Source organism: Prionailurus viverrinus, chromosome E1, assembly GCF_022837055.1.
Source record: "Prionailurus viverrinus isolate Anna chromosome E1, UM_Priviv_1.0, whole genome shotgun sequence".
NCBI classification, from domain to species: Eukaryota; Metazoa; Chordata; class Mammalia; order Carnivora; family Felidae; genus Prionailurus; species Prionailurus viverrinus.
This window is the reverse complement of record NC_062574.1, coordinates 46218655-46278962: the sequence shown is the minus strand read 5'-3', so window position 1 is coordinate 46278962 and position 60308 is coordinate 46218655. Positions and strand designations below refer to the sequence as shown.

General features: G+C 56.5%; 2 protein-coding genes across 3 annotated transcripts; both read right to left on the bottom strand.

Moving 5' to 3' along the window:
- Positions 1-6991: 6991 nt before the first annotated feature.
- TTYH2 (tweety family member 2) lies at positions 6992-45015 on the bottom strand. 2 transcript variants are annotated; one of them, XM_047833786.1, is made up of 14 exons: positions 44858-45015; positions 37757-37929; positions 33073-33184; positions 28002-28222; positions 23400-23495; positions 22758-22830; positions 18255-18324; positions 17945-18000; positions 17558-17650; positions 17172-17264; positions 15241-15383; positions 14372-14557; positions 13783-13861; positions 6992-8930 (listed from the first exon to the last, which is right to left on the bottom strand). In XM_047833786.1, exons 1-14 carry the CDS (start codon positions 44984-44986, stop codon positions 8850-8852), a joined length of 1605 nt encoding a protein of 534 aa, XP_047689742.1. In that variant the 5' UTR covers positions 44987-45015; the 3' UTR covers positions 6992-8849. The 2 variants fall into 2 exon arrangements, with proteins under 2 accessions (XP_047689742.1, XP_047689743.1); XM_047833787.1 differs by lacking the exon at positions 37757-37929 and having other exon boundaries at positions 44858-45007.
- Positions 45016-49997: 4982 nt separating this feature from the next.
- RPL38 (ribosomal protein L38) lies at positions 49998-54927 on the bottom strand. Its single transcript, XM_047833916.1, has 5 exons — positions 54824-54927; positions 54587-54625; positions 54355-54415; positions 50834-50956; positions 49998-50072 (listed from the first exon to the last, which is right to left on the bottom strand). Exons 2-5 carry the CDS (start codon positions 54587-54589, stop codon positions 50047-50049), a joined length of 213 nt encoding a protein of 70 aa, XP_047689872.1. The 5' UTR covers positions 54590-54625; positions 54824-54927; the 3' UTR covers positions 49998-50046.
- Between the last annotated feature and the right edge of the window lie 5381 nt (positions 54928-60308).

Below are 60308 nucleotides of genomic sequence, written 5' to 3'. Positions count from 1 at the left end.
AGTGACGGCTGCCACCAACCCCCCCTCCCCTCCCCCCGGCCCTTGCTCCCACCAGCGTCTCTAAGCAAAGGGTTTCCTTGGGGTGGGCGCTGAGGGTGTTGTTGGCGGCTGGGTGCAGGAGTGTCTAAAAGCCCCACCGAACTGGCTTTGTGTGCTCGGAGGCAAATCAGACCCAGACAAAACGTCCAGAGGAAACAGATTGGCTCCACAATGGAGCACTGGCTGGTTGGGGCTGGAAACATAGGCATCCTCCTCCCCCTCCCCCACCCCCAGCCCTGGAAAGAGGAGACCCTCTGTGCACACATTATTCCCTGGGTGGGGAAGTGGGAGCAGCGTACCTGCAGCCACCTTTCTCTTGGGATCACAGTGATTTATTACAGGTTCCCTCCCCCCATCCTTCCCTGCACTCAGAAGGCCTCCAGTGCTTCCAACAGCCTTGGGCACCTCTGTTCTCTGGCAGAACAGCCGTCACCCCTTGGCAGGTCTGTCTCAGCCGCGCCGGCCGGGAAAGCCAGCATGAGGTCGTATCATTAGGAGTTTGCACAGGGATCCCGTTAAAAACAATTTTCAATTCTCTCTGATCTCTGCCCAATCACAGGGCAAGGGACTACTGGAATCCTTGGCTGAAGGCGCCCCCCCATGTCCCCCCCCCCCAGGCCAGTCCACGATCCATTGCACTGCCGTCTTCCCCCACCTGTTCTTTTTCCAATTTTTTTCTATCATGGTAAAATACGCAGAACACAAAATGTATCACCTTAACCATATTTAAGAGTTCAGTTCAGCAGCATTAAGTGCACTTACAATGTTGGGCCACCGACCATCTCCAGAACTTTTTCATCTTGCATAACTGAAACTCTGTAGCCGTGAAACCCTAACTCCCCATTTCCCCCTCCCCCACCTCCTGCCACCCAACAGTTCTACCTTCCATCCCTATGATTTTGACTACGCTCAGCACCTCAGAAGTGGAATCACACGTTGTCTTTTTGTGATTGGCTTATTTCATTCAGCATAATGTCTTCAAGGTTCAGCCAGTTTGTAGCTGGTGTCAGAATTCTCTTCCTTTTGGGGCGCCTGGGTGGCTCAGTCAGTTAGGCATCTGACTTTGGCTCAGGTCATGATCTTAGTTTGAGATCGAACCCCGCATTGGGCTGACAGTGCAGAGCCTGCTTGGAATTCTCTCTTTCTCTCTGCCTCTCCCTCACTCGTGCTCTCTCTCAAAATAAATACATAAACTTAAAAAAAAAAAAGAATTTTCAGGGTGCCTGGGCGGCTCAGTCTGTAAGCGTCCGACTTCAACTCAGGTCATGATCTCAGGTTCGGGAGTTCGAGCCCCACGTCGGGCTCTGTGCTGACAGCTCAGAGCCTGGAGCCTGTTTCAGACTCTGTGTCTCCCTCTCTCTGACCCTTCCCCATTCATGCTGTGTCTCTCTCTGTCTCAAAAATAAATAAACATTAAAACAAAATTTTTAAAAGAATTTTCTTCCTTTTTAAAGACTGAATAATATTCCATTGCATGTATGCATTGCATTTTGTTTATATCCACAGATGGACACTAGGATTGCTTCCGCTTTTTATTACTCTGAATAATGGTGTTGTGAACGTGGATGCACAAACCTCTCTTCAAAAGTGTGCTTTGGGGTGTCTGACTGGCTCAGTCGGTGGAGCTTGTGACTCTTGGTCTCGGGGTTGTTTGAGCCCCACGTGAGGTGTAGAGATTACTTAAAAATAAAATCTTGGGGCGCCTGGGTGGCGCAGTCGGTTAAGCGTCCAACTTCAGCCAGGTCACGATCTCGCGGTCCGGGAGTTCGAGCCCCGCGTCGGGCTCTGGGCTGATGGCTCAGAGCCTGGAGCCTGTTTCCGATTCTGTGTCTCCCTCTCTCTCTGCCCCTCCCCTGTTCATGCTCTGTCTCTCTCTGTCCCAAAAATAAATAAACGTTGAAAAAAAAAATTAAAAAAAAAATCTTAATGCCCCTCCCCTGCTCGTGCTCTGTCTCTCTCTCTCTGTCTCTCAAAGATAAATAAATAGGGGCGCCTGGGTGGCGCAGTCGGTTAAGCGTCCGACTTCAGCCAGGTCATGATCTCGCGGTCCGTGAGTTCGAGCCCCGCGTCGGGCTCTGGGCTGATGGCTCAGAGCCTGGAGCCTGTTTCCGATTCTGTGTCTCCCTCTCTCTCTGCCCCTCCCCCGTTGATGCTCTGTCTCTCTCTGTCCCAAAAATAAATAAACGTTGAAAAAAAAATTTTTTTTAAATAAAAAAAAAAAAGATAAATAAATATTAAAAAATAAAGTAAAATCTTAAAAAGAAACGGTGCTTTCAAATCTTTGGGAAGGAGAATGGCTGGATTCTATGGCAACTTTATCTGCTTAATAGAATTTATTAATTTTTCCAAGAGCCACCATACTGTTTTCTACAACAGCTGTGCCATTTTGCATTCCCATTGATAGAGCACAAGGGTTCCGGTTTCTCCACGTCCTTTCCAACAGTTTTTCCTTCCTGTTTCTTTTTTTTTTTTTTTAATTTTTTTTTTCAACGTTTATTTATTTTTGGGACAGAGAGAGACAGAGCATGAACGGGGGAGGGGCAGAGAGAGAGGGAGAAACAGAATCGGAAACAGGCTCCAGGCTCTGAGCCATCAGCCCAGAGCCCGACGCGGGGCTCGAACTCACGGACCGCGAGATCGTGACTTGGCTGAAGTCAGACGCTTAACCGACTGCGCCACCCAGGCGCCCCTCCTTCCTGTTTCTTGACAGTCGCCATCCTAATGGATGGGAGGCAGGACTTTACCATAGCTTTGCTTTGCATTTCCCCAGCGATTAGTGATGGGGAACATGTTTTCATGTGCTTCTTGGCTGTTTGTGTGTCTTCTTTGGAGAAATGTCTACACAAGTCCTTTGTCAGTTTTGAATCAGGTTTTGTTATTGTAGGAGCTCTTTATATATTCTGGATATTAATTCCTTATCAGGTACACGATCTGCAAATATTTTCCCCCATTTTATGGGTTGTCTTTTTGCTCTGTTGATAGTGTCTTCTGATGCCTCCAATTAAAACTTTTTCATGAATTAGGGGCACCTGGGTGGCTCAGTCGGTTAAATGTCTGACTTCAGCTCAGGTCATGATGTTACGGTTTGTGACTTCAACCCCCCATCCGGGTCTGTGCTGACATCTCAGAGCCTGGAGCCTGCTTCAGGTTCTGTGTCTCCCTCTTCTCTCTGCCCCTCCCCTGCTTGCACTCTCTCTCAAAAATAAACATTACAAAAAAAATTAAAAAATTTTTTTCATGAATCCAACTTGTCTATTTTTTCTTTCATTGTCCGTGCCTTTAGGGTCATGCTCCAGAAATCACTGCCAAATCTGACGTTGTGAAGTTTTTACCTTATGCTTTCTTCTAAGAGTTTTATAACTTTAGGTCTTATTTTGAGGTCTTTGATCCATTTTTAGCTAATTTTTGCTGTATTTGCTTTTTGGTTAAGAGACCAACCTAATTCTTTTCCATGTAGATATCCAGTTTTTTCTTTTTAAGTTTATTTATTTATTTTGAAAGAGAGAGAGAGAACAGGGGAAGGGACAGAGAGAGAGAGAGAGAGAGAGAGAGAGAATCCCAAATAGGCTGTGTGCCCTCAGTGCACAGAGCCCAATGTGGGGCTTGATCTCGTAAACTGTGAGATCATGACCTGAGCCAAAATCAAGAGTTGGTTGCTCAACCAACTGAATGACCCAGGTGACCCAGATATCCAGTTTTTCCAGCACCTTTTGTTGAAAAGATTGTCCTTTCCCCCATTGAATTACCTTGACCTTGACCTTATTGAAAATCATTTGACCACACATGTGAGAGTTAATTTCTGGACTCTGTTTTACTCTGTTGGTCTCTATGTCTGACATCATGCTAGCATTACTCTCTTAATTATTGTGGTTTTGCAGTAAGTTTTGAAATCAGAAGTGTGAGTCCTTCAGCTGTGCTCTTCTTTTTCAAGATCTTTTGCCTATTTGGGGCTTGAGGAGATTCCATATGGATTTTTAGGATGGGTTTTTCTATTTCTGCAAAAAAAAAATGTCATTTTTCAATAGGGGTTTTGTTGAGTCTGTAGATCACTTTGGGTAGTATTGACGTCTCAACAATATTAAGTTTTCCAATCTGTGAACATGGCATGTCTTTCCATTTATTTATTCCTTTAATTTTTTTCAGCAATGTTTTATAGATTTCATTATACAAGACTTTCATTTCTTTGGCTAATTCTTAAGGGCTTTTGGGGGGGATACTATTGTAAACATAATTATTTTTTAAATTTCCTTTTCAGATTGTCTACTGTCAGTTTTGATTTACAGAAAAGTTGTGAAGATGGTACAAAGAGTTCCCATATACCCCTGCTATGGTTGGAATGGTTATGTCCTCCCTGAATTTATATGTTGACATCCTAATGCTCAGTGTGATGGTATTCAGAGGTGAGGCCTTTGGGAAGTGATTAGTCATGAGGAAGGTGGAACTGTCGTAAATGGGATTCCTGTCCTTATAAAAGAGACCCCACGGAACTCCCTAGCCCTTTCTACATGTGAGAACAGAGAAGAGGCACCATCTAGGAGTCAGGAAGCCTTGTCTATTTGTAAACTCTATGAAGTCAAGGCCACGATTGCCTTAGAGACTTCTGTAGTCCCAGGATTTAGAGAAGGTGATGTGCTTAGGCCAGGGGCGAGCAACCTGCAAACTAAGAGAGAGTAAATATTTTAGGCTGCAGGTTAAGGAGAAAAATCAAAGACATTTCGTAGATACTTATACGACAAGAGAAAAACATCCCCATTGTTGATTAGCGAAATTCAAAATATTATGCTGAGTATACTTTTTTTTTGTAGGACAGGACTGTTGATGAGAACGAAATTCTCTGGAGGGGGGACAACACCTTGTTTCACTGAGACTCAGGATTAGTATTCTCTACTGTCAAATCAGTTGCAAGTATTTGATTTTTTAAAAAAAAACCATTAAAAAATACAAAAACTGCGCTCACAGAGGCCATACATGGCAACAGGTCAGACTAAGCTCACGGGAGGTAGTTTGCTGGCTCCTGTGATAAGCAATCAATGCATTTTTGAAGGAGGAAAATTGAAATTTGAAAGGGAGAAGAAAGGAAAGTAAGTTCTCCTGACCTGGGTACATCCGTCAGGGGGCACCCGAGGCCTCTTGAATGCTGACGGCTCCCCCAACACTGTAGAGCCCAGAGGCAGTGATATTGCCCCCGGTTCTTTGAAACACGAGACCCCGAAACGTTAGAGGGGGCGAAAGCACGGCACAGCACAGTTCAGGGCTCCTGGAGAGGAGTCAGCTTTGGAGAAAGGACCACGCGGTCGCCGCTCCACACGGGGGAGTTGGCCCTGAACGACAGACTCAAACGCACACCTGTTCCCGGCAGAGCCTCCCCTTACAGAGGGCCGGATGTTCATTACTTCCTCTCGGGGAGCAGGTTCCTGGGTCTGGGGTCAGTGCTGTTCAGAGGTGTTTAGAAACGCTAAAGGCTGCGCCGGTGGGCCAGGCAGGCAGAACACGGGCGTGCTGGGCACCGAGGCCCTCTCACCCCACCCCTTTCCCTTGGTGAGAGATTGGTGCAGGCCAAGGCAGGAATGCGGGGGTTAGCGGGTGACACACGTGGGGACCCAAACCACCCTCAGCTCTGCATCCCCACGTGGCCTCGTTCCCACTTCATGCAGGGCCTGCCTGCAGCGCGGGTCTCTCTGCAGCTCCCAGAGACAACGAAAGCCCCCAAAGTGAATCTCATCTGAGCATTGAACTGCAGTTACCTTTAAAGAAAGAATCAGATGGGGGGCGGGGGCGCCTGGGTGGCTCAGTCAGTTGAGCGTCTGACTCTTTGATTTTAGCTCAGGTCAGGATCTCAAGGTCTGTGGGATCGAGCCCCACATTGGGCTCTGCGTGGGCAGCACAGAGGCTACTTGGGATCCTCTGTCTCCCCCTTTCTCTGCCCCTCCCGTGCTCGCTCTTGTGTGCTTCTCTCTCTCTCAAAACTAAAGAAACATTCAAAAGAAATCAGACTGGTTTCTCCACTGCTTCAAGCCTTTTCCCCAGTGCTCTTGGTTTCCTGAGACGAGGGAGAAAGGTGACTCTACACGGGGTGGGGGAAACATTCCTATTTGAGAAATGCCCTAGTCCTGATGCTCAGCTTTGAGGGATGCAGAGTTCTGAGTCTGGCATGTTCTGTGGTACACAGCCCTCTGTATCACACCTCAAGTGCTCCCAAAGGATGCATAACCTACTCCCTTCAGGAAGCTCCTTGCAAGGCAGTCACTTCTGGGAGCCTAGCTGCCGAACACAAGGGTCAACAGCAACACAGGGCCACGGGCAGAGAGCCGGAGCCTGCCCTACGAAGGGTACAGAGCATCTCAGTGCCCCAGCCCAGAGGGATCGTGAAGTTTAATTAACAATTCACATAACTATCTGGGACAGTCCTCAGTACACTGCAGGTGCTCAATAAATGCCACTACTTATTACTAGCAACATTAAGAGCACTGACCTTCAGGGGGAACTTGGGAGAAAGACTGGGGCGGGGGAAACAAGGCTTGTCCTTGGTCCTGAAGAGTAGCTGGAGGCCACACGGGAGGTCCTGTGACATTCCTTCAATAGTCCTGTCTTGGGGCGCCTGGGTGGCTCAGCCGGTTAAGTGTCCGACCTCGGCTCAGGTCATGATCTCACGGTTCGTGAGTTCGAGCCCCGCGTCGGGCCCTGTGCTGACAGCTCAGAGCCTGGAGCCTGCTTCGGATTCTGCGTCTCCCTCTCTCTCTGCCCCTCCCCCACTCATGCTCTGTCTCTCAAAAATAAACATTAAAAACAAGTTAAAAAATAACGTTCAAGAAAAAAATCATCCCGTCTTTCAACCCTTGCACTGAAGTCACTGAAATCTGCCGAGAAACCCTCCCCACCAAAACCCAGCTGGAAGGGAGCGCTCGGTGCCCCTGTCACTCCCGCAGTGGAGGCAGTTAGACGGAGTGCATGCTTTAGTACAAGTGGTTTATTTCTCCCCAGGTGAGGGCGCACATGTACCAAGCAGAAGTGTGCCCACCTGGCTCCTTCAGGAACCACCCGAAGGATTCTAGTTTAGTTTACATGCATTAAAAACAACTCTACAGTTGCCAACCACAAAATGTTAAGAAGCAACATCTTGACACCGTGGAGTTCCTATCTGCGTGCGACGTGGCCCCACACAGATATATTTACGGTACACGGGATGTCGAGGTTAACGCAGGTAAGACAGGAGTCCTGGATGCCCCGTGGCTCTGTTCTGTCCTGGGGCCGGGGCTGGGCGTGGACAGCCACTCTGCTGTGAGTGTTTTGATGGCAAAGTGGCTCTTCCCAAACGGAAATGGAGCCCTGGTTCCAGGCCACGCCTCCCCACGCCCCTGGCTTTGGGTGGGCAAGGCTGTGGGGGTTCAGTGTCTCGCACTCTGAGTTGACAGGAGATTAGAAGCACCAGAGACCCTAACCCTGGATCCTCAGCAGGCAGGATGGTGGGTCATTATTTTCTCCTGGCCAACAAGCTCCTTCTCAGCGAGCAGGTACATCCCAGGACAACGGGATGGGTCCGGGGTCGGGGGGATTAAAGAGGCCCGTCTCAGGTCAAGACACAGTCGTCTCATTTTGCTGAAACCTTTTACCGCAAACTTGCTCAAAGACAAAAGGGAGGGGCAAATTCACATGGGCATTCCCCGGAACAGGGGACTCTGGTTAGCTGTCCCTCTTTGCTTCCTTCCTGTTTTAAAGGGCCTCCTCTCCGACTGGGATGGACCCATATCCCCATCGAGCAGCAGCTCGGGACAGCGTGTCTCACTTATCTTGTACTTTGTTTCAAAACCCTCCCTCCCTGCAGATGCTTAAAGACCTGGCCGATGCCAGACAAATCTGCAGCCGGGGGTAAGGAGTGAGCCCCAAGTCTGCTGTAAAAACTGGATGTGCTGTGAGCTTCAATTCTTTGGATAATCAAAGTATTCAAAACACTGGGAGGAAAAAAAGTTAAAGTCGCTTTCAAAGTGTCTATTAATACCTGAGACTGTCCCTACCTGCGGCGAACCAACTCACAGCATCGATTCTGGAATGGAGGAGAGGCGGGGAAGGGCGCAAAGGATGAGCAGAGAGTGGCTGCTGTTACCCACACTGCCCCCGGCTCTCACCTACGAGGAGCCTACGAGGGACGAAGCTGTGGTCCCCCAGCCCGGGGACCACCCACCACACAGCCTCTCCAACACCTTCCCTCTGTGGTCCAGGGAGAGTCCGTCTGGTGGCTCCAGGGCACTGATTTGGACAGTGTCTCATCTCATCAGGGGCATCACCTCCCTTAGAGGCATCTCCTGATCAGCTCTTCCGTTTTTATCCCCGGGAAAATGCCGCCCATCAGTGGGCAGCCGAGAGGAGAGAGGGTGGTCACCCGGACTTCCGGCCGTGTTAGCAAGAGGCACGGTCCTGGACATGAGAACCATACAGCTCTCAGGTGGTGACGCCCGACCCTCCTTACTGCTGCTCCCCAACTGGCGAGGGTGGGATGTGGGGGTGAGCAGAACAAGGCTCCCTGCTTCGGCATGGCGAAGCACCTGCGGGCGTTTCCGGTGTGGACAGGAGGGCAGAGGAGGGAGAGGCTGGCCCGAGTCACGGGTCTTCTGTCCGCCTGGGCCTTTGGTCGGGAATCTAAGCCAAGCCCGGGCTGACTCTCCCTGCTTCTCTGTAGCCCCAGGAGCCTGCCAATCCCGTGGTCCTGCGTCCAGTCTCCAGACGCCTTTGGTTTCTATTGAAGAAATGCATGCGTTGGCATTAATTAAAAACCAAAACAGATCAAGGAGGCAGGAACCTCTGCGGAACGCGTGTTAGGCTGGAAACTCATTCCCGTAGTGCCTCAGGTGCTCATCCGCCACGGACAGGTAGGTGGCCCTCATGCTGGGAGAATACTGTGGGAGAGAGGGGGAGGGGACGAGTCAGAACAGGGTCACCTGTTACAGTGAAATCAGACCGTACTAGCAAAGGGGCCGGAGCTTCTCAGGGAGCAGGGGCCGGGCCAGTCTTTATCTCAGGCATCGTGGGGACTGGCCGACACCAGAGTAGCTTGGGCAGGCTTCACTGCTGGCCATGCTTCCAGTCCCAGGGCCATCAGGACGTCTGGCTTCCAGCATCAGATGTGAGATGTACACACACACCAGCCACCCTCCCTCTGCTATGGCTGCCACGTCCACTCCAGGCCACACCACTGCCACTGGGGACAGCGTCGGGGTGCACCAAGGCACTGGGGAACCTGCCTCCTGAGTAACTGAGGGCACAGGCCCAGAGATTCAGAGACCCAGGTTCAAATCCCAGTTATGCATTTTACTCATCCCGTGACCTTGGCTGAGGCTTTCCAACCTCTGCGAGCCTCAGTTTCCACATCTGCAGTCAGGGACCTAAGAGCACCAGGCAGTAACCGTGCAAGAACGAGATGCTGCGAAACAGGCAAGACACCTCATACAGCGCATCTCACACACTTGGCCCAACGTTACAAACACCTGGGAGCCTAACAGTTCCTGATGCTCGGGCCACGCCCACCAGTTTTGTTTTGTTTTGTTTTTGAGGTAAAACCCACATAACAAAATTAACCACCTTCAAGTGCCACCACCACTTTTTTAAAAGTTTATTTAGTGTTGAGAGAGAGAGAGAGGGAGAAAGAGTGAGAGAGACCACAAGTGGGGGAGGAGCAGAGAGAGAGAGGGAGACACAGAATCGGAGGCAGGCTCCAGGCTCTGAGATGTCAGCACGGAGCCCGACGCGGGGCTCAAACCTACAAACTGTGAGATCACGACCTGAGCCGAAGTCGGACGCTTAACCCACTGAGTCACCCAGGGGCCCCGCCATCAGCATGTTTTCGAAAGGCTCTTCCAAATGCAGCCAAGTCGGAGAAGCAGTGACCTAACACAAAGTGTGCTCAACGGACGTTCGTTAGCGACTGCTCGGGGAGCACAGGCCTCCAGCTGGGGGGGCGGCGGGGATGGGTGCTGGGGCTCTTTAACCCAGCAGTTCTTAACCATTTCGCAACGTCTAAGACATTTCTGGTCATTACACCGGGGGGGGGGGGGGGGTAGGGAGAGTGGGCAGAGGCCAGGGATGGAGGTAAACATCCTACAGCGCCCAGGACAGCTGCCCCCCACAGAAGGACCCAGCCCGTCCGTAGAGTGGGGGAGGAAGCCTGCTTCAGACTGTGGGGGCTTCTCCAACCTGCAGCCCCAGCTTTCCCCGTGAACCCATTAGAAACGCAGATTTCCCGAATCAGAAACGGGCTGGGCCCAGGATCAGGGTGCCTGGGTGGCTCAGGAGGTTAGGTGTCTGACTTTACCTTGGGTCATGATCTCACGGTTCCTGAGTTCGAACCCTGTGTCGGGTTCTCTGCTGTCAGCGCAGAGCCTGCTTTGGATCCTCTGCCCTCCTCTCTCTTCCCCGCTCCCCTGCTCTCTCTCTCTCAAAAATAAACATTAAAAACAAAAACAAAACAAAAACCAGGCTGGGCCCAGGACCCTGTGTTGCAACATGTCCCCCGGGAGATTCTGATGCACACTCGAGTCTGAGCATCTCCCCCTCGAAGCACTGTTTCCCGAAGTTCCTTGATGATAAGGATCACCTGGCTGCTCGATGCACTTAGAACTTCCCAGGTGCCTTCCCTGGACAGTCTGCGTCAGTGAGTCTGGACTGAAGTCCTGGGATCGGTATTTTTCACAATTGCCTGGGTCACTTGTGTCCGTCAAATCGAGGACATGGTGCCTGAGAGGGAAGCAGGGATTCCTGGAAGGTGGAGCCTGGGGAAAGGCACATTTCCAGCCAATGGAACAGGCTGTACCTTCAGACTGTCTTGCTTGCTATCACCCCGGGCAGTGAAATCCCCATCTGTCCCAGAGCTGGAGCTGGCAGAGGGAGGGGTGCATCTATACATCAAACTCGCCATTAGCTGAGTGCTGATGAATATTTGGAGCAGGCACAGGGGGAGGGCAGGGAGTGGCAGGTGCGAGGTCTATGGGGGTGCACGTCCACACACGCTGGGGGTTCCTAGGTCGGCAGCACCTGTAGATGCCTCCTCGTGCCCCTTGCCACTTGCACGGCAGGAGGTGGGGGTCAAGCTGGGTAGGCTGGGTAGCCAACTCGGCCAAAGCTCTAAGAGGCCCTAAGCAGGTCTTAATTCTAGGGAGGAAGGTGAATTCTGTCCTTGAGCCTTGCAAATAAAGTCAGCCCTTGATTATCTCTGCTAATGGCAGGGAGAGTGGCCCGGATCTTTCAAAACAGAAGGTAATCCCCAAATCATTTTTATTTGGCATCACAGCGCACGGACTAATTCCTCATTCCCAGCAGCAGATCGCCCCTAATTATGTTTCGCTGAGATTACAATTAATATCAATCTGCATTCCTGGGTCTACAGCAGCTGGTAGGAGGAAAAGGAACCCAGGAGGCTTCCGGGTAGAGAAAGCCAGGTTGAGATTTAAACGGTGCCTACTCTGAATGCTGGCTTCCACTAGCCCGCGGTCCCTCCCTGAGGACCCCAGCGAGAGCTAGGCCTGCGTCTAGGGCTGTGCCTAAAAGGACGGCAGGTGAGGTGCTCTGGGCAAAAATAGCAAGGCGGGGCCGTGGGCGGGGCGGGGTTTCTCAATGTCCCAAAAGTGGACACTTGGGGCCGGATCATTCTCTGCTGGGCTGAGCAGCATCCCTGGCCTTTGCCCACTAGGTGGCGGTAGCACCTGCTCCCCTCCCCCACCACCCCCAAGTTGTGACAACCCCAAATGCCTCCTGACAGGCCAGATGTCCCCTGGGGGCAGAACTGCCCCAGGGCGAGCCGCTCAAAGCTATGGTTCAAGTGCCACCTGCTGCACAGGACTCCCTCGGATCCCACACAGCAGCAGGGACAGGTCCCACCTCCAGGTCCCAAAGCACTTATTACAAGAGCCGCGTTTTTGAGCCCTTCCCGCTGCAGGTTATGCACTTCCTGAAGACCCAGCTGGGTCCCCACCTCTCCCCCGCCGCCCCCACCCCCCCCAGAACAGCACTGTGGTTTCCCCCGCAAGCACCACCTGTGTTTGGGGCTGACTCATTGGATATGCGTGTGTGTGAGCACCAGGGCCCGGGCGTGTGTCATTGGCCCTGTGTCCTTGGGTCCCCAGCAGCAGCCGCTCTAGTTTACCGGCTGGATGGCCCCTTCCAAACCCCCTGAATTAAATGCCTTGTCCAGGGGCGCTTGGGTGGCTCCGTCAGTTGAGCATCCGACATCGGCTCGGGTCATGATCTCACGGTTTGTGAGTTCGAGCCTTGGGTCAGGCTCTCTGCTGTCAGCGCGGAGCCTGCTTGGGGGATCGTCTGTCCCCCACTCTCTCTGCCCCTCCTCCGCCTTGCACACGCTTTCTCTCTCTCTCTCAAAAATTAAACATTAAAAAGATAAGTAAATGCCCTCTCCAGCCAAGTGGAGGCAAGGGGCACTTTAACGGACACCGGGCTCAAGAACTGTGTGCTGCAACCCCACCCATCACAGACTTCCGGCCTTGCTTTCCACTCGCCACCCCGGCCCCCCATCTCTTACAGATGCCGCAGCTTGTGGAGAAGGTGGCGGCGGGAGGGAGCGGGCGGGACGGTGGAGAGTAGGGGTGGAGCAAGCGGCGCCCTCTTAGAGCATCTACGCACCACACAGACGCGCGTTTACAGCGACTGAGTCCTCCAACGCCCGCCACCACCGTGGGGTGTGTGCTATTATCATGCCCATTCTACGGGTGGGGAAACTGAGGCACATAGAGGCGAAGTGCCTGTCTAAGGCCACAGAGGTCAGAAGCAGTGAGCTGGTGTGAACCCGGGCACCTGGCACAGGAGTCTGTGTCCTTGGACTCCACGGGCTACTGGCTCTACTCGAAGCGATCTATCTGTCTCAGCCAGGATTCCTGCGGCCCCCACACTTCTCTGGGAGAGGACAGAGCCTTTTCTTTCCAATATGCACCCCCTCACGCCACAGGCTCCTTTCCAGATGCTGAGTCTCGGTCCCCTGGCTGGAAGCGGGCGTGGGCCAGAGGCCCAGGCCCCACTCAGGTACCAGCTGAGCGGGGTTAAGGAAGGCTGGTGTCCCAGACATTGCACCGCGGGGCTCCACCCCGCCGCCCACGGTGAAAGGCTAAACACCATCGGAGAGCAGAACAATTTCCTTGGAGCAGAAAGGGACGCTCTCTCTTACTTACATTGTTTCGTTCAGCAAACTTACCACTGCAAATTATTTCTCTGTCCCTTTGAGATGCATATAAACCTTTTTAAGGGCTAAACCAGGCTCTTGCCAGCTTTGCAATCCAGGAATGTTTTCTTAAGAGCCCGACGCGGGGCTCGGACTCACAAAAACCAGGCTCTTGCCAGCTTTGCAATCCATTCTTAAGGGCCTGGGAGCCACCTCTTTGGAAGGTAACCATCAAGGACTGCCCCCATCTCCGTGGCAATGAGCGACGCTGAGGGCCACCCTAACTGGCATCCATTCGGGATGGACTAGTGTGACAGAGGCACTGTGCGGTCCTCTTGCCTGGGGACAAGCGTGCACGGGGGTGAGGCTGTCTGGCTACATGGGGGTGAGCTTTCGGTCTTTGCAATGTCTTTAGCAGATTGCCAGCGATGTGCATGGCAGTCTGGGTTTAATGCTTACTTAGTAACAAAATTGTTTCACTTTTTCTGCCTTCGGGGAGGGGATTCACCAGGTTGAGGGGAGGTCTTATCTGTCATCACTTCCCCAACAAGGGCCTAGCTCTGACTTTGCCCGGGAGCCCAGGTTACCGTGGGAGGAGGGGAGCCTCTTCCGATGAGCGGAACGTTCTCGTAGCGTGGGTTACCGCCGAAGAGCATGGCCTGGTTCCTGCGGGCCGAGAGGACAACTCAGGATGGGGAGGCGCGGGGGTGGGGGTGGGGGCCACTTGGATTTCTCCAGGAGGGGCCGGCGGATGCGCATGTGCAAGCACGGGGTGGAAATGGACCTGGGGGAACTGTGGGCAGGAATATAAGGGAAAGAGCCCTCAGAGAGCCCAGGGGAGAAGCTGCGGGTGGGGCACCAGGGGCCAGGAGCAGCGTGGCCCGGAGAAAGGCAGCTTCTGGGCCCTGCGATCTGCCCTGAGGGCAAGGCTTGGCATCTACAGGGGTGCACATGTACTGGGGTGGCTAGCTGGCCCTCGGGGGCCTTCCCACCAGGCACCCTCTGGCTGCAGCCTGGAGACCACGGCTGGCCTTGGATGCCTTCCTCCCAACCCGGTTCTCTGGTACCCAAATGTGCTCCAGATCCAGCTCCCCTAGGGCTGGGGCAGGGGGAGGGGTGGCGGTGCTGCCCCAGCCGCGATGTGTCGAGACATGTACAGGGGGAGCCCTGCCGTACATGTATTCCGAGACTGGGGCGTTGGAGATGGTCTGTGCTGGGGGCTGCAGGCTGGTCTGGCTGCCCAGGCCGCTGCTATAGCTGCAGAAGCTTCGAAGCTGCCCCCGAGGGGGGTTGTGAGCGGCGATGCGTCGGGCCTGGGGGTTGAAAGGGTCGTCACCGTCGATGTCATCATAGTCTCTGTCCCTAGAATGACATACAGGACATGACTGGCCGTGAGAGCCTGGACTCGGAGGCAGCGGGGTCCCGGCCGGCTTCCCAGGCTTCGCTCCCAGGACCCTCTCTCGCCACATGTGTGTGTCTCCCTCAGGTTCCTGAAACACATGGTCTTCAGGCCTGCCTCACACAGATCACTCCACCTGTTCCCAGCTTCACATCCACCTCCTCCAGGCAGCCCGCCATGCTGACCCCGTCACACTGACCCTCCCTGCCCTGCTTCCTTTTGTCCGATCTGCCCACAGGCACTGAAACACCTCATCTCTATCTGCTTCGTGAAAATGTAGGTGCCCCACTACCGGGGCTATAATCTACCCTTCTGGGTATTTTGGAAGCGCCCCTCCAGCATCCAGAGCCCTCATGATCTCGCGTCACAAAGCCCTTCAGAGGAAGAGAGGACGAGGAAGGGGCGCCAGGTGGGGGTATGACACTGTCACCATGCTCTCGGCTCCGCTCCTGCCCCGGGCCCTTGGAACCTCCTTTGGGGGTCTGTCTGGACTCTCAGGGAAGCTTCTGCAGAAATCCAGCCAGCCTGTTGGGGCTGAATGCCTGGAACCCCTGCGGCCATCGTTCGGCCCAGGTTATCGGCTCTGGGCGCAGTCACAGAGCAGAGCCTCCTGCGGGCTCCCTCAGGAAGCCCCCTGGCAGCCCACCTGGTGGTAAAGTGCTTCCAGGCCCGCGGCCCCGCGCAGATCATGGTGGAAAAGGCCAGGGCGGCCAGGAGGGAGAAGAGGCCGAGGTAGAGCAAGCCCTCGATGCCGTCGTAGCAAATGCCAGCAAGAGCGTCCAGGTAGTCCTGGAGGAGGAGGAGGAGGGACACGTTGCTGGAAGGCGGGTCAGGGCACGCCTGGGGTCTGAGCTCACTTCTGGTGGCCCCTCTCCCCAAGCCTCGGCCGGGGATCGTCTCTATCCCGAGCGCTTTTTGTATAGCCACTAAGGGTCCACACTCTGGAGCCCGACAGAAGGGCTTTTGGGGTTCACTCCATAAGCGTCTGCTGACCACCTACTGGGTGCTAGGCACGCGAGGGTCGGGGTCGGCTCCGAGCAAGACAGACACGGCTGTAGGGCGGGAGAGCCAGAAGACAGGAGACATTTACGCTAAGACCAGCATGGCCAGAAGGAGTGGATTGTGCCTTGAGCAGATGGGGGAAGGGGGCACGGGTGACATGTTCGGGAAAGAGGAAAAAGGGCCAGAAGGAGACAGGATGGGGGCGGCGGGGGGGGGGCGCCAGTTCCCGCTAGGCTTTGCAGGCAACTGAGGAGCTTGCTTTTTATCAGTAGGTGACGAGATGCAAGAGAAGGGACGCGACCCAACTGGCTTTTACAAAGACCACTGTGGTTGCTGTGTGTGAAAGGTCATGGAAGGTCAGGGGGCGAGAAAAGGCTGGAGACCAGTTAGGAGGCCACGGCTGTCACCCAGGGGAGCAGGGCGGTGCTTGGGTCGTGGCAGAAGCGGGGAGGGAGAGAGAAGTGGACGGGTGCAAATGCATACCTGAGAGTCTAGATGCTAGGATTTGCTGAGGGATTGGATGTGGGTGGTGCAGAGGGAGAGAGGGTACGTGCCAACGTCCAAACCCAAGCCCTTGACCTAACAGCCTGGAACCTTCAGTGAGCCACTTTACAAATACACACGCATATAGGGGTGCCTGGGGGCTCAGTCGGTTAAGCGTCCGACTTCGGCTCAGGTCATGATCTCACAGTTCGTGGGTTCCGGTCCCACGTCGCGCTCTGTGCTGACGGCTCGGAGCCTGGAGCCTGCTTCGGATTCTGTGTCTCCCTCTCTGCCCCTCCCTGCTTGCACTCTGTCCCTCTGGCTCTCTCAAAAGTACATAAACATTTAAAAAAAAAGATATCCATATATAAATATCTATCTGTCCGCACATGCACAGTTTCCTTTTCTATAAAACTGCCCACGAAATAACATGTATTTGACAATATATATATATATATTTTGTTGAGACAGAGAGAGACAGAGCATGAACGGGGGAGGGCCAGAGAGAGGGAGACACAGAATCCAAAACAGGCTCCAGGCTCTGAGCTGTCAGCACAGAGCCCGACGCGGGGCTCGAACTCACGGACCGTGAGATCGTGACCTGAGCTGAAGTCGGCCGCTTAACCGACTGAGCCACCCAGGCACCCCCGTATTTGACAATATTAACCGTGACAACTGAATGGCTTATGGGTACAGACTGTGCGGAACAAGGGTGTGCAGAATCAAGGGCTCACTACATGGAGCTGTGATCGTTATAGGACTCTCCGTGCTAAATCCATATGGAATGTGAGAAGTGTCCACACACCCTGGCTTAGTGCTTGGGGGAGGGGAGCTTACTCCCCCCCCCCCCCCCCACCAGAGTGTTCCCTGCATTCGGGGCTGTGTGATATGCCAAGTTCTTGGAGAGGCAACCCTGGAAATGAGCAAGGAATGTTCACTTGCAGCCGGGGAGATGGACGGTTGACCAGATGGCCGGGGAGTCTGGCCGATGGAGAGTCTCTATGGGCTGCTCTCTGGGAGAATGTGGCCGGCGGGGGTGCCCCCGTCCTGCTTGCCGCCCAGGGCCAGGGCCCCCCCCCACCCCCCCAGCACCTTGTGCAGCCCTCGGCAATCCAGCATGGCTGTCAGCTGGTGAAGGCTGGACTCCGACGAGTTCAACAGGAGCTGGATTCCGAGCAGGTCTTTCTGAAGCAGGAAGAGGCAAACACACGGACAGGCAGAGAGACGGAGAATGAGCGGTGGGGGAGGGCTTGTGGAGAAAACCTCAGAGAGTGGCGTGTGCAAAGAGGCCTTTAGAGCCAGAGGGAGGAGGGGGACTAGACCCCTGGGGAGGGGAGCGCTCTCCACAGCCTGCCTCTGCAAAGCCATGGGGTCCAGGAGGGGTGAGGTAGAGCGGGGAGGAGGGGAGAAGGGTTGTCGGGGTCCAGCTGGGGCTCCCCCTGTTCCGGCACGGATCCGGGGGGAGGCAGCCGCCTTACCTCCGCCGTGGGGAAGAGGGGCACGGCAAACTGTAGCAGACCGGCCACCTGGATCTGCATGGTGGTGAGCGAGCGCTGGAAGATGGTCAGTGCCTGGCCAGGAGAGACCGCAGCCCTGCCGTGAGACTCCCCTTCCCAGGCGCTGTTCCCCGGCAGTCTTGCCCCCTAGCGTCCCTGATCCCGGCCCTTCCCCTCATCCCTCAGGTTTCGCGGGAGCAGCACGGTCCCCTGGTTTCCTGCTACTCAAGGCGTGGTCCTCGGATAAGCGGCATCGGCCTCGCAATGAAGCCAAAAGCACACAGCCATCTACACCTTACTGGTCGGTGTTGGGGCTTGGGGTCAAGGGGGGGCGGTAGGCAGGGCGAGGACGGGGCAGGGTGGGCATACCTGCTGGAAGGGGCTGCTTACGCTCTGACTGCAATATAGGTAGTAACGGGTCACCTCTGCAAGGCAAAGGCGTCGGCATCAGGCAGGAGCTCACAGGTGACCGGACCGTCATCCATCTTCAGTGGCCAAGCCAACCCCCAAACTCCCAAAGGAGGGTGCTTCTATGAAATGGCCCAGAGGTCCAGCTGGACCTGAGGTTGGGGGGTGGGGAAGGGTAGGGGACTACAGGGCCGAAAGGTACGGTTCGCCGTAGGCCTGGTCTGAGTATTTAGAGCCGCTCTTGACAACACAGGACCCGAGGGGGGGTTACCTGTGCGGATGTGGTCCTCTGTGATGTTCAGGATGAAGGTGTCGGGAGCTGAGCAGAAGTCACTGGTGCCCTGAGCCAGAGAGAGACGGGAGGGTGGAGGAAAGTTATGACACCGGGGTCCCGGCTGGAGTCAGGCACCCTCGGCCCCAGCCGCTCGGACCCCTCCGCTCAGTCCTGGGTGGAAAGCAACAGGCAGGAGCCAACTTCCCTGGGCCTGAATCCTGGCTCTGCCCCTTCCTAGCTCGGTAAGTCTGGACAAGTGACTTACTCTTTCTGTGTCTCAGCTGCCTCGTCAATAACACGGAGAGAAAAACGCTATCCACCTTAAGAATTAATCTATGTAAAACACCCCAGGTGTTTAATGACCCTGGCTTGGTCATTAAGCGTCTGACTTGGCCCAGGCCGTGCAGCGTTGGTGGCATAGTGGTGAGCATAGCTGCCTTCCATTAAGCATCTGACTTTGGCCCGGGGCCACGACGTCACAGTTCGTGAGTTCGAGCCCCGCTTCGGGTGAGCCCCACTTCTCTCTCCCTCCCTCTTGCTCTCTCTGCCCCTCATCCACTTGCACCCTCTCTCTCAAAAAATTAAAATCGATCCATCAATCCAACACCCAGAAAAGTGACTGGCAGACAGCCAGCACTTGGCATTGTTACTGCTCTTTATTTCTCAGTGCCTGGGATGGACCTGAGGGGTCCGTGAACCTGCAAGACGTGTGATGGGGAGTTCCTGCACCACGGCCATTGATGACCTCTGTTGTAGTTTTGTCTTGCTGTTACTAAGCCCCACATGCTTTTGGGGTGTCAATCTATGAAGCGTCCCCCGGACTCTCTTCCTAAAGGATTCTGTTGGCATCGGACCCATCTCTGAGCCTTTGGGTGCGGGTTCTGCTCAGGATAAGATGTGAAGGGGGGGGATGGAGAGTTAGACTATGGGGCTCCAGGCTCTGCCACTGACGAACCCGAGGGCCTGGGCTCCCCAGCATGGCCCGGAGAGGTGACCGCTAAGGGCCCACGGACTGTTTGGGACAGGCCGGGGGCCCTGGGAGAGGGAGCAGCCAGGATGGCATCCTCTGAGCCAGGCCTTTCCCAGGTCCAGCCTGGGGGTACGGTGGAGCATTGGGTAAAGGAGGCCTCCCCTCTAATAGAGCAGTCAGAGTAAGCTCTGGTCCTCCAACCTGTTCCTAGGGGCTCCCCTGCTCCAGGGAGTGCTCTGAGCAGGGACCCATCCCCACAGCCCCCGCACTGCTGGTGCCCTGCCCTCCTTCAGGAGCAGCTGCAAGCTGGGGCTTCTTCGTTCATTCATTCAGAGTCGATAACTACTTATAAAGCACCTATCAGATGCCCTGTGCTGCTAACACTAGGCATGAGTATAGTGGCCAACTGCATCGTGGTATTTACAGGCTTTGGGTAGGGTTGGGGAATAAGATGCCCCTTTACATTTTTTTTTCTTAATGTTTATTCATTTTTGAGAGAGACAGAGTGCAAGCAGGGGAAAGAGAGAGAGACGGAGACACAGGATCTGAAGCAGGCTCCAGACTCTGAGCTGTCAGCAGAGAGCCCGACGCCGGGCTCGCACCCACGAACCGTAAGATCATGATGTGAGCCGAAGTCAGACGTTCAACTGACTAAGCCCCCCAGGCGCCCCTAGATGCCCCTTTAGATACGGAGCTTCCACAAGGACACATCTGTACGTGTCCACGTGCTCATGTGCCCACACACAGCCACGTGCTCAGGACCCTGGGAGAATTACTCTATATGCAAATCACTAACATGTATCAATCAGACTGATTTATTACTACCAATCAGAGCCACAGCACCAGCAGGCCAGGGGGCACCCCTACCCGGTCACTGGAGTGGCAAAGAGGGAGGAGCCAGACCTGAGTGGGGGATGGGAGGCCTTGGGAAAGATAGAGTGAGGCTGCCATCTTGGCCTGGGTCACCTCTGCCCCGTGCAAAAATATGGGATCCAAAGGGGGACAGGAGGCCCCCTCCCAGCCCACTCAGGCCTGCCTGCTCTTCAGACCCGAGTGAGGATTCAACTTTCCTGTCCAAGGAGACAAAGGCCCACACGTGCGTTATTCACACAGTGGGGATGGGGTGGGGGGAGGCAGGGGGCACTGGGCACGGGTGGGGACTGAGCACCGGAGAAGCCCAGTGTCCAGCCCCGTTGAGGCAGCTCTGGAGAGCACAGGTGACGGTCTGAAGGAGTCCCCCGGTGCCCTTCGCCTGATGACACAAATGCACAGCAAAGCAACGGCCCCCCCACCCCCCTCCCCGGGGGGTTAACCAGCCCTTCTCCTCCTCTGGAGCAAGTGCTATCCCTTCTCCCCATTCCACACTCGAGGAAGCTGAGGTCTGGGGAGCTTCAGTAACTTTCCCAGGGGTCCTGTTGGGAAGGGGTGAGGGGGGGCCGGCCTCCCCCGGGGTGGCGGGATTGGCAGGGAGTGTTCTGCTCAGCTGCCCGCTGGCGTCACCCAAAGCCCAGAGCTCAGTTCCCCCAAATTCTACTCTGAGCAGGTTCTCGGGGTGGGGGTGGGGGGGACAGAGCTCCTTCCTGAGGGAGGGCCTCTCTCGGGACAGGGAAGGGATGGGGAGGGAGGAGCTCGGCGGGGTCTGTCCTCCTCGGCCCCACTGGCTCAGAGAAAGGCGGCCTCCCGGGGCAGGGCAGCGGGACCACACAAAGGCTCCCACAACAGCCTGCCTCCCTCGCATCGCCCTGCTTCCCATTACCATGCAGCAGGGCCCACAGCCCGCTCAAAGGCGCATTCAGCTCCCGCACAGCACTCCCTCACACAGGCCTGACTCAACAATTGGGGAAATGGCCTTTCTCGCCAGAACTGGCAGCCCAGGGCGCCCAGCTGGGGGATTAAACTGCCTCTGGTCTCCCCGAACACTGAAGCCCAGTGCCAGGGAGAAGCCCCCGCCGGGAGGGAGCTGTCCCCCAAAGGGCAGCTCATGGCGGCAAGATGGAAGCTTCCGCTGCTTCCAGAAGGCAGAGGCTGCCCAAGGGGCAGGATGGGCCCCCGGAAAGCCTGCCTTTTGCAGTCTCCCTGTGCTTACAGTTGTCCCTGGAGGAGAGGCTGTCGGCCAGGCAGCTGTGCACGTGGCTCGGGCCAACAGCCACTCCCCTGGACTGTGTACCCGCTCAGCTCCTGAGGACATCAGAATGCTCTGGAGCAGGACCTGGGCCCTCCTATCCTGCCCTTCCCTGCATCTGGAGGGGACCCGGCCCTCGGGACATAGGCTCCCATCTGCTTTTTCTCTCTCATGCCCAAAGTGGACACTGCATGGTGGGGGCAGGGAACAAAACAAGAGACACGCACCTCCTCTCCCTTCCAGACAAGCTCTGCCAGAAGTTGCTATGAGCTAAGCAGCACCAGGGGCCATTCATACTGTAGGCATCACGGCGGCGAAATGCCCAAAGCCAGAACGACTAGCCGGTCCCCAAGTCCCTGGGCAAGGCGTGAGTTTGGGGAGAGGGCTTCCAGAAGGTGCCCTTGACCATTCTTTTATCCCCAGGTAGCTAGGGCAGTACAGACGCAGGTCAGGGCCTTAGTTCGTGGCCCCTGAATCAGGCAGGGATTCCCTGAAATCCCCCCGTCAATCCTGCCTGCCCCCCCCCAAATCTCACACTTACACACACACACACACACACACACACACACACACACACACAGACAGCAATGCACCTCCATGGCATCCGTTCACACGACGTCACAGTGATCTGCCTACAAGTCTTTCTTCTGCAGGCTGAGACCATGTCAAGAGCAAACATCATGTCCTCCTGGTCTCTGCATCCCTGGGCACCTGGCACGAGATGCCACAGAGCCAGAAAGTCGGTGAACGAATGATTCATGCGCACAGCTTAAATTGAGCGTTAGGTGTGTTTAAAGACCAAGCATACCTACACAGGAAGCTTCCCCTACCTTGTGTGTTTCTTTTTAGACGTTTTCAAGCACTGCATCCAGAAACATACACCATTGTGTTTTAGGCTGTGTGTGCGAGTTCAAGGCAACGGGCCGGAAGGCAAGCTAAATGCCACATTCCACATTCCCGATGCCCAGGGAAGCTGGCCAAGCAGTGTGCTTCTGAGGCCGGAGGCTTCTCCAGCCTGAGGTTGAGATCCCGCCCATCCCCACCAGACCCGGTTAGTTCTTCACACCCAGAGAGGTCGCCTGGCCATCCCAGCTTGGCCTTACTAGCAGCGGCTGGGATGCTGGAATGGGCCAGTGGGGCGGGAAAGGGATCAGGCATCTTATCTTGGTTCTGCCCCTAAATACCTCATGACCTTGGGTGAGCCTCTTCCTTTCTCTGGGCCTCTGTCCCCCCAGGAAGGGCAAGGGGGCCAGTGAGGACGATCCAAGCTCACTCAGTTCAGGGATCCTAGGTCAGGCAGAGACCAGAAGCTGGCCCTGCCCTGGGGGCTCTGGGCACGACACATCGACATGCCACCAGACAGACAGTCCTGGTCGGACCACCCACCTCCCCCCAACCCCGAACTCACCACTGCTGCAGCCGTGTCGGCTGCCAAGGACGTCCAGCTGAGGAGCAGAGCCAGCACCCCGCAGCACAGCATCCTGGGAGAGGCACAGGCACAGGCTGGCAGGCGGGAACACTGAGGGCTGTCACCCCACCAACCTCCAGTGCCCTTCCTTCTCACCACCATCCTGTCGGCCCTGAAACTCTTGCAGTGGCCTCTAATACCAGCCCGCTGACTGCTGGGAGAGAGGCATGGAGGCCGGACCCCTGGGCCGAACAGGGGACCCCTAAGCCCCCCTACCCCCGACAAATTGCCCCTGGCCAGAGGCAGAGTACGAGCCGTGAGGACACAAGCTACGAGGAAGTGTTGGTTAGAGACGGCAGAGGCTCTAAGGCTTGGGCCACATTCCTTCAGCTGTTCAGCAGACAGACCCAGGGACGGAGGGGGCCCAGGGAGGAAAGCCCAGTCCTCACTCCGTGTCCAGATGGTAAGTCAGTGGCTGCTGTCTCCCTCGACTGGGGGCTGAGGAGGGGTCAGAAGGTGGCTTCAGGTTCTTGCTCCCCACCACACCCTCCGAGGCCGGCCAGGCCCCCATCTCTCTCAGATGGTGGCACCGTCACCCCTGATGCTTGCCCGGCTCTCTGGCCCACAGACGGGGATACTCACGAGGCCAAGAGTCCCCTGGAGCGCCTGGCCAGTCCCAGGCAGGCGACGAGGCAGATGAGCAGGTCCAGGATGAAGAGGAGGAGGTAGGAAAGCCATCTGGGTGGACGGGTTGGGACGGTCAGGGGGAGGTACCACCCCACCAGGGTCACCCCACCTGGTGCCTAATGGAGAAGCCTGCACGGCAACCCCGAGCCCGCCCCCCCCCGACAAATTGCCCCGGGCCAGCAGCAGAGCACGAGGCTGTGCCCCCTACCCTGGATAGGAAGCACCAGTGTGCGCAGCAGATGGGCTCTTCAGGGGCTCCCGGGGCTGCACCCCCCAATTCTCCCTGGACAAAGGGGCCACCCTCCCCCGCCCAGGCCGAGGATCTAAACCAGCACTGACAGCCAGAACTTTCTGCAGTGATGGACACGTTCAATCTCTGCACTGCCCACTGTATCTGCCCCTGCCCACGCATGGCTCCGGGGAACTTGAGATATGGTTTGGGCAGCGGAGGAGACTCATTTCTAACCTTAGCTGCTTTTGATTAAATTATATCCCAGCGAGAGGCCCCTCGCTGGACAAGGCAGGTCGCCATGGTCTCCCTGCAGCCCTCCAGCAGGCACGTCTTTGGACCCTGGTTCCTGCTGCTTCGAGAACTCTCACCAGTGTCAGATCACAGCTAACATTTATGTCCACAGATCTAAGAAAGCCGCTAAGATGCCGCTTCTGTGATGAGGGCTCAGCCTGGCTTCCCATCGTCCCGGCGGCCTGGGATGCACCACTTAGCACAGTTAGGTTCATGTAAGCAATATTTGTGCCATACCCTGGGTTTAGTGCCAGGGGTGCCTGAGGTGGGGGGCTCATTTCTAGACCACCAGGGAGCTTAGCAGGGGGCAAGGGAGCCCCAGGCCAGGTCATCCCAGGGCACCCCTCATTCTTCAGGCCTTTTGCTCCCACCCAGGGCTGCACTGACGGGGACAGGCAGTCACACACCATTTGGGAGACCCTGACAAGCTGCCTCCCTCCTTTAAGACTCAGTTTCCAAACCTTTACTGCAGGAACCTTCATCTCTCAGGGCTGGATGAAAAATTAAATGTTCACTAGGGGCGCCTGGAGGGCTCAGTCGGTTGAGCGTCCAACTTCGGCTCAGGTCATGATCTCACAGTTCGTGGGTTCAAGCCCCGCCTCGGGCTCTGTGCTGATGGCTCAGAGCCTGGAGCCTGTTTCGGATTCTGTGTCTCCCTCTCTCTCTGCCCCTCCCCTGCTCATGCTGTCTCTCTCTCTCTCTCAAAAATAAATACAATATTAAAAAAAATTTAAATGCTCACTAAATGCAAAGGTTAATAAGGCATGTCACTGAGGGATTTCAAAGTCCCTGCTTTCCTGCTTCTCCAAAGCATGGGCTGAGGAATCCAGAGCGTCCAAAGTCCAAAGGCACTGATCCAATCCTAAGCAGAGCCCCCTAGTTCCTTGCGCTTCCAAACAGGATCCCAAGGGGGTCCTTACAACCGAGCGCCAGCCTCACCTAGCAGCTGAGGGACAGACAGAAGGGGCTTCTCCAAGCCCCCGCAGCAGGAACGCTTTTGATCATGATTATTTCTCTTGATGCAACAGGCAGATAAACTCATGGACCCCCTCCTCTCCAGCAATGATTTGCTGCTTCACCAGCACCGTCAGGAGGCTGAGAACCCGTGTGAAGCGTAGGTGGGAGCGGACGGAGCTGGAAGAAAGTGACAGTGGCTTCCAGAGGGAGGAGAGAGCATGCTGAGGCCACCAGGCAGCCAAGGGCGCTTCTTCCCGCCTCTGGGAGTGGAGGCTGAGTGCCGAGAAAGGGGGCTAATCAAGACCCCTGACTCCCTGCACAGAGATGTACTGCAGCCTCCGGGTCTCCCAGGACTGGAGCTGGGGTTTTGGAGCAAGTGCAGGGCCCTCCCTCCACCAACGAGCCAGCTTCCTGAGAGTCAGGACAGGAAGGAATCTCAGGAACGTCACATGTGAGGACCCCATTCTGCAGATTGGAAAGCAGACAGAGGCCCGCAGGAGGAGAGCCTGGCCCAGGAATTCTGGACTCTCCACATCTGTGAGTCTCCCTGCAAGAGACATGGCCAGGCACCTCTCAACATCCTGGTTTCATGTTTCAGTCCTAAAGGTTTCTTATTACCTCTCTCCCTGCTCTGCACATCAGCGGAAATCAGGTTAGGATCGCTTCTGTCACCCTCCATGATCGTGTTTCAATGTGTTTTCTCTGTATCCGCACCTCGTGTTGTAAGGAATTCCTGGAAATAGCTCTGTGGGGCGGATGTGTTTTCCCAGAGGAGCCCAGCGGTGATCCGGGATGTGTTTCTAACCAAGAACTTGGCTCTGGAAGGAGCTACCCGGGCCCTTACTCCCAGAGCTCTCCCGGACCCGGCCTCCGCTGATGCCTTGGTCACACCCCTTATAAGCCTCTCGAAGAGGCTTGGCTTTTTATGGTCTCCAATACTTGGCCAGGCCGTGGCTACAAGTGCTAAAAAATATTTGCTTAGCTGGATGGCTGTGCTTTAGAACCATCTGGAAAGAGAAGATGAGGAGTCTGTTCAGAGGAGAAAGCTGGTTAGGTCGAGGAATACATCCTCTGTTCCAGGGAAGTTGAGGCAAGGGAAGAAATGGGCAAAGAGCAGGTGAAGGAAGGGACAGAACACGATGGTTTCCAGGGGTCATGCACGGGTGCTAACCTTGGACTAGGCCTTTTCCACCTCAGCCTGAGCAAGGGGGCTGGGGATCGGGGGTCAGAGGGGACCCTTCGGTCACCCACACTGAAACAGGTGATAAGCTTCATCATGATCTTTCCTCCCTTTTTAATGAAATCGTCTTAAAAAGAAGCCCCTTTTGATACGTGAACTCTGACTTATTTCATCTTTGTCGTTACCAAATGCCCACACGAGGCGCTTGGGTGTACAAGGTTCTGTTCCAGACCCACTCACAGAGAATGGCAGGGTCAAAGTGGACACCCGCTTTCCACCTGCCCCCGAGCCCCCCTGACCAAGGTTCCAAACGTTCGGACAATGAATGGCCCTCAGGTCACGGGACTAATCAGATGCCGCTGTTTTAGGTCACGGGTCACAGCCAAGGCCTTAAGAGTCGGGAAGTTTCTGTGGCTTGGGAGAATGGCAGTTTTGGATGTGAGGAAAAAAAAAAAAATTGGTGGGAAGCTGGATCCGTGATATCCTGGGGATGCAGGGGCTGGGTGGGCTGCAGGGATGAGTGGGGAGCGCCAGCGGGGGCTGGGGACTTCATGCATTTCCGTTGACAAGGTCTGGCTTTATCTTACCCCAGGGGAAGGGAGAGCCCTGGACTGGAGGTCCCGCCAGAAGCATATCCTCTGTGTTCTTATTAGTCAGTCCGGGGTGGGACTTTCTCATAAAGGAGAAATGAATCCAGAAAACTGGTGTAAAATTGTGCAATGGGGCGGTGGGTAAAGGCTCTGACCTAATGCCTTGAGGGGGAACCAACACATTTGGGGGCGGGGGTGGATCCCAAGAGCTGCTGTTTGCTCTTCAGGACTCATTTATTCATTTCGGCCCAGGGCCTCCCTCCGTGCAAGGTGCTGGGCCCTGGCGGCACAGCGAGGCGCACTTTGTGAGTGGAAGACTCGGGCAGGGAGCTACCCAACGCCAAGACTGCCGCCTCCTTCCTTGGCTCTCCCCAGAGTGACCTTCACTAGATGCTGCACGTATAGGGAGGTAGCCGGTCCCTGGTCAGCTGGCCTGTGTCCAGTGCCTTCACCCGGGATGGGGTCTGGGAGGCAGGGGAGACACAGACGGACGCCCCAAGGTTAGATGACGTAGGTATGAGTTTGTACAGCTGGGTGTGGCCAAGGTGGGGTGCTGCCCCTCAGCCCCCCATCCTTCGGGTTCTGCATTAGTGAAGCTAGGGCATCTCTGCCTTTGCTAAGAAGTTGCCATGAGCGGGGGGCGCCTGGGTGGCTCAGTTGCTTAGGCGGCCAACTTTGGCTCAAGTCAATGATCTCACAGTTCGTGAGTTCGAGCCCCGCGTCGGGCTCTGTGCTTTGACAGCTCAGAGCCTGGAGCCTGCTTCGGATTCTGTGTCTCCCCCTCTCTCTACCCCTCCCCTGCTCACGCTCTGTATCTCTCTGTCTCTCAATAATAAATGAACGTTAAAAAAAAAATTTTAAAAAAAAAGAGAAGTTGCCATGAGGGGAAGCTCTATGCAGGCGGATAGGCCACCGTCTCCCTGACCCCCTGCACCCCTGTGGCTGAGTCTGCGGGTGTAGGGAAGCCTGCTCCAGAAACCCTGGCCGGCGAGGAACCTATAAAGCCCTTACGTCTTACCCAGCACCAGCCATGGAGAATGCTGGTCCCGGAGGAGTCCCTGGAGGCCAGGCCCAGCCTCCAGCGCTAGATCCTGGCACTTCACGGTCCCTTTGCCCTTTTCTGGGCCTCTGGGCTTGCCCACATAAGGAGCGTGCTTTACATGACCACCACTCAGCACCAACACCCCTCCGATTTCAGGCATGGCTTCTTGAGGCCTTCGGGTGGGGAGTCCCCGCCTGGCCCCCAAATGCAGGCTGGGCTGAAGGAAGACGCACGGCCCCCGCTGCCCCCCCCTCTGGCCCCTCACCTGTAGTACTCCACGTAGCCGGTCTCGTCGGCCAGCTCGGTCAGCTCTGCGGTGACCTCCCTCCACGCCGGCAGCCCCGAAAGCTGGACGATGATGTTGCCCGCCATCTGCTGCATGAACTTCAGCGTCTGGATATAATCACCCCGGGCAGCCAAGATCTCACTGAGCCGAGCTAGGTGCTGCTCTAGGTCTGCCTCCATCTTCTGGGTGGTTCCGGATACCTGGGGAGGGGCCGGTGTTGTTAAGTCTGGCCTCCTCAGGTGGGAGGAAGCTGGAGAGGTAACAACTATCCTGACACGAGCAGGAGGGCAGAGGCCCCGATCCCCCCCCCCAGCCAGCCCTCACGTCCCTCCATCTGCCAGGAGAGGGGAGGCCCAATCTGGCCTTAACCAGGCCCCGGGCTCCCAGATGAGGAAACAAACAGGAGAACCTGTTTTGCTTCCTTGCAGATTCTCTTAAATCTTTGAACATCTTGGAGGATCAATTCTTTTTTTTTAGACTGAGGAATAGAATATTTCACTGAAAAATTCCTCTGTTGCTACCTGACTTCTTGTTCCTACAGTCGGATCTCTAAATGCCTCACAAGAGGAAGGCTTTGTCGTGGGACCCAGCAACAGCTCCCCGGGTGTCCGGGGCCCGCATGAAGGCAGAACAATAGCACTTTGAAATGACACAGACGGACCGATCCTGCCTCCGAAGAGCCTGGCCAAGTGACAGGGGGAAATCGGGGCCTGCTCTGAGGGCTCGCACACCCGCCCCTGCTGCGGCCGTCCAGCCAGGTGGACGGACAGGTTCCCTCTCTCGGCTGGGGCGCGAGGGCCCGGGGCTGAATGGACCCTGCAGGAACAGCTTTCTTTCCAAAGGCACAGAGGGAAGGGCGATGGCACTGAACTGTCCTTGGCTTTCAAACAAGAAGCACAAATAGGGTCTGGCTCAAACAGCCCGGACTCAGGGTTCCCGCTGGACCCGGGGACGCAGCCTGGGGATCCCGAGCTCGCCCCTGCAAGCCTGCTCTGAGCCCGTGTGCCAGTGTCAGGGGGAAAACTCTCTTGTGGAAACTGGCTGGCCAAACCAACGAGCAGAACCGGCTGGAGGGCGGAGTATGTGCTAATCCTCCTGGGGCCGCCTCAGCTCCCCCAGGTCTGGAAGGAAGATAAAATGCCAGCAGAGGGGGCAGAAGCTTCCCAGAGGGAAGGCCCATTAGGTAACACTCCTGGCCACCAGCGGTGGGGCAACTTTGTGGGGCAACTTTGAGGCTTTTCGCATCTGTGCTGCTCCATGAGCTCCGGGTTCCAGAAAAGAGAATGGCCCTCTTTGTTCCCCTTTGTTTTGTTTTTCAACGTCAGCGGCTTGTTCCATTTTCCGGCTTGCTCTCCGTTCTTACAAGTTGGGTAAGGACTAAGAGGTACCAGACGGCAGAGGTAGTCTAGATTGGGCAGTTTATAGCTTCACACGGAAGAAAAAAAGACATACAAAGCAGATTCTCTAACTCTCACCCTAATAAACTCTCCGTTTCAATTCAGTAAGATCCGCATGTAAGTGTTTCGTCCAAAAGGCACCATTACTAAGTGCCAAGATTAGGATATGCTTTCTATTCCTACATGATAGAAAACCGGCTCTAGAGCAAAGGGCTGCTAAAAATGATCTGTAAACTTTTTCTGTAAGATGATTTTTTTTTCTCCTTCCATAGCTCCGTAGCTTTAACTTCTTGATTTCTTAAATCTCTTCTTGGCAAAAGACAAAAGCTGGGAAAACATCTGCCAGGCCCCTCGCTTCCCTCCTGATGTCCTCCCGAAGATAACAACAATAAAAAAATTAAAACCACAACGTTGACCTGCTTACAGCCCTGCCCCCTCCCCGTTCCCCACTCCACTCCTCCATCCCCCGGCCTCAGAGGGTGACATGAGAGCTCCCAAGGGACAGGGACCAGGGACGTCCCGGAGTTGGGACAGAGTTCTCCCCCACCCCGGTGACGAGCTCTGTGAACAACAGGGGACGGATGGCTCAGCTCCCTGGGCCGGGCTGGGGTTGGGGCAAGCAAGCAGGTGTACCCCCAGACGACAGAACAGTCGTCCCTGGCCCAAGCGCCGGCTGGGTGATCAGATGCAAATTCTCAGCCTTGTGCCAGACCGACAAAATCAGAAACTCTGGGGAAGGGCCCAGCAATCTGTGTTTATCAGGCACTCAAGTTTGAAAACCTCCAGAGGGGAGGAAGCTTCTCTGCTTAATGAGGTTTTCTAGAAGGGCAGCCGCATCAGGGGGCAGAGGGGTACAGCCTCTGCAGGTGGCCACGAGGCCTGCCCCCCCGTCTCAGATCCTGAAGGGAGGGGCTGAGACCAGAACACCTGGGTGCAGGCTCTGGTCCCAAACACACTAGCTTCAAACCCTGTGCCCCGGATTCCTCACCCAGCGGCTGCCATGGGCTTGCTGGGGCTCTAAGGAGACAGCCCAGAGCAGCCACACTGGCCACTGGAACGGGTGCCTTAAGTCTGAATCGGCCAAGCTCATGGGGCCCTTATTTTAAGCTGAGACCCTGAGGGGTCAGAGGTGTGCCTGGTCCCCTGGGTGAGTCGCTGGAGCTCAGGCTCCCTTCACTGGAGGAGAGGAGGTAGATGAGGGGCACTGGACGAGAGAGAGGAACCCCCCAACCGGCACTCGCAAATGACCCTTTCTGACCACCCCCCCAAATCAAAATGTGCGGCTGACCCAGAACCCTGCCAGGCCTGCCTGAGCCTTGAGCTGCGGCCCCCACCCACTGGGGTCCTCAGAGTGGAAGGGTGCAGGGATGGGACTTCCGATCCAGGAAAGCCCTGAAGGGCTCATCTTGCTCTGGCCCAGTTCTGGCTGCCTGACCTGTCCTCGGAGTCCTGCCCTCCCCACTCCCACTCACCCAAGCCTCCTCTCTCCTTCACAGTGATTACAGGAACATATATAATTACAGTAAGTATAATAATGGCACTCATTATCATAGTCACCCCATCTGGGGGGACTTTGTAGATTACCGGGCACTTTCATCAACATTATCGCATTGAACACCATTTCCCTGATGTAGGCCTTCATCCCTTGGATCTGGGGAGCCCTCCAAAAGCTGCTGCTTCCCTTGCAACCCTTGGGACCCAGTGTGTGGGGTGCCTACCCCGAGGCCCAAACCAGCCTCACAGGCCCTGGCAAGGGCCCAGAGCCCTGCCTTTCCACAGGGCCCCCCGTGGGCTCACCCAGAGGAGGCAGGAGGTGGTCCTGGGCAGGATAGAGGCAGCTCCCAGCTGGCTGGACCATCACAAAACCCTGGGGCTCCTGACCTCAACTTTTAGACATGGTGCATGGAAGAGGGGCTGACGTCCAGGGACACACAGAACCCTTCCCTTTGGGAACATGGGGGAGTTTGGAGATGTGGGGCTCGCTGTGGAATGTCCAAATCTGGCCTGGAGACTCAGCCCTCGGGGCAGATGGGCCAGCCTAGGGGCTTGTTCCCAGCTCCTTTTGTGTGTATATTCTCATCTACGGGACAGGAAGAACTCAGCCTTTCCCATCAGGATGGCCCTGGCATTCTCGATCTCAGTCCCCGGCGGGGGGAGACAGGGGCCATTCCTTATGATGGGCACTGGTCAACTAGTGCAGGTCATGTGTCTGGGGCTTCCCCGGGCAAGGGACTCTCCTTCTGGGGCTGGGTTCTTTCTCTAGGGGGAACTGGTGCTGTGGGTGGAGAGAGAGGGGGAGGCAGAGCCTAGAGGCAGTAACCACGGAGGCCCTTCCCCGCTAGGGTAAAGGTGGGGTGGGGGGCCCAGAAAGTGAGGACCCCTCCATGCCTCTCGGCCGGCCAGGCTGTGTGCGGCCTCAAGGCTGCCCTCAGCCCCACATCCCAGCTGCCCACCCTCGCCCCACAGAGCTGCCTCTGCCCCATGTCTGGACGACTCAGTCTTCCAGGGATGGGTTCTGGTGGATGCAAGGGGTAGATGGACAGGTGCTACAGGACAGGTGGGTCCTGGTCTGGCGTGTGACCCTCAGCTCCCCAGAAGGGCTCTCTCTGAGGCCAGAGCCACGCCAGCAGCCTTCCTGGGCGCTGTCTCTTTAAGGGGCACCACCCACCCCCTGCCAAGGGCTGCTGAGGGATTAAGGTCTTAGAGGAGCTTAGGGAGAAGGAGCGGGCAATGAGGTCGAACCCTCTTCCAGAATTGGGTCCCAGGGCAATGTCCAAATGCTCTGGCTGGGGCTGGACTTTGTGGCTGAGGCTGCCCAAAGACACGACCTGGCTGTTGGCTGAGGTCACCCCTCTGCAGGGGACATGGTCCAGAGGGGACTGGGAGCGGTGGGGATGTCCAGGGACTGGCTTCCCTGAAAACTGTCCTTTGGTTTTCTACCGGAGCCTGGCTCCTAGGGGCACGGGGGCTCCCTGGAAACCGGCCCAAACACCTGCCTGCTGTTTACAGCAGAGGTGACAAGCACTTGGAGGCCAGGGGGCCAAGACCAGTGTTTGAGAAAACCCTGATCCCGTGGCTCGGCCTCTCACTCAGGCCAGGGGCCCAGCAGAGTGGCTGTGGCCCTAAAATTCCGACCCCTCCTCTGGCAGCCCACCCCATCCTCCACCCTGAGCCCCAGCTGGACGCCAGAGCCCGGAGGACACCTCGTCTTCCCACCCCTCGGGGTGCTTCACTTGGTTTTGAAGCGTTTCACACCTTGACATCTTCTGGACCTCGCGGTGCCCTGTATGGAGCATTTGAACTGAACATCAAACACCATGGGGCTGACTGTCCACGTTCAGGCTCCCCTTGGACAAACGGGGAAGTGGTCAGCCCTCCGGAAGTGGAGAGGATTGGAGTCCACGGCCATCTCCGTGTCCTCCCAGGACCCGGTCAGCCTTTTTCCTTTTGTCCTCACCACCCCTCCCTGCCCGAAGAGCAGAAATTGCCTGTTTACTCCCAGCAGAACCAAATGCAGCCCCAAGGGGTGTCCGCTCCACCCCCCCTCCCGACCCCCGAGCCAAGCTGGCCGGGCCGTGACTGGGGCCCTTGTTCTGAGCACGCTGACCTCACGGGCTGCGCCCGGCCCGGCCAGTGCTGCCCGTGAACCTTACCAGTGCATCTATCCCCGAGAAGGTGTGGTTCGCGTTGTCCAGGGAGTAGATCAGCTGGTACACCCCGTCATTGGTCTCGCTGTTTCCATAGAAACCGACGCCCACCGCGGCACTATAGGCGAGACCCCAAACAGAGTCAGAGGTGACACCCAGAAGAGAAAGTTTTTTGTTTTGTTTTTTCAAGCACAGTATTTTTAAGAGCGGTTTCCGAGTCGCAGCAAAGTCGAGCAGAGGTACAGAGATTTCCCACATCCCCCGTGCCATTGAGAACACCTGCACGGACACGTCATTATCACCCAGCGTCCACGGCTTACCCTAGGGACCACTCTGGGTCTGGAACATTCTGTGGGTTTGGACAAACGTATCCACCATGACGGTATCCTACGGACCGGTTTTGCTGCCCTAAAAATCTGTGCTCCACCTATCCTGCCCTCCCTCCCCGGCCACCCTGAGCTTTTCGCTGTCTCCACAGCTTTGCCTTTCCCGGAATGTCATATGGTTGGAATCAAACAGTCTGCATCGGCTTCAGACTGGCTCCTTTCACGCAGTGCTATGCATTTAAGGTTTCTCCACGTCTTTTCATGGCTTGATAGCTCATTTCTTTTTAGTGCTGAGTGACAGTCCAGTGTCTGGATTTACCCATTCACCTACGCGAGGGTACCTTGGCTGCATCCAAGTTTTGGCGATTACGAACACAGCTGCTGTGAACAGCCGTGGAAAGCAGGTTTTTGAGTAAGGAGCTCTTTCCTCCCCAGGGAGGGAGGGGAGGGAGTTCCGGCAGGTGAGGGAGATGGGGGTGAAGGTTCACGGCCACCTTGTCCCTGGCCTGGCTGACCAGATCTACAGGACATTTCCTTTAGGCAGAGAATACTACTGCTGTCTTCAACCTAGCAGCTCCAAAGCGGGGAAGGTTGCTGGCCTGGCCATAGGGATTCTGCTGCGCCCCAGGTGACTGTCATAGGGAGGCTTGGGGGACCCCTGAGGTCTCTCCTGAAACCTCCAGGAGCTGGGCCTCCCTCCCACCATCCTCTACCCTTTCCCCCTGCTTCCCCACAGCACCCATGGGGCCGTCTGCCATACTGAAACCTTCCAGCTGGTAGAAAGTTCCTTCTGACATGGAGCTGCAGCCCACATCCTCACACCGCGCACCTGCTGGTTCTCGACTGTCTTGGGGGGCAGCCCGGAAAAAGCCTCCAATTCTGCAAGACGCCCCTCGGGCATCAGAATGTGGCTCCGTGTCGTGTCACCTCTTCCCTCCTGCTCTCCAGGTCAGACACGTGCCCTCCAGACCCCGGCCCACATCATCACCGTCCACCAGGTTCAACCCCTCCAACCGGTCACCGGCGCTCCTAACCACGGCCTGTGGGTGAGGCACCCACGGCCAGGTGTCCGCTCGGTTCCGAGCACCCGGGGGGCTAAGCCCCAGCAGCCCCCCCTCTCCCCACTGCCGACCCTGCGGCCTACGACCCCCCCACCGGATCAAGCCTGCTCTCCCCTCCTGCCTGTAGCGCCGCTCTGATTTTCATTTTGTTTTAAGCAAAAGCAGAACTTTCAATCTGTCCTTGTGAAACCGCATCTAGTTGGTTTTGATCCAGCATTCCAGCCGGGACACATCATCTCAAAACTCGCCTACGTCATGTGCCAGACTTCGTCCGACCTGAGCCACGGGGGGTTCACTGTGCAGCCTCCGAGATCTCACCCAGAACAAACACTACCTCTGGGGGGGTGGGGGGGGCGGGAGATGAATGCACATGGGCACGCACTTACGTGTTTTCTTTTCTCCTTAAAGAGGAAGGATCTAGGGAGACTTCACAGAAACCTCCTCCCAGGGCGGGCTCAGCCACGAGCTCAGTGTTTCTCGGAAAGTGGCTCGTGGACCACAGGGCAGAATCACCTGGAGCGCCTGTTAGAAGTGCAGGTAAGGGACGCCCACCCTGCGCCCACCGTGTCAGTGTGCTGTGAGCACGTGCATTTATTTGACAGCGAAGTCCCTACCGCTTCCTCTGAGTCACACACACACACACACACACACACACACACACACACACACACACGCTGGCCACGGTTTGCTGCCCCGCTGTGTGTTCCGTTCATTCAACCGCATGTTCAACCAGCTTTCATTCCAGTTCACTGCACTTAGGGGCGCCTGGGGGGCTCAGTCGGTTCAGCATCCGACTTCGGCTCAGGTCATGATCTCACGGTTCGTAAGTTCAAGCCCCCGCGTCGGGCTCTGGGCTGATGGCTCAGAGCCTGGAGCCTGCTTCCGATTCTGTGTCTCCCTCTCTCTCTGCCCCTCCCCTTGGGCTCTGTCTGTATCTCTCAAAAAATAAATAAACATTAAAAAAATTTTTTTTTTAATTTTTATTATGCTCGGAAAAATACCTTTTGTTTGCCCCTTGCGTTTCTAACTTTCTCCTTTAGTCGCCTATGTCATGATCTAGTGTCTTCTGGGGATTTGGCCTGAAGCCAACACCTTTCCATCTCTTGCTCTGTTTTGGGGACTGGACGTATTCTACTTCTCCGCCTTCTCCTAGTCCGGATTTATTGGAGCTGGCCCAGGAGGGCACCTGGTCTTCAAGACCAGAAATGGCCCTGGCTGTTTAACGAGGGCCTCCCAGCTCCCGCCGGGTGTCATGGGTCCTGCCTGGGCCACGTGGACCATTCTGCTCGAGGAAAGAGACAGAATAAATGCGATGACGGCCCTGCCTATCTTTCCCAGCTATAAAATTACTGTCTCCCAAACAGAAAAACACAAGGAGCTCTCCTCATACCCCTTTTGACGTTTCGGGAACCTGCTGCTGGTACTTTCTTCTATGGATTGGATCTCCTCTCTTCTCCAGGATCCTTACTGTCAGAGCTCAACGCAACATCTCCCCCCCCCAACCCCCCAGCCTCACCTTGTTTCCCGCTACTCCCGGTTTTTCTACTCCCCACCCCCCCTGACTCTACCCCTCCGTTCCTTCCAATCTGAGCACAACCCCAGCGAAGGTGACTGTCAGCCACTCTACTTACTGCTGTTCCCCAAGATCCCCGTAGCACCCCCACCCCAGCCCCCTCATCTGCTCTCTCTGCTCTAGCCTCACTGGCTTCTTCCAGTTCTGTGCTCCCTCCTGCCACAGGGCCTTTGCACGCACTCCTCTTCCTTCTGGCTGGAAGTACCTCCTCCTACCTTGCCCCCCACTTTTGCCTGGTCACCCTATGGATCTTGGCGTCCATCACCCAGTAATGCCCGACTCGAGTCGGCCATCCAACTTGACGCTTGTTCCTTTCCTCCGAACTTACTTCTCAGTTTGTAATTCAGTTTGTAATTGTAAACAAGTGTATAATTCTCTGCCTCTCCCAGTGGACCAGGAGCCACAGAAGGCAGAATTAGCGCCTGTGCTCACCGCCGGCTCGCTCTTGCCTGGTGCAAACAGCATGTAGAGTTTTGAAGGATGAGTCACGTCACATTTCTGTTCTGAGTTTTCCTTCAACAGCTGGTAATTATTGCTTATTGGGATTGACCCTCGTAAAGTCATTCTCACTGTTCCAGAGTATTCTTCTGTCATTTGTAGAGGTTTTTTTGTGTTTTTTTTACTCTGAGTTCCCACAGAGAGGGCTCGCTGTGTGGTAAGCACTACAGTTTCCTTCACTGTCTCCTGCCCCCTGCCCCCCTCCAGCAGGCGGCCTTTATTCTGGTTACTTTGTGGGAGCTCCTCTCTGCTGGGCATCAGACTCGTCTTTGAACTCCTGACTCAGGCAGTTTATGATTTAGGACCCGGCTGCACGTTCCCTGCTCTCCCCCCCAGCCCCCCTACCAGCCCTAGTGCTCAGTATGTTGGCATCATTGCTACCCTGCTTCCAGTTCCTTCCTTCCTTGGCTTAGAGGACCCTTACACTGCAGGCGGGACGGGACGTGACCATGTTCTAATGGAGAAGAGACCACAGTAGAGAAGTGAGGCTAACGGCCCAGGATCACTGCGTCCCGCCCGCCTCTCGTCCTGCCGCTGAGGCAGAGAGCTAAGTCCCACTGTGGGTTCTTGGATTCAATGGACACTTGGCAATGAGGGTCTGTCTCTACGCCTCGAGGGTGACCACCCCCAGGAGCGTCTCAGGGTGGATCCGAGGCTTTTGGAAAAACCTCTGCAGATACGAAAACAAGAAACATACAAGCAACTCCCGAAAACAGACCCAGGGTGTGTGTGGACACGGCCCCGGGGGCGCGGGCTCTGGCACGGAGTTAGAAACCCTCATGCGCCGTCTGAAGACACTAAGAGCTATTGATCTCTTGAGAAGATGGAATTGATGGAGACTGCAGCCAAATTTTCTCTGACCTCGCAGACCAGCCAGGAGGGTACCGGGATGCAAACAGCAGACACCCCCTCCGTCCGGGAATGCCGTCTGGCAAACTGCTCCAGGAGCTGCCGATGGGGGCAGGCACGTGCCCGGCCAGGCCGCACAGGACTACGCCAGGACAGAGGCACACTAGGGAGACCCCCATCACCACCCCACGAATCCAATTCCCTCTGCTACGCAAGAAACGCCTTCACCCTGTGAAGGGCTCTGCCATCAAGGTACCCGAACTCGGTCAGGAGGATGTGGCCAGACAGCGGACGAACCCCTTGGGGTTTGGTGAGGGGCTGGTGGTGGAGGGAGAGGGTACATGGTCTGCAAGGCGGCACCCAGTGCACACAGGGACACTCACCAGCAGACGACGCCGGCCACCACCGCCGTCCAGGTGACACAGCAGGAGTTGCGCCGCTTGGTCTGTATGGCCTCGTCCCGCCTGCAGCAGCATGCACAGACCACGTATGCCGCGAGGAAGATGAGGTTCAGGCCCAGGCAGACGGCGGCCACCAGCCCCAGGAACATCAGTGACTATAGGGGAGATGCCTGGGGTCAGCACTTGGTCCCAGGGCAGATCCGGAAGGCGCCCTGCCCCGGGGCCCTGAGCTCCCACTCGGGCTGTGAGGGTAGGAGCCGTGACTGCACGTGGTCGGTCACCCATCCCCTCCTCTGCCCTTCCTCCCTCCTCCCACAGTTGAGGTTCTCGCCCTGTCCACACGGGGCCTGGCACCGGGGCCGGGCGGGGGGTGCGGGGGCGGATGTGAGGGAGAAGGAGCTGGGCTCAGGTTGGTGGCTTATGCACCTGCATGGAGATAGGGACCAGGCCCTGCCTGATGAGCAGCCCTGAGACGTCCAAGAGACGAGGCAGGAACCACCCGCTGGCAGTGGGGGTTGCGGGTGCTGAGCTGCGTGGCTGGGGGACAGACAAGGAGGGGGAAATCCCCGGGGGTCCGAGGGCCGTGGTCTCCTGGAGGACATAGGGCTTGGGCAGGATGTCTCAGAAGCCAAGTGGAACCTGGGCCAGGGCCAGGAAGGGATGCCTGGTACATCTGCTTCCTCTGAGCCTTGTTCTAGATGCTGGGGTCCCTCCAGAGAAACCAGAAGCCAGCGTTGTGCTGGAGGGGGAGGGGAGAGGTCAGAACATGCACCCGGGGGGTCCCTTTCACTAAATCCGTAAAGGGATAGACGTCCGCCTGGGGCCAAGGGCAGCAGCAAAGCCCAAGATTCTGAAGCCCGTCTCAGGCCAGCCGAGCTCCTCGGGGTCCAGCAAAGAGAGCTGCCGTCTGTCAGGCGGCCCGGAGGCACTCTCCTCCTTGCCCTCTCCAGTCTCTTGCTTCAGCCAGATGGACACCAGATGGCCCCAGGATTGGTGGCCGCCAGCCAGGGCCGGACCTGGCTGTAAGTCAGGCTCCTGAGCTGACAGCCTCACCCTGCTCCCCACGTGCCCCCGGGGGCGGGGGGGGGGGGGGAGGGTTCCTGGTCTGGAGCCCCCTGCCCTCTAGTCCGGGCTGGGACTGTTAGGCTGGGAGCCCAGGACCTCCTGGTCTAAGGTGGGAGACCAGACTTGAGCAGGGCCATGTACCCATAGGAGACAACCCTGAAACACAGAGGCTGCGCTCTGCTGTCCTCAGGCTGGGGGCCATTTTCGGCGGGGCGAGGGGGGAGGGGAGCGGGGGCTCAGAGAAGTGAGGCACCTGCTGGGTCCGCCCTGTCTTTCTCTGCTTGGCTGCTTGGCCCTGTGAGGTCTCGGGGACCCTGACTCCACCTGCTCTGCCCGTCGCCTGCACCTGCAGGCTTCTGAGCCTAGGGACAAACGGCCAGCGTGGTGGGGACGGTCCAGAAGTGGGCAGAGGCAATGGCTCTTTTGGGAATGGGGATGGTGGAGGGCGTAGTGTGGTTTCACCTCCACCTGGGAAAAATACATCACTGGTGTTGCGGGAACTCGCCTCTCCGCTCGCCTCCCTCCCTCAGCAGCGTGGATGGTAAGCCCACCTGCAGGCAGCTGGGAAGGCCCAGTGGGTCTGAACACATCACCCCTGCAGAAAGGTCCCTGCAGTCCTCAAGGTGTGGCCGGGCACCACCTGTCCCGTGACTGATCCGGGAGGCCCCCACCCAGGTGAGACAGTAGAAAGGAGCGGCCCCCTTCCTGCCCCCAGCCCATTCGTCCTCACTGGAGGGTCCTGCAGCCCTGGGCCAAGGTGAAGGGGGCCAAGGAAGACTGGATGTTAGGGGCTCACTACTCAAAGTGAAGTTCACTGACCCGCTCAACATGGACCTCTCTTAGAATGCAGAATCTTGTTAGAAATGCAGGGTCTCAAGCCTCATTCTGGACCCTAGTGAGTCAGAACGGCATCTAGGGATGGTCCCAGGAGATCTGTATCCCGCTCAAGTCTGGGAGCACTGATGAGCACCGACAGACTTTTCTCAAACCTCTTCCAGCAGCTTAATGTTTGCTTCAAACGTGCTTGCTTAGCAGAGCCCCGCTATTCAGGGCCTCCTCTCACCGAGGAGTGCACCGAAAAGCCACGCTTTGTCCTGGCCACCCTCTCGCAGGCCCCCGAGGCCCCTCTGCTAAAACCCAGGGATCCCCTGACCAATCTGCAAACCACTGCACAACGAGCATACGCCCACAACCCAGCAATTCCCCTCTAGGATATTTACTTTACAGAAAGGAGGGCTTGTGTCCCCACAGGATACGGACAGGAACGTTCACCGCAGTGGTAACAGCCCAAGGGCGGAAACAATGCCAACGTCCACCAACAAGAAAACAGATACATGTGCGACGTCCTACAGTCATACACTGGAATAGTACACGGCCATGGGAAGAAAGCGGCAGCTACACACACAGCCGGACGGTGATCTCACGGGCACAGCGGTGGGGGAGACAGGCCAGGCAAAACGGCAGACATAAAGTTCAACGTCGAAGAAACCCACCTATGTTTTTATTATTATTATTTTTTTAGAGAGAGAAAAAGTGCATGTGCCTGTGTGTGAGCAAGCGGGGAAAGGGCAGAGGGAGAGAGAGGGAAGGGCGGGGGCGGGGAGAAGGAGAGGGAGAATCTCAAGCAGGCTCCACACTCAGCATGGGGCTCGATCCCGCGACGCTGGGGTCATGACCTGAGCCGGAATCAAGAGCCAGATGCTCAACCAACTGAGCCACCCAGGCGCCCTAGAGAAGCGTACCTATCTATAGTGATAGGTGGGAACAGTAATTCCCTTTGGGAGGGTATGGACTGGGAAGGAGTGTGAGGGAGCCCTGGGGAGGTGGGAATACTCTCTCAGGATGGTATCACACACACGTACTGAGGTGCACACACACACTTAAGAGTGTGCACTTTCCTTTAAGTTGTTCCTAACGGGAAAAAAAAAAAAAGCGACCTGAACTCCGACAGACCTTTTGTATACCTCAGAGAGCGGTTCACATCCAGACCTCCTCCCAGCTACCCGTGACTTCTAGCTGGCCTCCTGGCCGGCCCCCTTCCCAACCTCTCCCTACACAGGCAAAGCCACCACTCTGCCATGCGTCCCCACCCAGCAAGGGAGGACCTCTAAGCGGTAGTCTAGACACGGGCTGGTGCCATTTCAGTCTCTGCAAACCACAGCCAGCTGCTGCCCTTAGTCTGTGTGCTGGCTCCCCTAGGTCACGCTCTCAGAGCCCCCTGCCCCCTGTGAGCCCAGTTCCGGGGGCAGGGCCTCCCAAGCCGGGCAGCTGCCTCAGGTGGGTTCCCGGTGATGCAGCCCAGCCTGGGAGAGGCCAGGCCTGGGAAACCCAAATGCAGGGGGGCCCTTTGGTTAGCAGTTCACCTCCAGACGTCTCTCTGGGTGCTGGGGGGATAGGATGCGACGGCAGGAAGGGCAGGGAAGGAAAGGAGGAAGTTGGGGAAGGGAGAAGAGGAGGAAGGAGGAGCTGGAGGGAGGAAGGAGAGGAAGCCTAACCAGCAGAACCCCACAGCCGCCTGGGTGTCACCTGCCACCCTGGGATAGACAATTATGTTCCCGCCCCTAATTAACACTGCAAGTCCCTATGTGCGGTGGCAGTGGGGGTGGGGGAGAGCAAACCTCCCTTCCAAAGGGACCTGGGAGCTCTGCTCACAAGTCCCCTGCTCTCACAGAGCCTGGAAAGTAGTTTCCCACATCAGTCCCACCTCCACAGTGCCCGGCAGCTCCCACCTCCCCACTCTGCCCAACACCAGCCCACAGCAGCCCCACATCAGGGCTCGGGGCTCCAGCCTCTCCCCCCATCAAAGTGACTTCAATTAGTTCTGGTTTGTCACTCTGTAATGAGAAACCCAGAGCACGAACCCAGGACCCAAGCTGGGGCGGCACTGACTGATCTGTACTCTGGGAACCGGACCACGAGGGGCTTCTGCACTAGGCAGGGGAAGGGGCGACAGCCTGGGTCCCCCTCACTCCAAGAGGTCAGGAGACAGCTAGAAAGTGAGCGAGCCTCGGGGGCGGAGGGTGAGGCCAGAGGGAGGGGAGCTGCAGCACTGGAGGGAAGGGTTAAGCCCCCCCACCACCAGCAGGGGAGGGGGGCGCAGCGTGATCGTCCCATGACCATGACTCAGTGTTCAGACTGAATGAATGGGGCTTCCTCATTCCAACTTTGGCTCCCCGGCTCCCAGCCGGGCCTTTCCTCCTGAGAGCTGCCCCCAAGGAAGGGGGTGGGGGGAGCCCTGTAGTTCTGGGTCCGGCCCCCACGCTGTCCCCACCCCTGGCCTGAGGTCACACACTTGGGACTCTCTGGGGAGCCTAGGAACTGAAGCACCATCCAAAATTAACATGTGGAAATCCACGTCTAAATGCAAAACGTTGCAAACCTCTCCGTCTAAACGCAAAAAGTTGAAAACCTCTCCTCCACCTCACCATGCACATCTGGAAAGGACACCCGGTCTACAGAAGCAGGGAAAGGAAAGGTGGAACAGGAAGCACACGTGTGGCTCTTGCACGTTGACCGTGGCCACCGCGAACATTTGCACGGCATCTGGAACTTTACTAAGACAATTCATCTGGTCTCCCTGCACTGGGGGGTGGGGGTGGGGTGGTGAAGGCACAGCTGAAGGAAGGAACCCAAGTAGCTTGTTCTGGAAAAGAGACACAGCCGGATGCAGTGCTCTGTCGCCGGAGAGGAGTATTGCCCTTGGACACGTTACTGAGCCCCCAGCCCGTCTAATGATTTGTATCACTGGGTCCCACTACGTCCCTCTATGTACTAAGTGCGTCTCATGCAACGTCTCATTCGGTACTTGCAGATGAGGGAAGGGAGGCTCAGAGACGGACAGACACCTGCTATGACACACGGTAAGTGATAAAACTGGGATTCCAATCCAGACAGCTGGATGGCAGAGCCCCAGCCCCACCTACTCAGCTGCGGTAGCCTGACGCCCAGCAGCCCTGGCCCAGAAGCCCTGGCGGCCTTGGCAATCACGTGACCCCACGCCCAGCACAGCCCTGGCCCCAATCTAGTTTGTGGAGCACTCAGATGACTGACAGCAGAAGGTGCCCGATCCGTGGTAACTGACCTGGCACTTGGGAGGAAAGGGACTTCCAGGAGACACCCATGGTCAGACAACTGAGGAACTCAGCCAAGTATGAGCCACCTAAAATAACACCCCAAGCCACACTTCCCATCCTGGCCCCTCACACCCACCTCGCACTCGGTGCCCTCAGGAGAAGGGCCAGGAGGGCCGCTCATCACTGGGAGTCATTTGATGCCCAGTTCGGTGTGCCAGGGTCTAAACCCTGGGACGAGAGGGGCAGGGGGCTGTGAGTGGGTCCCGCTGGCTCAGCGGCCACCTGTTCATGGGACTCGGTGGGGTCGGGGAGGTTCAGGCCCTGCCAGCCACAGATGCTGGCTGGACAGGCGCTGTCTCTGGGGTCGTAGTGGGGGAGGGGGAGGGAGAGTACCCTACCCCTGCCCCCAGGGCTTCTTGTCCCAGCCAGTTTAGATTTCTTCCCGTGGAGAGAATAAAATTATGGTTGGAGACCCTGGGTGCAGGATCTGGGCGCAGGCTTTGGGACACAGCAACGAACACGAACACACACACACACACACACACACACACACACACACACACCCAACAACACAGCTGTCTCAGAAATCATATCCGCCTCTTTGCATGCATTCATTGGGAGCGGAAGATTCCCTGGAGCTATCCCCAGGCGGCCACATTCTCAGGGAAGGCTGACTTCCACAGGCTGGGCTCCGGGAGAGGGAGGGGCAAAAACATATTAGGAGGGAGCCTGGCTAACCCGCCCAACTGTCTTAGCAGGAAGGGGTCCTGATAGCCTCCTCTTTCTGGAAGGGCAGGCCCCATGTGCCCGGGGCCTGAGGGCGACAGGGACACTAGGGGTTATTATTAGACTCCTGTCACCACGGGGGCTCTGCACACCCTGCCAGATCAGGATCCCCGGGGCCCTGCAGGAGAAAGGCCTGGTGGGGGAACAGGCGAACAGCTGACTCCAGGCTCAGCCTCCAGCTCAGCCTCTCTAGACCCAGCAGAGGCCCCGCTCTGCCCCGACCTGCCCCACACTGGCAGATCACGCCTGAGAACCTGACACTCTGCAAGCAAAGGCCACCAGGGGTCAAAGTCCCAAGACGGGTCCCGTCCTGGGCTTTTCAGCCGGAATCTTTGACCCAACAGTGAATTGACTCAGCTGGGCCACGGGAGGCCGGGGTGGCCTTGGCCAGACCCAGAAGGCTGGGAGAAATGTGCCGCTCCGCCAGGGCCTGGAGGTCTGGGGAGCCCCTCCCCCTAGGGCAGTACAGAAACCGCAGAGGGGAGGGCCGGCCGAGCGGAGAAAGGGCAGAACGCGAGGATGAGGGGAGTGGCCGGCCACGAAGCCAAGACCCCAGAAATCCAGGGCCTTGGGGGGAAATCACCCCCAGCTGCCCACTCAGCCGCCTCCCCCAGCCCTGCAGACGTCCAAGAGGGGCCCAGGCAGAGGTGTCCGCAGCGGCTCCCGCCCCGCAGGCAGGGCTGGGGACGGAGGGGCGCTGCGGAGCTGAACTCGGGGAGACCAGTTTCTGCCCAAACTTCTCCCAGGCCACACACACCCGGAAAGAGAGCGCCCGTCTTGGAACCGCAGACGGAGGAAAAGCCCGAGGCGCCTCTGGCATCCCCGGAGCTCGCTCAGGAGCTGCCCGGGTACCGCCACAAATACCCGCTCCCCCGCGCTCGGCCCCTTCCCCCGCGCGCAGCCGCCGCGCCCTTCCTCCCCGTATCCCATCCCGGGCATAACTCCCATCTTTCCAGTTTCCCCGGCCCACGAGGTTCCCAGACGGGAAGGCCGTGGCCAAGCGTCCCGGGGGAGAAAGGGAGAGGCGCGACGAGGCTGCGGGGGGAGAGTGGGGGCGGGTCGGAGAGGCGTATGGAGCGCGGCGGGCCGGGAGGGGGAAGGGGTGCCGCGGGGGCTTGGGGCGCCGGCCGTGACCCGGGTCCCGGCGGCGCGAACTCACCTCCCGGTAACTCTCATCGCGGGGGTTGAATGTGCTGTCCACCGGCTGCAGGCGCAGGCCCAGGTGAGGGACGCTGTGCAGCCACGCCACCCACCAGGGCGCGACGTACTCCACGCGCGCGGCCAGCATGGCTCGACCCGAGTGCGCCCGCCTCCTGCGGCCGCCGCTACCCCGCCAGGGACGCCCCGCCCCGGCCCCGCCCCGGCCCCGCCCCAGTGCAGGCCCCGCCCCGCCTAGCTCCTCCCGGGCTCGACCCTCGCCCTGGGCGCGCCCTCGGGCTGCAGGGGGTCGGCCCTGCAGTCAGCAGCCTTTTCCTTCTGTGGATTCTGTCCTGGCCCCGAGGGCCAAAGAGGTGGAAGGAGAAGTGAAAACATCACCCAAGCACTCCTGTTGTTTTTTTAAAATTTATTTATTTGGAGGGGGGCGGGGGGAGACAGAGAAGGGGAGAGAGAGAATCCCAAGGAGGCTCCAAGCTGCTAGCACACACTCTACAATCATGACCTGAATTGAAATCAAGAGTCCCAGGCTCAACCGACAGAGCCACCCGGGCGCCCCGCTCCTGTTTCTTAACAGCAGTCTCCAGGTCCCTGGGTTCTCATCACTTATTATCAAACCAGGATGTGGAGCGTCAGGGAGTACTGCGAGCAGTGCGTCCCGGCCTGAGAGTCGACGCAGCCATTCCTAGGGCTTCCAGAGGAGAGTTAAGTAAGCTGACAGACTGGGGCCTCGGGGAACAACAGTCTGCCCCTGGGTCACTAGTTCTAAATTCACTCCCCATCATTTATGGAGCATCCGTTTTGTAAACCACGCTGACTGAGATGTGGCTCTGTCCTGGGAGCCCCCAGCCATCTGCCCAAACAACTGACTTGATGCGGCTTTGGAAACACTGGGGCCTGGGAAGAGCAGCTTGATTCTTTGGGGCAGGCAGAAGGAGGTCCTGGAGGAAGGGATCCTCGAGCTGACCAGGAGGGAGGGAAGGGCTGGACATCTGGGGGGGGGGGGTGGGAGGACACAAGACCGTCAACAGCATGTATTTACTGAGCACCTACTATGTGCCAGGCACCACAGGCACTGAACAGGGCCGATGGAAACCCTTGGCCGAGGGCACTGCGCTCCAGGGTGTGGCTGCTAATGGTGCACACAGAAATCTGCAGACCGCCGTCTTAGAGGGGGCTGCGGGGGAATGCGGGGGAAAGCAAAGGGGAGCAGAGTCAGCAGACACGGACTGGGGTTGGTGGTAGTCGGAGATCCGGTGAAGCCTCTCGTGGTCGCCTGGCCCTGAGAATGCTGAGCGCTCACAGAGGCCCAGGTGTGAGAAGCCCGGTTCTGGAACTGCAAACAGTGTGGTGTGACCGCAGGACGCCAGGGGCGGGGGAGGAGAGGTGAAGCTTGAGGCAAGGATGAGGTCAGGGTGGAGGGCCGCCCGGGTTTCAGCGGGAGCGGAGGACTTAAGGACGGGTTGGCTGCTAGAGGTTGCTGGACCACCGACGTCCCTACCATGACCCCTATCAAAGGGCCAGGGGCCAGAGAGGGCATGCGGATCTGTAGTCAGGGGATGGTCCCCGGAGCCTGGCTGTGGCCATCTCATCTACGCATGCCCAAAGAGGAGGCGCCCAGGGGGCCACAGGAGGCCGCGGACCCACGCCTTTCTCATAGGGGTTTTCATGAATTTAACAAACTTTGAGCCCCTTCTCTGTTCTAGTGGATACAGTGATGGATGAAATACCCATGTTCCTCTCTGCATGGGGTCTCAGGTTTACTAGGGGAGGAGAGGTGGCCTTCACCCCACTCAGTGATCAGTGCTCTCAAGAGTCTGGTGTTGGGAAGGGGGGACTTGTTAACTTGGGGTGTCCTGGGGGAGGGTTCTGAGCCAATATCCGGTGTAAGGGTGTGGAAGGGGACAATCCCAGAGTCCTCTGAGGGGGGTGGGTGGCAAGGAGAGACTGGGGAACAGCAGGGACAGAGAACAGATAGGGCTGATTGCCCCACCGGGGCGGGGGAGTGGGTAAGAGGGAACGTTTCCAGGTGATGGAAATAAGGATTGCAGTGATGGTTATGCCACTATAAATGTTTGTCAAAATTCATAGACTTGCACACTAAAAAAGTGAATTTCACTGTAAATTACACCTCAATAAGCTTTACTTTAAAATAAATACCTTTAGGGGCACCTGGGTGGCTCAGTCGGTTGAGCATCCGACTTCAGCTCAGGTCATGATCTCATAGTCCATGAGCTCGAGCCCCATATCGGGCTCTGTGCTGACAGCTCGGAGCCTGGAGCCTGCTTCAGATTCTGTTTCTCCCTCTCTCTGACCCTCCCCCATTCATGCTCTGTCTCTGTCTCAAAAATAAACATTAAAAAAAATAATAAATACCTTTATTTAAAAAAAAAAAGATGGGGAGAGATATGCAAGGGCCATTTCACACATGGATTCTGGTCTCTGACGTGGCCATAGCTGCTTGCAAAGGAAAACATACTTGGAGCGATTTCCCAGGGCCCAGGGCAGGTGCAGACAAGAGGATGTGGCCTTGGAACTCACTCCGCCCGGTGCCACCTGCACGGCTGCCCTCCCATTCCTCTCGGTCAATAGCACAGAAGGCTCTAGCTGCTGACCCTGCCTCCGGAACACCTTGGAGGCTTGAGGATTTGGCATTTCTCCAGAAGATTAGATCACAGCAGCGAACTCTAAGTGCTTTAGGAGAGAAGCCAGAGACCTCAAGTGGGAGGGGTCTGCCTCCTGGCCCCTCTCACCTTGGGGGAATTGACCTTGAACCCGGTACAGGACCATCCTGCCAGAGCGGAGGCTTGGGCCCCAGAGGGAGGGGGCGGGGCAAGGGGCGGGCCTGCACACACCTGACAAACTACAAAAGCTCGCCCTCAGGGCCATCCCTGCAGCCACTTGGGTGCAGCCTGGAACACCCAAACCTGCTGGGCCAGTCTGCACCCAGCTAGACAGTGATCAACTGCGATCCTTCTAGCTTCTTCTCCAGGGGCCTGCTGACCTAGGCAGGCCAGCCTGTGAAGCAAAACCGCAGAACAGGAACAGGAACTCTTCATGGAGTTGACGTGAGAACAGCCCCCGCGCCCATTCCAAACCGGCAGCCGTGGCCCGCACCTGGCCGTTCACCTGCTGTGCAACACGAATGGGCTCACCCGAGCCTACAAGCTGACCTCAGCGACGCAGCGGGTGACCCTGGCCACCCGAGGGCTTGGAACACACCTAGGCCTCAAACCAGCCGAATGAGAATCTCTGCAGTTGGCCTTGGCCATCATGGCGAATTTAGAAAAAGTGCCCCAAATGGCTCTGAGGCAAAAGCCAGCGTGGAGATCCATGGCAGGAAAGGGTGCCTCCTCTAGACTCCGAGGCCAGACAAATGCCCACGGGGCTTGTCTCCTAGGAGCTGGGGCTGGTCTCTGGACAATGTGCTGGGACAAAGGGAGCCCAAGTGGCAAGCCCGCCCTCTTCCTGGGAATCTCGAACACCCGAAGAATGGAGAAGACTGGAAGCCACGGAAGGTGCTCCATTCTGGGCTGGTCAATGATCACGGAGCGCCTGTGGACCCCTCCTGGAAGAAACCCGCTCACGACTAGACTCAATAACTCCCTTACGGCTTTAGAGTTTCTATAGGGAAAAGGAAAAAAAAAAAATTAATGAATTCAGGCACTTAGCTGCTTGGGAATGGATTTGATCTGGTCAACCAACTCGAGACACTAGGCACTGGAGACCGCTCATTTGCTGTAGCGTGTCGCCACCTTGTGGCCTATCCTGATACGGCCCTCATTCATCTCAAAATGGCCAGGTGCCAGATAGGGTCCCAAACCTTTTACTACTTGCTCCTTTCCCCTTACAAAAAACCACGGAAGCGCCAAGTTATTTGCCTTAATGATACGGAAACTCAGGCAACGCTGGGAAAGGCGGTCTAGCAAACCCCACCCAGCCCTGCATGGGCCTTGCACACGGGAGCCCACACAACTTGTACCAGGGACCTCATGTGGAGGCACTTTGCTGGTCGGCCTCAATGTTTTTTCTGCTTGAAATATGTGCATCCTACAGCACCTGCCCAACCCCACTGTCCTGAGAGGGGAGGGGATCCTCGGAGGCTCACTGCCCTGCAGTGGCACAGGGAGACACCTGCTGACCACAGGACACTGCCGCCTACTGTCAAAGCCATCTCCCGGTCTCTTCTCTGAAAGCACAGTCCTACCCCTGCTGGACTTGTCCACGGTGACTGTGAGATCGAGGTGCAGTGGGCGGACAGGTTTGCAGTTCCCTGGGACTGGTTACCAGCACACGGTGCTCAGTGAGGTGGTTTCTCAAGATCACGCTAATTGGCAAGTGGTAGAACTTGGGATTTAATCCCCAAGGAGCCCAGGCTGGCTGGGGCCTGCACTGCTCACGCTGGGAATACCCTTACGGGCCTGTCTGAGCAGTGGGCCCCATTCATGCCCCCCCACCCCTGTGAACTCGATGTGCACCCCACTGCCGTAAGGCCCAGGGTCAGATCTTTGCGGCAGGAACCCCGGCTCCTCCCCCCTAACCATCAACTGGGTTTATCAGACTGTCTTTCAGTCCCAGGATCTTATTTCCTGTTCCCTCTTCCCTGGAAAGCTTGGCCCATTTCATAGACTAACATTCCTCTGTTCGCGGCAACGATCTCATTACACCCGCAACGTTCTTCCTTTCCGCTCCACTTTACCCTGAGCGGGAGCACTTCGGAAACAAGTGTTTCAGTCTGATGAAAAGCCTCATGCCTACCCTGCGTCGAGGGAGACCTTCCACAGCACACAGTGGATCTGAACGCAACCCTGCTGGGAAGATGGGCCGGCTCCGCACTTCTAAGACGGCTAATCAACTCCACCTTGTAACCACCATTTTCGTTATCAGGAAGCTCACTTTACCCAAATGACTTCTAAATCCCACGAGGGCACGCTGGCTTACTTCCACAAGACCTGGCTCTTCCGTCTATTTCCACCTATTTATTTTCAAACTTAGGCTAAAAAGAGGATGGTTCTATTCGTCCACCGGGATCACGGCCAAAGATGAGGGACACCAAGGAGGTAGCAACCGGGACCCCCAGCCTGTTCCCACCAAGACCTGTGACCAAGTAATATTCCCCTTCCTGCCCTCAAAGACAAAGGACGTTTTAGGAATTTTTAAAACTTTAATACAGTTCCAATCAGTGTGCCGGGTTCATTTCAGCTCCTTTACTGCCAAACCTAGGAGAAAAGAGATACAGAAGTGAGCCACCCAAAACATACATTGTATTTTGAGTTACTCTTGCTTGTCTGGATTTTGTACTTAAAACTAAAGAGGGTTAACAAGACTCAGAAATTAAGCATACCGAGGTGGTTCTGCTTAAAATAATAGTGTTTGACAACGATGGTAATAATAATAATAATAATAATAATAATAATAATAATAGTAATAGTAATAATAAACAAAACACACTCCTCTTCTCACAGCCTCCACGAAGAAGTCTCAAGAGGAGCTTACAAAGCCTGGCCCTATCGGTTTACTTCTCACGGTCAAGAGGTAGACTCTGGGAGCACTGTGCTCCGGGCCGTGTCCCCCATGGCCCTCGGTCCTCCCACCAGCTAGAAGGGCCCCGTCCAACCTATGCTCACAGCCTATAGCATTTAGTTTCCTGACCTGCACCGCTGGTACAGTAAAGTAGCCACCTTGCAGGGCTGTGGGGAGAACGGACCAGTGCCCCACACTGCGTTAGCAAAGCACGAACGGGAACGAAACAAACTGCCCTCTGGCCAAGGAAACGATTCCTGGTATGGGATGGACACTGGGGACCACGACCATTCACTCCTTGCACGACCAACAGCAAAAGCAGATACTTAGGACAAGCCACACGTGCACTATCCTAAATCTGGGGACAACTCAAGGAACAAGATGGAGACACGTGCACCTTCCACACTTCTGGTCTTACCCACCCCCCCCCCCCCCAGCCGATTCCAAACTCACTCACCTGGGGGCAGGGACTGCTTCAGTTTCTCTGCCTTCTCTTTGTCTGTGATGACCAAAGTGTAAAGGTATCTGCTGCATCGGACTTTGAACTTCACATTATCCTTATTTTTCTTGATCTTGACGGCTACCAAACAGACCAGAATGAGCAATTAAAAACTGTGTCACAGAAAAGAGATGTCATGCAGCGCACCTGCTTTGTATTTATGCAGAAAGGGGCACTCTGGACTGCAACCACGGACAGGGCTGTGCTCTCCTCCCTGTACCGTGCCTCTGCTGAAAGAGAAAACAAGAGGTCCTCTAAGACTTCAGTATTTAAAAAGCTGTCAGAAACCTGTATTTCCCGGGGCGCCTGGGTGGCTCAGCCGGTTAAGCGTCCCAGCTCTTGACTCTGGCTCTCGTGATCTCAGGTTCACGAGATTGAACCCTGTGGGCTCTGCACTAAGCGGGGAGGCTGCTTGGGATTCTGTCCCTCCATCTTGTACCCAGGAGTGCTCTCGCTCGCTCGCTCTCTCTCTCTCTCTCTCTCTCTCAAAACAAAAGCCACTACATTTCCCTTCAGTTCCCTTCCAGAGAGGACAGCTCCTGGGCCAATGGGAACTGCTTGCTTCAGGATCCCATCACCTACACAGTGAGTTACATGCTAAAGCTTTTCTTAAATTCATGAAACTCCTTTTCCGGCCTCTTTCCTACTGCCAAATTCTCTCCCAGGACCAGAGCACAGACAACAAAGAGTCCCAGGTGTAACTCAAACTCAGCGCTGCAAGGTCTAAGTTTTGTGGTCTATGGATGGCGTCCATGTGCTCGCCCTGGCTGCTCTGGAGGCCACTCACTTATGTTACTCACGTAAGTTACGGCCATTTCACGTGCCCATCAAAACTCCTCACCGTAACTTTAGAAACAGCCCAGACTCTCCCCAGAATTCGTTATTATCGTATCAGCGGATGACCAGTATCAGTCAAGAGTCCGCTGGCTGGGGAATGCACAGGGCTCTGGCGTCTCAGCCCCGTACCTGACCTGACACAAGCACTCAGCCCCCGCAGAAGCAGCGCAAGATTAACTCGGACTCACAACCCACAACTCCGTCTCTGCCAGTAACTGCCGGAGAAGACATGGCACAGGAAGAAGCCCTTCAGCCCGCTCAAGGCAGTGGCCGCCTCAGCTTATGTTGTAGTAAATCCAGAAAACTGGGTATTCATTCAAACCAACCTATCTTGCTACCTTAACGTTCCCGTTAATGCGAAGGCACCGCACTGCCCCTAGCAGCTGCTGTATGTCTACACGTTAGGCTCAACGTGTGCGGGGAAGACCCGTGCATCTCTTAAAGAAGAGACGTTTACTCAACATCATCAGAGTGTGCGCGGAAGTTCCGTTCCGGGCACGGTCCTGCACCCCGAAGGACCGAGAGCACAAACAGGAGACTTTATGCCAGTGTCCAAGGCAACAGCATTCAAAACAGCCAGAGGAGACACCGAACGCCCACTGACGGACGAAGAAACCAAACGGGGCACGTCCGTACAACGAGTATTCAGCCTTAAAAAGGCAACTGACAAACGCGACGATGTGGATGAGCCCCGAAGACCCTACGCTACACGAAGCAAGCCAGTCACAAGAGGACAAACACCGCTGATTTCACCTACAGGAGGGATCTAGAACAGTCCACGAAGCAGGCAGAATGGTGGCTGCCGGCGACTGGAGGGAGAGGACGGGGAGTTACTGCTTCAGGAGCGTAGTTTCAGTCTTACAAGATCAAGAGTTCTGAAGATGCAGCGAGCACGTTCTCCGGGCCAGTGAACTGCACACTTAAAAGCAGGTTTTATGGGAGCGCCTGGCTGGCTCGTTCGGTTCAGTGCCTGACTCTTGATTTGGGCTCAGGCCACGATCTCATGGTTCTTGACATCAAGCCCTGCATCAGGCTCTGCACAGACAGCTCAGAGCCTGCTTGGGATTGTCTCTCTCTGCCCCGCCCCCACTCGTGCGTAAGCTTGCTCTCCAAGTAACTAAATAACCTTAAAAAAAAAAAGTAAGAATAAGCTTTATATTACACGTATTTATAAATTCAGTTTTTAAAAAATTTACTGAACCGACACTGAACACCCTATTATGTCTGCAGGGCAGCAACCCCGACCTCACAGGCCACAGGAACACCACGCTCCCAAATTAAAACGCAAACCAATCTGACGGATTTGGGGCCGTTTCTTCAACATACTGAGGTCTCTACAGGACCCTCTGATGTGATCCTTGCACCAATCCCACGGGACAGATTCTACTGTCCCATCTTCAACTGAAGGAAAGGGGGGTGCTGTGTCTACTCTGCTGAGGATGGCCACTTACTGACAGAGCTGGGATGTGACTCAGGCAGGCAGTGTGACCACCCCTGGTCCGAACGAAACTGTCAAGACAACCTCTCTAAGCACGACAGTACACGACACACACGCTGTCACCTGCGGTCCCCAGAACCACCGGACAGACATCCCTACCAGATGCTACTTGTTCCCACAGACGGCCACCATCTCAAGAAGTACCAGAGGCGTGAAGGTAACAAGGACACAGATGGGACCCCCCCTCCCCCAACACTGTGAACCCACGTGCACTTTCATCCCTCCAAGGACAGAGCACCAGACAGGACAACCAGGTCCTGAACCACGTCAACAGGTCAGCAGGACGCCAGGCCACGTTCAGAGCATCTCATGTTCTCTTAATGACACGTCTGAGTGGAAAAGGAAGCTTTAAGGAGTATTTGATGTAGCAGGAAGACGACTCTGGGCTAAAAAACAAACAAACAACCCCCCCCCCCGAAATAAAAAACCCCAAGGGGGCTCCTGGGTGGCGGCTGAGCAGCCACCAAAGGCTCAAGTCATGATCCCAGGGTCATGAGATCGAGCCCCGAGTTGGGCTCTGTGCTCAGCGTGGAGCCTGCTTAAGATTCGCTCTTCTTCGCTCGCTCTAAATATAAAGCACCCTCCCTCCAAGGTACGAACTCAACAGCTACCCCGCGTTAAGCACAAGCCCCCAAACCTCCGCCACGACGACAAAGCCAGAACGGAACTCCCTCCCACGCGTGGTGCGAACGAGAACTGGGCACCCGGGCCGCGACCTCACCAATCCGAAGCTTGCTGTTGTAGCTTTCGGACGCACCGCTTCCTTTCCCTGCTTTACACGCCGGGAAACCAAATCCGACAACTTCGTGCGGTTCCCTGGGCGCGGGGCCAGGACCCTGACCGCCGCGGGCCCCCAGCCCAACGTGCCGCGCTGGAGTCAGGGTCCGGAGACCCGCCTTTCCCGACCACCACCCAGCAAGGCTTCTGCTCGGAACGCACACCTTGTTCTGAACTAAGCACGGCTCTGAAAGCGTTCACCATCAGGCAGAGCAGGGAACGCGCTGCCCACCGAGGTCTTCCTTCCGGGAAGCACGCCAGAACCGCCGCTCCCCGGCGACACGCCGGGGGACGGCGCTCGGGGTAGGGGCCGCCCCGCGCGCCCGCCCCCGCTCGCTCCTCCCGCCCGGTCAGGGAGACCACTTACACTTGGCATCCTTTCGCCTGGCCGTGAGCAGAAAATCCTTGATTTCTTCAATCTTGCGAGGCTGCAACACAAACGGGCAATGAGCTGCACAGACACGCTTTTTCTGGCTGTGACTTAACCATCGCCACCAGTCCCTGGCGGGGATCGGAGACCCCTGCTCAGGCGCTCCCGCCCGCCCGCCCCGGGGGCCCCGCCGCCTCCCTGGGAAGGTCCCGGCAGGGGCCGTACTCACCATGGTTACGAGGGGCGCAGGCGAGCGCGCGGCAGGCAGCTGCGGAGAAGACAAGCGTTAGCGTCAACGGGGCGCGGGGAGGCGCGACGACCCCCGCTTCTCTCCCCCACCCCCACCCCGAAATGCCGACCCCGTCGCACTCCATCCTCCTCCCCCGCACCCTCGATCCACACCCGGGTTCCTCAGCTCTCCCCCGGTCGTGGATTACCCCGGATTACCCGCCAGAGCCCCGCTTACCGCTCAGGAGACACTCGCGGCGAGCAGCAAGAAGGGAGGAAGGAAAAGAACGAGACTTCCGTTTCCTGGCAGTTAAACCCTCCCCCGAAGGAAACTGGGTACGGTGTCTGCAAAGGGTCAAGAATTACTTAGGCGTTTGTCCTTCCCGTTGCAGCATCTCTGCCCCCTTCTGGCCTATATTAATAGTGCAGATCGAGGAATAAAGTGGGCCGCCTCCCTCCTCCCTTCACTCTCTTTACCTTCCCCATCCCCAGTCCCCCACGTAGGCTTTGTTAGGCTTTCTTTCAGATCCGGTTGAAAGACCGGACACTTATTATCGACTACTTTCATTCGATCTGTGCGTTGGGCATCTACGCAGAGATTTTCCTATTTAAATAAAGGGATCCTCTTATGTACATTTTAGAACTTTCTAGGGGTTTCTCACACTTCTGTCTGATCGCCTTCCCTGTGGACGTCTAATCCGTCATGCTGTTTCCAATTCCTTTAAGAACTGGTGTACAATATGGGTAAATTAATACTTCCAGTAGCTGACATTGATGGCGCATAACATGGGGCACCCCCTGTGCTAAGCCTCTGATCCCCAGGCGCACTGTGACAGGTGGCTCTCGTCGTTACCCCAGTTTTTCCCACGGGGCGAATGAAGGTTTGTCCTTTTGGAGAGAGATGAAGCCAGGACTCGAACCCACGGTGGTCAGATCCCAAGCCCAGACTCCTGGCCGCTGCTTTCGGAGGCGGTGCCCCTGAAACGGGCGGGCAGCTCTGGGCAGGCAGCGTTTCCTTTGCCCCTTTGCTTCCTCCCAGCCTCCGGCCCATGCGTGACCTCGTTTTCTCCGCAGGCCTTTACCCTCAGCTCTCACACAACGTCTTTTCAGGCAGGTTATGGGAAGCCTGAGGGTATCGATTTTATTTTTATCCTCCACTTGTCGTCTATTTTCAACCTCTCTACAAATGTCTACATTTGATTATATTTTGTTTCCCCCCAGTTTAACAACCGCAGGACAGGATGTAATTGCAGCCTGCTTGTTATTATAGAGCAGCCCACCTGAAGCGAAGGAGTACTTCGCCGTGAACTTTACTTTGAACTTACTCTCCTCCATCCGTCCGTCTGACAGTCCCTCCCTCCCTGCCTTCTGTTAGACAAGCCTAGCTTGAGCATCTTCCCAGGGAACACAGGGGAGGATAAACCGACAGTCCTTGCCCCCGGGAAATCACAAAGGGCTCCGACTGTGCTAGGGAGCATTTTAAAAGAAGCCAAACTATGTGTATACAGAGGCATCTGGGTATTAATAATAGGACACCTTAATTGGCAGGAGCCTCATTTTAGATGGTCTGAAGGTTGGGATCCAGCCTGGGAATCATGGGAGCCTCAGCTCTGACCTGAGAAAAACACCCTCGAATGCCTCAGCCTGACTTTGCCAGCCCTCCTCCATCCCAGGCTGGTGGTGACTTTCTGCTCTTTTGTCCCCCACCGCTCAGCCGCAAGCAACCGGTTTTTCAGCCCAACCAACTGGCACCTCCTGGCTCCAGGTCTTGTCTGCGCTGCCCCCTCTGTTACTAACTCCTGCCCGGCAGGACTCTTCACCTCTGACCCCTGTCACTTGTCACTGGCACAGCAGACACACTCCTGATAGACTGTGTGACAGCGTTAACCTTTTGAGACCTTTGCACTGTCTTTTCTTTGAAGACCAGAGTGGGGCTCGGCGTCATTTGATAAGTCTCAAGATTCAGTATATACGTGCACGGTGGGTGGCCCCTGCTGACCTCACAGGGGTCTCCGACTGTGAACTTCACCTCCCGCGGGGTCCACCCTGGGCCCCTTGTGGAGTTTCCCGTGTTGTGTGGGTGTCGGCACCACCAGGGAGGATTCTGTCCTCTGAGACCACTAAATGGAGTGCGAATGAAGGAAGGGAGGGAGGGGGGAATTAATTAGGACAAAGCAGCGCTGGACAGGACAAGTCTGTGCCGCTCGAGTTTTGTGCCAGTGCCCCCACCCCGCACAGCTGTGACAACACAGACACCAGATCCTTTCAATCTCTGTCCCCATCTCAAGGAACTCCCAGACTAGCAGGGGAGTCAGTGACGCATCAGGGCTGTATGTACAGTAAGTAGTGCCGCTTACTTGGGACCAGATGGGGACCGCAGGGGACTAATCCAGGCTGGGGAGGGTGGGCGGGCCCAGGGAAAATCCTCCAGGAGGAAGTAACCATGATGCCCGATTCGCAAGGGAGAAAACCCACCCAGCACCCTGGGAGCAGCCTGCCAGAATGTGCAAACCCTCAAGGCAAATGTGTTCCAGGGGGGCTGGAAGGAAGAAGCAGTCAGACTGGGTGGCAGCAATCTGAGAGGTCGTCCTGGAGGAGGCACTGTGACAAAGGATGGGAAGAAAACTGTTTCTGGAGACTGACAATCTCAGGGCAGAGCCCGTGTGTGGCTGGGAGACGTTGAGCCTCAGTGGCATCTCTGAGCCTGTCTCTATCAAACAGGGATATTATTTGCTCCTTCCAAGGCTTCTGGGCCACTGTGCCAATTGTGCGTAGGCTGTGCAACCGTCTTGCAGTTGCCCTGCTTATGAGAAACCAGAAGATACGACGAACGAGGAGCGGAAAATGCTTAGCCCAGCAGCTGGCCCTGTAACTGTTAATTGAATGCGAGTCCAGGGCGGGAATTGTGGGTGGATATGCACAGCCACAACCTGGAGAAGAGCTGGTCAGCCTGAGTGGCGGGGTCCTCCCTCCCCAGCGCTGGGCGGTGGGGGGGGGGGCAGGCAGAGGGCACCTGCCTGGGCTTCTCCGGTGGGAGCACCAGCCGATGACACCTCCTCACCGCCCCTGCCTCCCTCCACCGGCCCCTCTCAGTCCGTGAACTGCTTCCACGGTGTCCAATCTGCTACCGTAAAAAGGATGGATTGGACGTCGTCCACCAGTGAGGAAAATAATATCGGGCGGAGGGGAATCCATCTAGAGTGTAAAAGACAAGCACTGCTCCTATATATCAACGTGGGCAGGGGTGAGGGGACGTTGGAGTGAGAGAGAGGAAGGGCGCAGTCCCTTCCAAGTAAGGGACAGGGGCCAGCCTATCAGCTTGTATATATCTTGCATTATGCAGCGGGAGAGAGAAAATCGATAGAGCTGTCAGCAGTTCAGCGTGCTCACACTGCAGACGTCCCCATCTCAGAATGCTCCAGACGGATGCTCCAAATTAAAAACCAGGGGAGGGGAGAGGGGGCTGAAGGGGTGGGAGATAAACACCCCGGCAGACCAGAGGGAAGGAAGGGATGCGACTGAGGATCTGGGAAAATGAAAGTCCATAAATCCTGAGGCCCAGGGAGCATCTTGGGGGAGAGTGACAGCAGACCCTTCCCTCGGCAGTGGGGTCCTGGGTCTGGGGTCCCCTCTGCCAGGTGGGAGTCCCTGGGGAGGGATCGCGGGCAGGCGTCTTGGATTAGAGGTGTTAATGGAGACAGGGATGGGGGGAGGGGGGTGGGGGAGGCAGAATGACCCCGATGATACCCTCGGAACCTGGGGTGTATGTGCGTGGGGGTCCTGTGCGTTGGGGGTTGCATTGCAGGAGCTGCAGGGGCAGGGGGCAGCTCTTTGCTCCTTAACTGCTCCCTCCCAAGAAGCTCTGGCTTCCTCTTAGCACCCCCCGCCTGTGTCCACCTCCCTTCTCTGTCCCTGCTTCAGCCCGTCCTAGCCCCTGGATGGCAAGCCTGTGGGGGAGCCGGAGGATGTCCCCACGTCCTTCCTGGAGCTGGCCAGCTGCTGTGGAGGCTCCTGGAAGGACATGAGCTAGTGGGCCAAGCACCCACCGCCTTTGCCTGTCCCCGGCCACCCACCGCACGTCCTCCCCACCACCCCCTCCCAGGACCCACCTTTCCAGGGAGGGCTGACAGAAAAGAAAGCCAGAGCCAGCCCCCAGTGGGGGGGAGGGTGCTGGCTCTGGGAAAGAACCACTCGCTTCCCACCACTGCTGTCCCCCCCACCCCCAGCCTCGGCCTCACCCCCCAATCCTTCCACCTTGCATCCTTCTAGGTCCTGACAGGGAACAGGCACAGCAAGAATGGGTGATTGGAGGATAATTTTAGTAAAAGAACTGGTTTCGAAGGTGTGGGCAGGTGCAGGGAACCGGGAGGGAGCCAGGAGGGAGGGGGCTGTGTGGAGGGAGGGGCTGCATGACTGACAGGCTCAGCCCTCCAGCTGAAGCTTCAGCCACAGCAACCTCTCAGGGAGAGCTGGAGACAGTCTCTCGAGCTCAGTGTCTGTCCTCCCCCTGGCCCTCCTTCCCTCCCTGTCTCCAGTCTCCCACCAGAGCACCCCAACAGGTCCCTGGCGGTCTCCCTCGGGGCACGGAGCAGGGTGGAGGTGTGGCCTCAGAGGCAGCGGAAGGTACTCCCCCCGCTACTCCTTCCCACAGAGGACCCCGCTCCACCCTGGGGTGGCCTTACTACCTCATGTGGCCTTGTCACTGTCTGTCTCTTTTGTGGTCGCAAGGCAGAGGTCCCCAGGGCTCAGATGGCTCTCTTCTATCCTGTCCACCATCCAAACAGCCCCTACATTCCCTGACGCCCCAAAGCCAGGCCAGGTCTCCAGGTTAATGTGCCTGTCGACCGGCGCAGACACGCTCCGGCTGGCGATCATCCTGTGCATGTGAGCCCGCCCGCCCGCATCTTGCACGCGCGTGCACCAGCATGCACACACAGCCATGCAAGTCGCCTGCGCTTCCAGAGAGACAGGCCCGAAGCTTCATGGTGTTACATCACCCAGAACAAGTACTACCAATTAAACTGGTGACCGCGTTTCCAAAAGCAATTATGGGAGCTGCAATGCCTCCCAAGATTACAGAGAACGCTCAAGGCTGCAGCGCGGCTGGAAGCAGGGGCTCCAGGGGCCTGCGGGCAGCTCGTGTCTGAGCACCAGGTGCATGTGTGCAGGTGCCTGCCTTTGAGCACGTGAGAGTCCCCCAGAGGGAGCTAGAGTTGGGGGAAGGGGACGCGAGGACTGCTGCAGGCCAGCAGCCCCACGGTTGGGGTGGGAACTGGATCACTATTCCTGTCTCCTTCCTGGATCCTTCTCTGCCGTGCGTGAGCTGGGAAAACCAATCCGTACAAACCTATACTCGATTCCAAGGGCTTGGGGAAGTGGCATGCCTGAGGACTGGCAGGGGTCCCCGTGGTGACAGACCTTTGCCACGGTCATCTCCCCAGAGGCTCCCTGCAGCCACACTACTTCCTGTGGCCTGAATTACAGCATCTTTAGAGGAGGAAGGATAGAGGCAGAAGGGGCCCCGACCAACCTCCTGCCTGGCTGAGACTCCAGGAAGGGGGCTTCCCACAGGGGGCGTGGCTGCTGTTCACAGTCTATACCTTCTGTGATGACTGCTTCCTCTCTTCTCCCCCCACCCCACCTGGTGCTTACCCACGGAGGGGACATGGCTGTTCCTTCCTTCTGTCACTACTCCCCTTAGATGTAGCCCGTGGCCTCTGGAA

Bases quoted from the DNA above. Each gene is read 5' to 3' on its own strand.
- TTYH2 (XM_047833786.1), bottom strand. From the start codon at position 44,986: ATGCTGGCCGCGCGCGTGGAGTACGTCGCGCCCTGGTGGGTGGCGTGG. The intron at 17,265-17,557 runs GTAAGGCGGCTG...TTCCTGCTTCAG, and splicing joins CCCTCTTCCCCACGGCGGAG to AAAGACCTGCTCGGAATCCA. The intron at 8,931-13,782 runs GTAACCTGGGCT...TCTCTCCCACAG, and splicing joins GAGGCTCCCCTCCTCCCACG to TATTCTCCCAGCATGAGGGC.
- RPL38 (XM_047833916.1), bottom strand. The intron at 50,957-54,354 runs GTAAGTGGTCTC...TCTGTTTGGTAG, and splicing joins CAGGCGAAAGGATGCCAAGT to CCGTCAAGATCAAGAAAAAT. The intron at 50,073-50,833 runs GTGAGTGAGTTT...CTTTTCTCCTAG, and splicing joins GAAGCAGTCCCTGCCCCCAG to GTTTGGCAGTAAAGGAGCTG.